Below are 72,089 nucleotides of genomic sequence, written 5' to 3' on the forward strand. Positions count from 1 at the left end.
TTACCAAGCTCTCTTTTTGCCTCAGTTACAGAGAGATTGTATGGTTTGCAAGGTATCTTTTTCAATGATTGGAGAAACCGTATGAAGCTGGAACTGGGCAATGTTGTGGTAAATATAAAAATGAGTGCTTGGACTTTAATAAAAATTCTAAAAAGTCGATTTCTTTTAAGCTGTCGGAGAAAAAACAGCCATGAAGTCGTCAAAGGTAATGTTGTCGTTAATGGTTTTTAAATAGCTTAAATGTTAATTATCTAACAAACTGTGTGACGGAACGTATAGATTGAGTTATAAATATTAATAACATCAAACTTGCAACAAAAGGGACCACGGAAATTTAGGAGCAGCTAATTTGAACTGTGGTAAGAAGCCACTGTTGCTAGTGTAAGTATACATTAGCACATTTTTGCATTTCTAAACTGTATTAAATGACTTGGATAACCTTTTGACTCCTGATTTAATTTTGCACAGAGTTTATACCTCACAGAAATACAACATTTTTTTAAAGTATACATTTGAGTAACCATTCGGGCAGCAAAATCTGGAAGCCATTCTACTACATGTAAGCTTTTCAATAATGTGAATGATGGAAAACTAAAAATAACTAAAAGTACTGTGCTGTACATATGAGAGCACTTAGGCCTACTCAGTTGTGTTTACTGGCAAACACTTTTCACAGTTAGCTACATTAACTCAGTGTTATCTTTGGACATAAGAGTAAATCCTCCACAGGATTAGTTCAGTGTTAAAGACTTTAGCCAGCTCTAAATACTCAACACCTCCATCTAAGAGTGGTGCTGTATGTAAGATGAATGATGAACTTACCTCAGTACTCCTGTGATCCTCTTGAGTGGTGCTGCTTCCCAGTATGATATTGGAGTGTTGCCTCCTTGGTCTTTAAGCTGTTACATTCTTAGTGGAATGCCAATGACTCTGTGACAAGCTCCCACGTTGTCAGACACGGTCCCTGCCAAGAAAGGGGATTGCTTTTTTGTTTTTGGCATAAATCACAACCTCCAGCGAGTGGGAGGGGGGAAAGCCAAGCCTCACGGTGGGATGGCCATGGCTTTGACTTCTGCTGACAAATGCATGAGCTACCTCAGTAGTGGTCTGAAGGATATACATTTTCCATCTGAAAAAAGGATTTTAGCCTATTCTTATAGCCCTATTCTTGTCCGCTATACTGCTTGTGTGATATTTTACTGTTGAGTTTACTTTGTTTTTATAATCACACGAGGTCTACTGGTAATACTAGTCCCATGCAACTAGGATTTCTGTCTTTATTTTGGCTGGTTTATTTCTTTATCAGTCAGTATTGTCACACTTGGATTGTGGAGCTGAAAGTAAGAACGAGAGCTGTGTGTTGACAGCCAAGTATGTTCGTGATGACACTCTTATGAAATAACGAGTACAAAACGTGTAAATATTTAGATGCACTAATGACTCCTGTTAACATCAACTAAAAATACAATGTGTTTATGGTGTCTTAGAGGTTAGGTGCCTGAAAGAGGTATATAGAAGTCTCTGCATGCAACAGTTACTAATACATGAAAAACAGTGTGGGTCCTTCAAGAAGTGTGATCTCCTAAATTGTGTGCCACAGACTTGTCTTGGGAGTGGCAGTGAACAAAATTGGCTCAGAAAAAGACCAGCCTATCTGTCTGCATTATACTGAATGGAGGAAAATGAACACTAACACATCACACCACATGCTTTATATCTACAATAGACAGGTTGCAGGTCCACTAGTATTTAATTTGCGCTTCATTAAACACATGGCTGCACAGTCCCAATTGTATTAGTTTGGTAGATATGACAAGCTGTGAGATGAAAGTTGTTTTAATATATGACTGAAATAAAATAATGTGATGCCAGTCTTGTGTAAATATATGAGCACATCAGGCTTAAAGGCAGCTATTGTGTTTCCTCTTTATATTTTACCTGTAAATCTGCTTTGATTTGTCAACATTATTAAGGAAAATGTTTAATTGGATGGAACAGTTTTGTTGTTACTTCACTGCTACGGGCTAGAGCTACTTTTTTTACTTTGTTTGCGGGCTGGATTCACAGGTAATACGATTTATGAGTATTTAGCAAAAGTGCTTAAGCACAGAGCAGCAAACATCTGCATTAATTTAATTCTGAATAAAAGCCACAGCGATACCAGTGTTTTCTAGAAATCAACACCAGTCAGTCAGAGCTGCATGATAAGAAAAAGAAAATAATCTTTATTTGGATTTTTTTTCTTTTGCTAGTAATTTTAAAAATGTGAAATGTCACAGAGAAGTACTTTTCAATAATGTATATGTTCTACACACAATTCACCTTGAAGATATTAACTTACAGAAGTCATTCAGATTCCTCATGCAGTCTGGGTTGCTGGCACTTTAAACCACAACTCAGTTATTGTGGTCTTAGTAACAACAGAGCAATGCTTAGTTTGAGCACAATTATGTGTGTGTGGATATTTCAAGCAGTGTAATAAAAGCGGATGCGTGGCTGTAGGAACAATGACTGTTCTCAGGCATGCGAAGCTGATATGAGAGGCTTGCCATTCTTGAAGGCATTTATTGCAAAAGGTCACAAGTCAGGAGCTTTGAATTCTTCCCTGCAAAACATAACATCATTAAACTACACTAAAAGTAATATTTTCTGGCCAAGTGGTGAAAAATCATGTACAGCATCTAGGTTTTAATGTTGTCAAATTGTCTGATTAAAGGAAACCTCTTTTGTACAGTACAGTATGATAAAATCAGCCAATATGTGTAATGTTTTTTCTAAGTGTATGACTACAAGGAATTGCGAAATACTGTTGGCATGTGGTTAGTGGCTTTTAAATGTCAAAGCCTAGTACTATAAACTCCCAGTAAAGAGTTGTGTCTAAAATACCAGGATGGCATGTGGCCACTGATGTTAGTGTGTCCTAGGACCTAATGCAGGAAGATGCTCAGTTTGCAGGGTTGCACTTAATCATGAACATTAATGACTTTCCATAATATCCTCTGAAAGCATTGCAAACACTTGCTTGCAGTAAAAGAGAAATTTGAAGCCATGTGACAGTTGGCGAAGCGGTGCATGTGAAGTTACATAATGGTAAGGCATAATAAATGCCTCGCAGTATGCCATGGATATGTGGCACTTTATAGTCCAGTACTGGTTAAGTAAAGCTTAAAATTATCATATACATAATTAATTGATGATTGTGTTCAGCCTACACGCTAAAATGCTATGGTCAACCTTCTTACTGTAACATCTGCATATGGAACATTGTCATTCAGAGTGTTACTGTAGCATGATGGTGTTAGCATTTAGCTCAAAGCCCTGCAGTGCCTATTAGAGGTGTGACGAGATCTTGTCCCCACTAGATCTTGCGAGATTGAACGTGACGAGATTTCTAGTCAAGGTAAAAAGTGTCTCGCGATATCAGTACAGAGCAGCAGCCTTGAAATTAGAATAGAAGATCCCTGCCCGTTCTTCAAGAAAAAAAAAAGAAAAAAGCTGCCTGTAAAACCCAGCGTTAGAATGTTAGAGAGAACCGCCTCTCTCTCTCTCTCTCTCTCTCTCTCTCTCTCTCTCTCTCTCTCTCTCTCTCTCCCCCTCTCTTGGCCGAGACACACGCGTCCGCAGCGTGCAGTTCACTGTGGCGCTGTCTCGCACAGACCACTCTCTTTCACTGTTAAAATGAGTCAGAGGGCGGACAGCAAAACCTAACTTTACTTTTAATGATAATAAACAAAGATAAATGTTCTCCGTTCGTCCTATAATGGTCATAAATCGATACTAGATTAGCCTACTTCCTAGTTTATTACTACAATTAATAAAATGCAGAGGAGGAGAAAAGAGCATCTGTCTTCACAAAAATCATCTGAGTATTTGATGGTAATTTATTTGTGCTTTAGAACTTAATCAGTGTGAAACAATAGTAAAATAAGCTTTATTTCTCTCTGTCTACTGTACGATGACAAATTCAAGTAAAAACATTTGGTCTCAACTACTGCCAGAAAACGCTTAGTTATGTTGTAACCTTGATTCTCTGAGTGAGGAGACTCTCTCTCACCATACATATGGAATAAGTAACAGTGTAACAGTTAGTTATACAGGAGAGAAGTCAGTTATCTGAGTTTGTGGAAAAACCTTTCAGTGCTTGGTTTTCATTTTGTGACTCTTGATTGAATAAAGGAGTTAGTCTTATTTCTTCATTGTAGTTTTCTGTAAAATGGTGTTAACATCTCGTCTCGATGTCGTGAACCCAATCTTGTGTCTCATCTCGTCTCGTGAGCTGGGTGTCTCGTCACACCCCTAGTGCCTATATACAGCCACTAGAGTGTTTGTAGACTCTTAGTCTTGGTATATACAGTATTACGTGACAAGCTCATGATTACATTAAGATTAAATATAGACAAGTGAAACAGTTCACTGTTGAACAGGGAAGGATTTATTTATTTTGGCACAGTGATTGATAATTCAAACACTTGACATACAAACACTAAGACATACTCAGATATATTGTCATATCTTCAATTTTCCATGAGGTCAGAACTTCAGAGAAGCCGGCTGATTTTCTGTCTTACTCAGAACACAGCAGAGGAAACTATAATCACAGCTCAGGGAAAAATACAGTAGATCAATAAATAACCCATTTGGGTGCAAGATTAGCATATCATTATTGTTGAATCTTGGATGTGTCTTGTCAAAGTCCTCTTTGCATCGAATAGATAAATTGAGTAAATTTTGCACTCAAATACAAAAAAATCAAGTTTTTAAATTTAAATCTGTCCCATTTGTTCATGGTGTTTGAAAACATTTGTGGATAGTCATCAAGAGCTTTTCTGTTTCTTCTCTCTTTATCCTTTATTTTCTTCTCCACCGTTTTGTTGTAACACATCAATACAGTAAATCGCAAAAAAGCAGGTTTCAAAATGGCAAATCCTTTATATTCAATACTTTAAATGGAACAGGCATCTTCAGGGGTTAAAGCTGACTGCATCATCCTAATCTAAAGAAGGAGGGAGATTAAAGATACAGTATAATGTTAATGTTCAAACATATAGCCCGGAGAAGTAGAATTAAAAAATGTAACAAATCATTTGAATGTTTTTTTACCTTCGACAACAAGTTTAGTTGAACACTCTACTCTGCCCAGAGTGTTTTCTGCAATGACTGTGTAATCCCCACTGTCCTTGGGCCCAACTTTGAGTATCACCATAGAACAGACCCCACATGTGTTAGTGATGTAGTAGTTAGTGTTGGTGTTGAGGCTAATATTATTTCTGTACCAGGTAACACAGGGTTTGGGGTTTCCTGTCACTGCACAGCTCATGTAGCACTCGTAGCTCTCTGGACTTTTGTGCATTTTCAGTGGAACAGAGAATGAGGGAGGCGTCTCAAAGTTGCAGTTTTTAGAGGCAGGAAGGTTCAGAGAAAATGTTTCTGGAAGGAAGAAAATGGAAACAAAAGTTAAAAGGGTGTAATATTTATTCATCTCCCTTTAGTATATATAGCAGAATATGCAGAAATATCATGTTAACCCTTGTGCGTTCTTCCCGTCAACCTTGAAAACCCCCTTTTTTTTGTACGTTTTTGATGCCTTTTTTTCATAGTTTGTTTTTGCTTTTTAAAACGTTTTAAATTGTAAAATTTTTCTTCTTTATATTTTCAGCGCTTATTTCTACGTCCCATATTTTCTGATATAAAACAAAAATTGAAAACGGGTCAATTTGACCCTAAGTCAACACAAGGATTAAGGCAAACAAAACAGTCATTAGCAAAGATATCCGACGTTGCAGTTTGCCATACAGTATGTTCTAAATATACAAATAAATACAAATAATTAGTTATGGTGACACCTCTCACTTTGCCACTATAATTGTTTTGGGACAGAGGGATTTTTGACAGCTAAGTCAAAATTGTCAATCCTTTTATGCTCCTATTAATTACATACAGTACATCTATTCACTTGGTCCTTCGCTTGTACAAATATCTTTCTTTTATCTTTTTAATAAACTGTCTGTACACTTACAAAGTTCTCAATGCTTCGGTTTACATGTAGGGACCCTCATTATGCTACCGTGGAAGAGTGGTGCTATTTTGAGCCTTGTTAGTTGTATAGAAATAGCGATTTCTTTTTACTTTACCCGTGCCCCGACGACTAGCGTTATAAGCTAATTAGCGTTTTGCGCCAAAACTGGTCACATTCAATTAGCATGAAAACAAATCCCAGAGAACGGTTGACTCGGTACACATGTGTAATTAACCCCTAGCTTCATTTTGCATTGGATTTGTCCTTTAATCAATTAAATGTTTAGTCTATGAAAACTGAACCAAACAGTGAAACGTGTCCATCACAAGTTTCGAGAGCCTGAGGTGACATCTCAACATGTCTTGTTTAGTCTGACTAACAGTCCCAACCCCAGATACATTACAGTTAAAAGTATATAGAAAAACAGCAAATCCTCACATTTAAGAAACAAAACCAGCAAATGTCTGGCATTTTGTCTACCCACTGCTATAATTATTATGAGTCATATTTCTGTATGTCTCCTCTCTCTCTCTCTCTCTCTATCCATCTATCCATCTATCCATCCATCCATCCATCGCTCTCTGAATGTTAAAAGGACGTTTTTCCTTACCGCTGTTGCACCAAAGCTTTCTCTTGGGGGGGAGTTGTTGGATCTCTGTAAATTATAGATTGTGGTCTAGACCTATCTGTAAAGTGTCCTGAGATAACATCTGCTATGATTTGACACTATAAACATTTTTTTTCTTCATGAATGGCTGAAACGGTTAATCAGTTATCAAAATTGTTGCCATTTCATTTTCAGTTGATTGTCTAATTGACTAACGAACTAATCGTTTAAAATTAGTACACAATATTGTATCATATTTGTTAAACCTGCCTGTTTTTCTCTTCACTTCCCAGATTGCAGACTCAGAGGGCTCGGAAAGCCCCATGTCATTCTTGGTATAGACCCGGAACTTATACTCCCTTCCCGGCATGATATTGATGACAGTGAACTTGTTATTGAAGAGATGGTCTGCCACAGTCTGCCAATTACGCTTAACAGAATCATGCTTGGTGATCATGTAGTGCAGCCTGTCATCTTTCGTCTCATCTGGAGAGGGAGTCCAGGAGACCGTCACCGTTCCCGACACGTTCTCCTCCAGCTCCACGGGGCCTGGAGGCTTGGGGTCATCTAGAAACAGGTAGGATAGATTATTAATATCTTGCTATTAGTCATGCTCTCCTTAAACTTTCCCCACACGTTAAGTCCAAAGTGTACAAAAAATATAGTATACATAAGACTTAATTTTCTTTGCGTCTTTGCACCTTAAAGAACATAAATATTTTAAAAGCTTAAATTAGTAATTCTGTAAATTTGAGTACCTCTTTTGCTCCATTCAAAAACTAAAGCAACTTTGGAATAATCTTAAAAATACAATGCATATCACATTGCAAAACCATACACCTTACCCATTTAACTTTTATTTGTTATGCATTAGTTGGAATTAAATTTTTTTCATTGTACCTGTGACTAGGGCTGGGCAATATGTCGATATTATATTGATATATGAGGCTAGATATTGTCTTACATTTTGGATATCGAAATATCGCAATATGACACCTGTTGTCTTTTCCTGGTTTTAAAGGCTGCATTACAGTAAAGTAGTACATGTACTTTTCTGAACTTACCAGACTGTTGTAGCTGTTCTATTATTTGCCTTTACTCACTTAGTCATTATATCTACATTACTGTTTGTAATTGTTGTTGATTATTTATCAAAAATCTCATTGTGTAAATATTTTGTGAAAGCACCAATTGTCAACCCTACAATATTGCTGCGATATCGATGTATTTGGTCAAAAATATTGAGATATTTGATTTTCTTCATATCGCCCAGCTTTACCTGTGACTCTTATCTCAACACTAGAGGTCTCCTGACCGACAAGATTTTTGACAATGATTGTGTAGATCCCAGTGTCATGGCGCTCTGATGAGGGGATCATTAACTGCGATGACGTGTCTGTGTTGCTCACTGTCACACGCTTGGGAACAGGATGACCGTCCTTGAGCCATTTGACAGCTGGTATTGGAGAGGCCTGCCAACAACAGGAGATACAGGGCTAAGCTGTGGGTTTATACTTTTTGGTAGAGCAGCAGAGAAGTGTCTAATCTGTAACTTTAAACTTGACTTTGAACAAAACAACCGGGTGTTTTTTTTGTGTCTGTTTGTATGAATATTATACTGAACCTTAAAGTTGAAGTTGATCCGAGCAGAATTCCCAGCTTTCATTACCACAAAGTTCTTCATTTTTTTGTCAGTAAATTGAGGCCTTACTGTGACAATGTGGGGAAAGTTTTAAGTGATTAAATGAAGGTAAAATGTATCAAATTCTGACTGCAGACAGTTCACAATTTCCACTTACTAACCTGGAGGAGGCATTGCAATGATGTAGTTGTCCAATTCTTGAGGCTTACCATCTCCACCCTCATTGGTGGCTACAACTCTTACCCAGTACATGGCCATAGACTTTAGACCCATAATAGTATAGGAGGACATAATGATAGCATTGGAGTTACAGCGACCCCATTCTGGGTTTTCTGCTGGTCTGAGCTCCACAAAGTATCCTTTAGCCTCATCTTTGACCCCTTCTTCCTCCGTGGGTTTGGACCAGCCCAGCGATAAAGTGGAGTATGTGGAGTCTGTCACCTTCAGGTCAGTAACTTTACCAGGGGGCTCTGAAAGTGTACACATTTAAGCATTGAGATTTGAGCAATTAAGCATTGAGATGATAACAATATAGCTTTCATCGGCTTATTACTTACTCTTTGGATCTCTTGCAAACACAAATTCAGAAGGCGTACTTGGCTCTCCAGCACCAGAAATATTGATAGCTGATACACGGAACTCATACTCAAAGCCTTCCACAACATCCTTCACTGCATACTTATTCTCTGTTGGCATGGCAAAAGTATCATTAAGACTATAAAGTAGAATATATTGTTTTTTTTACTTTTGAACATTTGTACTTGACAATGCTACATCTGTAAACCCTGTACCTCTGATGGGCTCATCGAGCGGGTTGACATGGCCCCACAGATTACTGCCGTTCTTCCGTTTCTCTATGTTGTATCCCAAAATGTTGCTTCCTCCAGTATTAGTGGGTGCAGACCAAGCAAGATTGATACAGTCTTTGAAAGCACTAATAATCTTAGGTGTAGAAGGAGGGCCAGGGTAAGCTGAAAGAGTGATGAAATAGAGAAAAAAAACTGTCACTTTTTAACTGGCTCACAAAAGCTGTTTGTAATTGAGACACTGTCAATACATTTCAGTGTGCTTGTAGGAAGGCTCACCCTTTGTCCCTGCCTGAATGTCATCAGTTTCCATCATTTCACTGATGCCTTGATCAGTTTCCGCCCTGATGTGGTAGCAGTACTTTCTTCCATGATCCACATCAGTGTCCCTGTATTTAGCCTCTGGGCCAATCTTGCCTAATTTCTTCCAGCTGTTTCGGCCAATCTGTTGGCGCTCCAGGATGTAGTCTGTGATAGCGGAACCGCCATTGTCTTTGGGAGTCCTCCATTTGAAGTCAATGCAAGCTGCTGAACTTTCAATGATATCCACAGGGCCTAGGGGTGGTGTTGGTTTATCTGCAGTACGACAAATGTATAAAGAACAACCACAGTTATATCCACATCTTGTATTATATATATGACTTTTGTACAACAGAAGAACATGCAGTTCTCAACATGTGGTGTACAACCATACCTAACACAACGAGCTGTGAGATGGCCTCAGTTGTTCCACATTCATTTTTAATCTTGATCTTAATTTCTCCAGTGGTTCTGCGTTGGCACTTGGTAAGCAGCAGGCGGCTGTGTGAGGAAGATGTCTGGATTTTTATATGGGTGTCCTCCAACAGCTCTTCGCCCTCATTATACCACTGGATCTTCATGGGCTCCCGGCCAACAAAGGATAGCTTGAAGGCTGCATCTTTCCCAGTTTTGATTATGACAGGTTTTATGAACTCGGTGAGGTCATCTGCGTTAATTCTTGGAGGATCTAGCAGGAAAAACAAATCTTTTTTTTAAACTGAGACTTTTATTGCTGAGCTGAAAAGAATATTGTTTTACACATTTTCACAGTGGCTACCTGTTTGTGTTGCTTTAGTTGGAGTATCTCAAATTAGTTCTGATTACGGTACCTTCAACACTTAACGCAGCTTCTGTTTTACGCCCATCAGCTTCACATCGATAATTTCCAGAATCCTCTTCTTTGCAGTTCTTGATAATTAGTTTGCGATAAGTCCCATCTTTAACAATACAGATATCATCTGTAGCTGTTATCTGAAATACACACACACACACACACACACACACACACACACACACACACACACACACACACACACACACACACACAAAGTGAAAACAGTACCTATCAGTATCAGTACATGCTGATAATGCCTTATGACTGATCTATTTTATGAGAACACACACTCCTAAACACACTTAAATCTCAGAAGGTTAAAGATGAAAGCTATTCCTGAACCAGCTCATCCTCACCTCATTTCCATCTTTGTACCAGACTGCGTCACAGTCCTCACTGCTCAGCCGGCAGACCAGTTCTGCATCAGTATCAATGATTGCGGTTACATCTGACAGTCCGCCAGTGAAGTATACTCCTGGGTCTAAATGGAAATACCTCACATTACTAACCTTATTGTTAACTGGAAACAGGAATATATAAACAAATAGGCAGTACAGTGTGACTACTGTGTGCTGATGCATACCAATGACTGTTTCAGGGACAAGTGGGCCTGCTCGCACTCGCTTTCTTTTCTCTTGAACAGGCTCCCCTTCTTCAGTATCAGCATCTTCAGCAGAAGCCTCTCCCTCTTTTGCTTGTACCTTTTGCTTGGGTTCTGATGATGTTGCGTCAGCTGGTTCTTCCTCCTGTACTTCCTCTTCTTCGTCATCTTCATCCTCTTCCTCCTCAACAGTGGTTGCTTCTGCACATTCTCCAGCTTCCGCCTTTACCTTTTTCTCTGCCTTTGCCTTTGCTTTGGCTTCTGCTTCGGCTTTAGCTTTCTCAGCTGCAGCTTCCGCAGCTGCTGCTTCTGCCTCCGCCTTTGCCTTTGCAATCAACTCCTCTCTCTCTTTCTGTACCTTAGCACGTTGGTCCTCAGCAATCTTCAAAAGTTCGGCTCCACCACCACCTGCTCTGGTTGTTTTGCGAGCTTTCTTCTTTCCTTGTGAGTTTGGTTCACTGTCGGCTAATAAAAAATACACAGTACCGGGACATGTTTAATGCTTCATGAGACATTTTCAATATCTGATAAACTTGTGTTGAACAGTCTGAAAAGATCCAATTTAAAATGTGTAAAGGGTACCTTCCACTATAAGCCAGGCATTGCAGGAGTTTTGTCCAGTCACAGCCACATAAATTCCTTTGTCCAATAGCTTGCAGTCCTTCACCACCAATGTGTGAATCAGCATGTCTTCTGACACAGTGATGTCATATTTGTCCCCTTGCTCTAGTGGGACATTCTTTCCTGTCCAATTTATCTTTTTCAGGGGATGTGAGATGACACACTCAAACACAGCGTCTTCTCTTTCCTCTGCTTTCACGTCTTGAATCTTGACCAAGAACTCCACAGGGGGAACTAGACGAAGCACAAAGATATTATTAACAGCATAACATGGTATTTCGAATTTCCTGTCACAAGACAACTCATGTAGCAATCGCAGCTCTTTTTGGACTGTTGTATTGGCATTGTATACACATTACAGTCAAGTTTGTAGATAATTAATTTGGCACATTATCTTACGTTTGAAGTCAGTTGAGAAGATCTTAACTCCATCAACCTCCACTTGGTATAATCCTGCATCGTCTGGGTCAACACCATTGATGCTAAACACAAACTTCTTTCCCACTTGCTTCAGTCCATGTTTTACTTCTGCATCCACATCAAAAGGAATCATAACTCCATCCTGTTTAAACATAAGCAGTCATAAACGTTGGAGCAATATGTAGTGTGCATGTGAATGGGTCCATGTTGCAGAATATGTAACACGGCTTTCAGTGCTTTTGTTTTCACCATTGAGAAAAAAAAGTTAATCTTTAAAATGAAACATCTCACCTTGTATATGAAGATTTTGCTGTTAGGGTCTTTCAGTGACATTTCAAGTTCAAACTCTGCATCACCATCGTCTTTCAATTCAATGGGCTTTAGGTTGCATATTCTTTCAACAACCTGTAGTAATTGGAAATAGTAGTAGTTTGTTTCATTTATATAAATATATGCCAGGCTGTATAGGTGCTTTATATTTACATCTAGATTAATATAAGACGTACCCTTTCTTGCTCTTGCTCCCTTTCTATCTTCCTCTCACTTAGTTTTTTCAGCATCCCACGAAAATCAGTGACACCATACTGAGCACAGATGGACTCATAATCTTTCTTGTCTGCACTCATCAACAGTTCCCAAAAACGTTCATCGATTTCTGGTTTCTTCTCTTCTTTTGCCTCAGGGTCAACCCTACGAAAAGGAAAAAAAAAAATTCTAACTGGTCCGTTTAGCTGGGAGGCGGTCTAGTTTTGTGGGGGGTAGAGAAATGGCGGCAGTGAGCAATTTCACATTTTTACAGCTTTTACTTTACACTCCCGAGCCTATATGACACACAGAATCCCATAAAAACCCATTTTCACCATATGGGACCTTTAAGGTAATAGTCATAAATGACAAAAAAACAACAACAAAATGTCATGTACTTTTTCCCATTCATAACTGTACTACTTACTTATTTTTTAAGGCCTTTTTGAAGTCCTCAGGTGTCTGTCGGACAGCTACAACAAAGCCAGCAGCAGTTTACAACTTTCATTCAATGACTGACATTGCATTATTATAGATTAAATTTAAGCTGCGTACCTGTTCTTGCTTCCTGCAAGGCTCGGGTCTTCTTAAAGCCAACTAAAATGGGAGAAAAAAAATGCAATGAAGTTAGACCGAAATTCATCGTAATACTTAAATTTGGTTTAATGGAAGAATGGAATAAAAGTAAGTAACTGACCCTCAATAATATTAAGCGTAGCAGTTACAACTGCTTTTCCATATTCATTTTTGGCATAACACTTGTAGGTATCAGCTTGATCCACCGTTACAGCAGGCATCTATCAATCAATACATGATTATCAGTATTTTTGTAAAAAATAGTGCAAAGCAGCCTGCTGATCATTCTGATGTATTTATTGATCCGCCAGTCTTCTTTCGAGTTTAAGTTATTTGTATAAGTGACACATAGTCAGTGATCTCACCTGTAGTTGGTATTCACCAGAACTTGTATCATGGACCATTTTCCACCTTTCGTCATCAATTTCTCCTTCATTTCTTGCCCAGGTCACAGTCGGTGTTGGTTTGCCAGTAATGACTGCTCTGAAGATTGCCATTTTTCCTACAGAAATGGTAACAGGAATGTACCATTATGTTATTATCTTAGATTAAGAACATCATGAAGAAATTAGGTTGTGCATGTGATTTGAGCTGGTATTTTACCTTACCTTCTTGAATAGTTAGAGAAATGGGTTTCCGAGTGAAATCTGGGGTGGCCATGCCTTCAGGTAGTTCGTCCACATACTGTGTGATCATAACTCCAGGCACCCTTGACTTCTTTTTAATTCTCACTGGCATTAAATGAGATAAATTGCATTATTTACACACTTATGAAGAACTTCTGTAGGTTTGACAGCTTTAATTTAAGTCCATAAAAGGCTATACTTTATGTATTTAGTTTTGATCACATATTTTATTGTTTGGCATCAATTTGCTGTCGAAGATGGGTATTCAAACTCTAGTTACTTACCCTGCCCTGGAGCAGTTGGCTCCTCCTCTTTAGCTCTACGTATTTTAAACATCTTGATTTGGACAACAGCTTCTCTGTTAATGCCAAAATATTAGAAATACTTAATACTTTAATAAGGCAACACTGTTTAGTTTGCTTATATAACATTTTAATTGATCTTCACTTTATTTTCTCCCATATATTTTCTCCCATATCGATGCCCAACATATACTAAAATTCCAATGTAGTCTGGAGCTGTCAGCATGGCTTGACCACTTGCTAGTAACCATAAGAATTCCCATCTGTCTGACATGCAGTTAATATCTTCCAGGTGGTCTGAAACTGTAATGGGTATCACTTATCATTGTTTTAACTAGTGGCTTAAGGCATTATGCCCGCTTTTACTACACAATGTTGATGCATTTTTTAGTAAAGCCTATCCTTTGAGAGACAGTTAAGATGTAATGAGACACAATTTATTCCTCTCTTCAATTACTAATCCCTTATTACAAATATTATGGTGTATGCTGCGTTGTGTGACATCAGTGTTAAACCATGAGAGTAAGATCTATATCGCAAATGGTGTGATATCTGAGTTAGTAACTCTATCTGTGCTATAGATTAAAGGATTCCTGTGATCACAGAAGGCTTAACATTCCTTTCGTAGGTTCCTGCAATAGGCAGGCCTAATTTTTCAAGAAGTAGGTTGCATACCTCATAAAACATCTATTATGACTCAGGAAGTGACGCAAGTGACTGACTGCAAATGTAACATTAGTCATAACCATCTTTGTATTTAGGTTTTGCTTTGTGTGGTTAAAAAATAACCTCTTTTCCCTTTTTCTTCCTTCTACTTCCTATTTGATTGTGTCATTAAATCAAATTTCTTAAACTATAAAATGGTAAATTTTGATGATCAGATATCACCTTAATCATTTTACATAATTCATAATTAACTAATTTAAAACTTTACAAAATGTATAATTCAGAAAATATATTATCTAAGTATACTTAAAGTGATTTTTTTTCTAATTTAGATTTCATTTGAGAGGTTAGATTACATATCACTTCTTTATATACCAGTATATGATAAAACCATCTTAAAGGCTCAAGTATAAACTAATGTTAGCACTCTGTTAATCTTACTTCATGTTTATGATCTCATTAGTCTAATGACAGAACCTTTTGTTCTTATCACTTTACTATTAATATTGCATTTAATTAAAATACATTATGCAGAGTCCTGTCAGTTGATGTAGTGTCTGCATATTTAGCAGTTTTGCACATTTGGTGTACTGCTGTCACTGCTTTGAAACTATATTTGTCTGAGAGAGAAAATAGCTGCCAAGGGTGTGAATTGATTTATGAATGTTCTGTCAGGCCATGTCCTAAATCTCAGAGCAACATGGTATAGCAGTGCATATACTTTTACCTTGTCAGTTTTTTGTGATAAAATACTAAATAAAATGTCACATTAAAGCTTGGCAAAGTACTGTAACCACTTGTGGCAGGAGGAAAGTGAAGGACCAATTTTAGTTTGAATAGTTTCTGTAGTTTGACTATCAGTTACCACTACTCTCTTGCACTTGCACAGTTATTAGTCTGATCGTGATCTTTCTTACATTTTTTACTTTGTATTATTTCTTATCAAGCTTAGACAATTCCGCTTGCCTAAAAAAGTTGACATAAACATTATTACAGCTCATCATATTGTTTTTTTTATCATATTACATTTTAGATATACTGAACTAATTTAAACTGCTGTCAGCATCAATAGAAATTCTCATTTAGGCTAACTAATAAGGTCTCATTACCATGTTTACCAAAGGTTAATATACAGTAAAATGTAAACTAGTGTCAGATAAGCACATATAACATATACATATTTACATAAATTGGCTAACAGAATAAAGATTTTGCTGAAATGACATATACACATATTAGGAATTTTCACAGTACTCGGTCAATTGACTTACTATTTTTTTTTTCAAGTGAACTGTTCTCTCGCTGTCTGTTGCCGGCCAGGTTCCAGCTGATTCCTGAGTGTGGGCTTTTCGTTTTGAGAGGCAATGAAGTCTTTCAGAGACACTCGAAGCAACCTAACCCACTGCTTTTTCACTGTGGCTTCTGGGGATAGGTTTACTGACATTCACTTTGGCCCTTAAGTGCTATAGGTTCCTGAAAAGGGGGCACTTGAGGGAATGCAGGAGTGAAGCTTTCTAATCCCTCCCTCAAAAGTGGTATTTTAGCAGCAGGGTGCTTTTGGCTGCTCTTTTTAAAAAGGGAAGTCTCATGAGAAGTGACATAGAAGTGGCATGGGCTGAGCTGCCTCTCCATTCGCTTAATTGTACATGTAGGCTGCCTGATCTTCATCCCAACATTTAACAAGAGGTAAGTGTCAATTAAATTCAGATTTTTTTAAATTTTAGCTCCTTCCATTCGGTTGTTGGAAATGGTAATAACAATACATGTTCAGAAATGTTTGAATTAATGGATCGTATTTTCATGCCGGAAGTCTGTCTAAAATGAGACCATTTGCATAAATGTTCCTATTTACTTATTGACACTGGACATATCAGACGATAAGCAAAAAAACAACAACCTAAATGTCATTCTAATACTAATGAGCCAAAGTTATGTTTTACTCTCTTGTTAGACTGAAACAGAACAGAAAAAAGTTACATAGTAGCATATATTAAATATACATATTATAGCATATATAACATTGTAATAGGCACTTTACTTTGAAACTGAGAGGTGTCATCCTGCACTGGTTTGACATGTTTTAGCCCAGGTTGCAACTGTTGGCCCTCTCTACTTCAGTGACTCTAAACTTGGACTTGTGTCTGACCTTACAAAAAATATGCCTAGGGAGGTAATACAAGAAGGCTGGGCATAAATTATTCACATAAAACTTCATGAACGTGAACAAGCGGTATGGATTTCAATACTTACTTGCTTTTGACCCATGACCGCAATATATGCTCAAGTCGATGCTAAAGGGTTCTCCAATGTTTTCTCAATTAGCCTTTTAAAAAGATATCAGATTAGAAAACAGAATGTGCCTTTGGAACATTGGATGAATGGTTGCTGATAATAGGCAATGTAGATATTGCATTAAAGATCAGCCAATTCTTTCTACAACAGTCAAGAACCCTTTTGCCATTATGTAAGCACATAATGTAATCTGAAAACTGCTGCCCTGATTAAAAAAACAATGCAACTGATCTCAACTGGTATTCTGTCAGTAATGGAGTGGAATGGAAATTTCTAAGTGACCCCAAACTTTTGACCGGTAGTGTATGTCTGTTAAGTGTTAACTGTTTTTTAAAGTGATGTGCTGCTCAGATAAAAAATTCCATGTCAAAGTAACAGTATGAAGTCTTTATTTACACTAAACCCACACATTTTCATATGTATAACACAAGCTAACAGTCAGTATCATAAACATTTGACATGTCAGTATTTTTTGTCATCTCAGTTTCACTATAAAGGAAGATTGTAAATCCACAATTACGGAAAAACAATTGCAACCAAACAATCACTATACATCTAAAAAAAAGTAACTGAGCAGATGCAAATGCTTTAGACAAACACCTTAAATTAACACTTTAAATCAACAAATCACCGCTACACAGTGTCCTGTACTATAAATACGTTGCTGTTTAACATGCATATTACCACCATTGAAACATGCCAAATTGCACACTAGTATTTCAAGCTTGCATTTTATTGAGGATTGCACAGTTGAAATCAAAACAAACAAAACACATTTGTTGCTTTTTTTTCGGCAAAGTTTGTTGGCCTAAGACTTTATTTAGTTTAACTTTAAATAAATGCCAGCCTGTATAGGAATTTGTCATAGAGTTAACGACCTATAAGGAAAGTATTACGGGCAATATTAAATAATCATTCATTCTACATTTGACAGGATTTGCTTAGCTCTAAAGATGCAGTATGCAAATTACCACAACTTGGTTTCTGTTAGTGTTTTAGAACAATTATTTTAAGATCATCTTCAGTGTGTTCATTTATTCTGCAAAAAAAGACAAAGGCAGTTATTAGTTTCAGATTTCAAAGATCATCACTGTAGAACATGCATATCAATGCAGAACATAGTGATACAGTGGCATCTTTAAAATACAGTTACATTCTGGTAAAGATTTACCTCTGACAGTTAGTTTAGTGGAGCACTCTGCCCTCCCCAAAGAGCTTTCTGCGACAACCTTGTACTCCCCGAAGTCTTTAGGTCCAACCCTCAATATAAGCAGAGAACAGACTCCACAGGTGTTGGAGATGAAGTAGTTAGTGTTGGTATTTAGACTGATACTGTTGCGGAGCCATGTCACATGAGGTGTTGGATCCCCTTTTATAGCACAGCTCATGTAGCATTCATACCCTTGAGGAGCAGTGTGCATTTTCAATGGGACAATGAACTTGGGAGGACACTGTAGATTACATGCCTTTGTTTCTGGCATGTTCATAGTAAACTTTTCTGGAAGAAATTAGATATGCATGGCATGAAATTAGAATTGTAATCACGTAACGGGAGAACATTGACAACATTGACCTGAGGGTGGTTCTACAGGTACAGTTCTTCATGATATTACAGCATAGCAACATAGAAATAATTTTTAATTCTGTGTCTGTGCTAATGAATAAAGTGTCATCCAAATGGTTTGGGGTATCAAAATTATATGGATAGCTATAAAAACAAATCAAAAAAAAAAAACATCTAAAAGATACTATATTTAGGGAGATGACCGGATCAAATCCAGTCAAAAGCTAACATATCGGCCAGATTAATTGGTTGAATATTGACAGACTATTGTTCTTAACTCTTGACACAAGAAGAAAATAAATGTTAAGGGCTAAAACAAGGGTTGATCTTTAGACTGATGGTGAGGCTTAAATTATTGTATTGACCCCAAAATGTGAATCTGCATTTTGTGTAATGACCTATGCACTTTCATTAGACAAAAATAAAGTCATAAAAACATACAGAAAAAAAAAACTGTACGTTGACGCAATAAATGTATGGCCCAATGGCATCAGTCTTTTTAAAGTAGATAGTAAATTAGGCGGTGCAATCTTTGTAGATTATGAAAGATGCATAAGGAAGCATGAGCATTGACATACCTTTTTTAGTAGGAATAAGCCACTTTTGTGATTCAGAAGGTTTGGAGGCGCCCATGTCATTCTTTGCATAGACTCTGAACTGGTATTCTCTGCCCGGCATTATGTTGCAGACTGTGAATCTATTGTTGAAGATGTGATCTCCAATGGTGTGCCATGCTGTCTTAGTTGAATCACGCTTAGTCACCATGTAGTGCAGCCTGTCATCACGTTTCTCATCTGGAGATGCAGTCCATGAAACGGTCACTGTGCCAGGAACATTTTCGTCTGTCTCCACGGGACCTGGTGGCTTTGGCTCATCTGGAGTTCAGATACAAATGTTTTTTTCTTTTTATCTACAGTATATGGAAAAGGAGGAAATTATTCATACAGTAAGAACGTATAGTATTTTACCAAACTCACCTGTGACTCTAATTTCAGTGCTGAATGATTCTTGGCCGACAATATTCTTGACAATGATAGTGTAGATTCCAGTATCTCTGCGCTCAGCAGAAGGAATCAGAAGCTGGGATGTTCCCTCTGAATTGCTGATGGTCACCTTTTTAGACACTGGTACTCCATCTTTCAGCCAGATGACCTCAGGCCAAGGAGAGGCCTAAAAAGAATGTGAAAATATAATTTTGTTAAGGACAAAAAGAGATTGCTAAATATGTCTTCTTAAATACTTCCTAAATTACCTCAAAGTTAATGTTGAATCGTGCAGAATTTCCTGCTCTCACTACCATGAAACTCTTCATTTTGGCATCTGTGAATCGTGGTCTCACTAGGTAAACAGAAGGGTGAAAGTTGGTCATTATGGCATTCATTTGAGCTTTTTCAGGATAAAGGGCAAACCAGAAAAATCACATGATTCCACTGCAAAACTACAAAAATATTAATTGACTTTTATGTTATAGTACAATATGCTGTACTGCTGCAATCATCTGTGTTCTTCATTTGACCTGGACTATTTGTTTTACTAATTCAAACAATGCCCCACCACAATAAACAATGAAGGTTTTCATGCGTACACTATTGTGTTGATTATTATTAGTTTTTTTAAAAATATAGAAATAAATATTTTCTTTGCAAATGTACATATATCCTGAATTTGCAGTTGCATTCTAGGCGCACAGCCCGCTGCTCTGAAGCCTGGCATCACCACACAGCCAGCGTATGGTACTGTCTTCCATGAGTTCACCTGGAACTCCCAGACAGCAAGCATGTTTATTAGTCTGTTTCTCTCTGCCGGTAGAGAAAAAAAAAACTGACTTTACTTTCGGTTTTCGAGCTCCAGGTGAAGTCGGTAAAGCTGTTGCTATAGATGTAATGTTACGGTAAAGCCAGAGGCTGACTGCAATCAAGCCGTCGTGCACGGCAACGGAGATGAGGCGCTCTATTTTCCTGTGCTGGTGGGCGTTCTTCTTCTTCTACAGCAATTAGTGGCAAACTAGAGCACTTGTAGGCATATACTTCCCCGTCAGGTCCGGAAGAATTGCATCCTCCGGTACCTACGCTACTGTAGAAAAACGAGTACCATCACATTTTCACAATTTTAGTACCGAAGTACCAGGTCTCTTGACATCCCTACATCATAGCATTTATCTTGTTTGTTCAAACCATGCTTTAATGATCCTGAACAAGGTAACTCCTAATTGGGTTTGTGGAGTATCTGTTAATCTATTTAGGTTACCTAATGTCAGGATTTTAAAGTTAAACTCACTTATTGTACTACTACTGGGTCTTTCACTAATAAGTATTGATACAGTAGAGTTCTAGTAATCATGATTTTCTTACCTGGAGGGGGCATAGCAAGGATGTAATTATCCAGCTCCTGTGACTCTCCCTGTCCTCCATCATTAGTAGCGATGACTCTCACCCAGTACATGGCCATTGACTTCAAGCCTTTCACTGTATAGAAATTCAAGGTTATTGCATTTGCATTGCAGCGATCCCATTCAGTATTTTCTGCAGGCCTGATCTCCACAAAATATCCTTTGGCTTCATCCTCAACCCCCTCAATGTCCTTGGGTTTGGTCCAAGACAGGGACAGGGTTGTGTAGGTGGAATCTGTCACTTTAAAGTCTATGACTTTACCAGGAGGCTCTGTAACACATGATTCATATTCAGTGCTGCAATTTGACTGTATGTGTTGATGAAATAATGACTGTTCTAAATGTCCACCTACTTTTAGGGTCTCTGGCAAACACAAACTCAGATGGTGTACTGAATTCACCCGCTCCAGAGTTGTTGATTGCTGACACACGGAATTCGTACTCCATGCCCTCGACAACATCTTTAACACCGACTCCCTTACCTATATGGGAAAAATAAATATGCAATATAGGAACTACAACAATAAACATTAACTTATGTGTTGTAACAGACTATTATAAAATGATCAAACAGACATAATGTATGAATAATAGAGTAACCTTTGATCATGTCATCAGGTGTGTTTACTGCGCCCCACAGGTTGCTGCCCTTCTTGCGTTTTTCAAGTTTGTATCCCAGAATATTGGTTCCTCCAGTGTCGGATGGAGGAGACCAAGAGAGATTGATGCAGTCCTTGAAGGCACTTATAACCTTTGGGGCTGATGGAGGTCCAGGGTATGCTGTACACACAAAAAAAATGGGTTCTTTAAGTCATTTCCTAGTCAAAAATGTAGAATCGGGAGAATTGATTGTGATGTTAAAATTACAAAGGTTTGTTCTGGGGAGACCCGATTACACCTGAAAGTGGCTCATCGAAATTCATTGGTCATCTATTGAAATAAGTGATGGTAGAGGCTTGGTGATGTGGGGGATAATCACAGGGCTGGTTGGTGAACTATTGTAGCTGGTGATATAACGGCTAACATGCTAGCAAGCCAGAACATGCAAGCGCAATGCAGTCTCAATAGCCCTCTGAGCTCCTTTTTATTTTCTCTGTAATGTGACGTTTACTTTCCCCTGTGATGCCGTTCTTAGAATTGTACATTGTTTTATTCAATAAATAGTTATTGAAGAGTTGCTAACAGGACAATGTCTCATAACTATCTGAAAATCATGCCTCTTTTGTGGAGCGGAATATACTCAGGAATAGCAGGGTTAAATAAAACTGGATGATGCAAAACAACTGAGAAGGTACAATGGTCCATTGTGTGCTCTGCAGTTCTCCGTTCCCTTCCCAAGGTCAACACTATCAAGACCATTTGCTATTGGTTAAAGGTGCAAATTTGTGGGTTCACCAGAGTTGAACTCAATGCAAAACAATTGTGTATTTTTTTTGCTCCTGTGAAGCTGCCAATCCTTGCTAGCTATTGGTATTAATTTTGCTGTGAAATGATGGGTGGTGTGACCGGCCTTTACTAAAAAAGTTGTATTTCTAAGATAACATAGTTTTATAATATTGTTCTGAGTTTACCTTTTGTTCCAGCTTGAATGTCCTCCGTTTCCATCAGCTCACTGGTGCCCATTTCAGTCTCCACTCTTATGCGATAGCAGTACCTCCTGCCATGGTCTACATCTGTGTCCCTGTATTTGGCCTCTGGACCAATTGGCCCCACCTTCTTCCAGGTGTTGCGGCCAACTTGATTTCGTTCAAGGATATAGTTGCCTATCTTGCAGCCACCACTGTCTTTTGGGGCCCTCCACTTGAATTCAAGTGCAGAGGAGGAGGCTTCAACAATTTCCAGAGGTCCCATTGGAGGAGTGGGTTTATCTGTCAGAAAACAAAGTAGCATATAGAATATGAATCTGTGCTGAACACTTAACCTGAAGTGTAACAAAATGTAATTTAGTTAGACTATAACAGCATACCAAATACTGTAAAATAATGTTGTATACATACCCATTACAACTAGCTGGCTGAAGGCCTCGACAGTGCCAAACTCATTTTTGAGTTTTAGTTTGACTTCACCGCTGTCCTTGCGCTGCAGCTTAGTTAGGAACAGACAGGTGCAACCCTCTGAGTGATCAAACTTAATATTTGTTTCTTCTGAAAGCTCTTCACCGTCAAGGTACCACTGAATTTTTATAGGTTCCCGTCCAACATAAGGTAGTTTGAAGGTAGCTTTTTGTCCTTTTTTCACGGTTGAAGTGATTTTAAATGCTTCCAGGTCCTCAGTAGAAAATCTGGGTGGATCTAAAATGATTGGTAAAACAATACAGATTTTTTTAAGCAATGTCATGCTATTGTATCTACAAGTAGTACAAGTGAGATAAACTTCAAAATAAAAGCAGTGAAAAAATCCATTATTATCACGACCAGGACCTGCGGGCACTTTCTAATGAGTGATGCAACCTGTTTATGCAAGTAAGCAATTTCTGTAAGTTTTTTTTTTACCTTCAACAATAATCAAGGACTCTGTCTTCCGCCCATCTGCTTCAAATTTATATTTTCCAGCAAATTCCTCTGTGACTTTGTGAATTTTCAGCCTGTGGAAAGTTCCTTCCTTTGAAATGGTTATACCCTCAGATGATTTAATCTGGAAAAATAAACGGTACCACAACAAATATGAATGAACTCTCATCTGAAGCTCTCACCTGTATGAATACAATAATTGCCAATTCCTGTTTGGCTATATTACTGCAATTACATCGAAGCCTATATTATTCATAACAACCACATTTAGACACTGGGCTTACCTCATCTCCATCTTTGTACCAGATTCCCTCGCAGTCTTCCCTGCTCACTTTACACTCCAGCTCTGCTGCTTCTCCAACAATGGCTTTGCAGTCAGAAAGCCCAGCATGAAAGTGAACTCCTGGGTCTGAGGATTCATCAACCAGTAAGTTAGTGAATGCACAGGGCCAACAGCTAACCTCTGCATACAAGCTGTTGTTTCAGGTTGTTGTAATGCATCCATGCATGGATGTGTACACACTTACCTCACAGACAACACCACACATTTTATTTCTGTTGATATCACGTATTCTATAATCAATTATAAAATACATGTTAAAATGCAGATGTGATGTCAGAAAATATCATACTTGAAGAAACTATATAATCCAAGTTTGTAAGGAATGTAAGAAGATCGCATTTGGCATTTATTTGAAACTTGGTCAGTGAGTAGCTTGATGATTCGGTCTTGTTTGGTAGTGGTCTTCTTTATCTTGAAAGTTTTTTCAGCGTTGCAGCTCATAAGAATACCTTAAGCGAGGCTTTCATTTGCCTCTGTTCACTTAGTTACTCTTGAAAGAAATACACGCTTTTAAAATACCGTATAAGAAAAAATCCCACTCAAGACTGACATTTCCTAAGTCAGTGGAAGAAATCAGCATTTTGTGTGGTTGATCTGAATTCAGTCTTCATTGTGCAGAAATTGTGTGGTCATCCTCCAAAGTCAGTTTGGGTTGTCTTCCATCTTCAAATTATGTAAGATTGTGTTTACACACACGTGTAGCAGTTGTAGCGTCAAGAACATGATCAGTTCTGCGTTTTCTCATTTAAATAATTAACCTCAATGCACCGACTCATCCTGAATTAACAATTAGAAAGGCAAGCAACATTGTTAACACAGAGCACAGGTGCATTTAAACAATACTTACACACACACACACACACACACACACACACACACACACACACACACCCTCACTCACTGACTCTCTCTGAGGTGGACACATTGCCTGCTTATATCCAACCTGTAGGTCATAGAAATAAAATTATATAACAAATGTTGTTCTAATGTCTACAAAACATAAGACTAAAGTATGTTTAGATTAATTTCACTGTTAAATTGTGTACTATAGACAAAAACTGTTAGTGCATCAGATTTGATTAGCATTTCTTAAAGGCAATCTTAAGGTCCACAAATCCACTCTTGCTGAACTCTCTGATAATTCTAAAAGGCCATTTAACCAATTAGAGTTCAAATGCAGCATTCTGCTCAGTCACCACACACTTTTTATGTTAACCCTTAAACCCCTGGAAAAGTCATCTGCTCATCAAATGACTTCATTCAGCGGCAGTGCTTCCCATGCAGCAGTAAATGCAGCGCCAGTAATCTTACCACTAACTGTCTCCACGATCAATGGGCCTTGCCGTGCACGGCCTGAACGCATGCCAGCTGCTGCTGGCTCACCGCCGTCCGCACCCTCACCATTTTCAGCAGATTCATCACAGCCTGCTGCTGGCCCGTTTCCATTATCACCAGTGGCACCACTCGCTTCTGTGTTTTTTGCTTTTGCAGTTTTAGGGGATATCATCGTAATTACCATCAATCCAATGTTTCTCATTTTCTGTTGGATATGCCTTACAAATAACATCAATGAAAACATTAACAATAACAAATAACATGAACATGGAGCATGAAAAAAGATCAGCAGCAAACAGAAAACAGAAAAAACAAGCATTAGCTTCAATACGGAAGAAGAGGGTGGTGGAAAAGGTGAGGAAAAGATGGGTTCCATAATGGTGCCATTGTGAAGTGGCTTAATTAATCTAAGGACCTCATGGATTGTTTTTCATTTTGCAGATAAAACTTGCTATTAAGTATCACTTGTTACATGGTATTATAAATCCTTTATTAAAGCTTTAGTGCGTAACTTTTTGATATTAATGAACGTCCATTACATTCAAGCCATTGCCAAATGAGTTGATACAAAGCTAATCAAGACTATCAGCTCCACACAACACTCTCTGTATTTCTCAGCATGGCCAGAGGCGGCGTCAGCCGATTTTACCGGGGCTACAGCCCCAAATGGTTTATGAATAGCCCCGGATAGCTCTCTCGCTCTCTCTCTCTCTCTCTCTCTCTCTATTTTTCCGAGGCAAATAGAACGGGCAGCTACGTGCGGGGTCCAACTATGCTGTATTTGTTGCTATCACCTTGAAGTTCCTGTGACGTTTCCAGTCCATGGTTCGGACTCAAACACACTGAGCTCTGAAGCAGACCTGTGCGTTGCTTAGTGTCCACTCTCGCTGTAAAAAGCTCTTCAGGTTTATGGATGCACTCTGCTCTCGACATGCTGCGGCAGATGTGACGTGTTTGTGCTCCGTGTATTTCTGCAGCAGTTTCGGTTTTCCACCTTCGATGTAGAGCAGCTTACAGCCACTTACCTAAATTTTGTCTCATTCAGAGACCCAAACTGGGCTCTGTGCCTGTCAAAAGGTCTGAGATCTACCGTATCAGCAGAGCAATCACATAATGCACAGCAGACTATGGTGCAGGTAGATTATTTTCTGAAATATAGTGACTTTATTCTTGTAATAGCCTAACTAATCTGGAAACAAAACCCTGGCCTTTGGGTTGCCAGGCCAGTTATGATTAGGCCAAATGTTAGCGCCATATAAATTACATCTACAAACTCGCCAGCTGAAATGAACATACACTGGCTATTAACAAACTGGGCAAGCCAATCGCCGTTTTGCACTGCATTCAGTTTATTTAAATGATCCGGGCTAAGCCCTGAACCTCAAGTCCTATAAACTCGAGTGAAGATAATTAACTCTTCTGAAGAGTCCATTATGTTTTTTTAATCCTCCGTGACTACTAGCAACTAGGTGGAGGGGTGCGCGATCACGGAAGGCTTGTATCATGTGGACGCGCCGACAGTGTTGTTGTCATTACATAGAATTCTTCATGGGGGCGACAGAAACTACGCACTATAGCTTTAAGTTTATTAAGTATTGTACCATTACATACCAATGAATGGTATATACTGTAGTATTTCTGTTACTTAAAAATACCAAATCTAAAAATCTATTATGACCAGGCACCTTTTATGTTGCTGTAGCTAAGTCACCTTTTCCATTTCTTTACCCATAACAAACTTGTACATGAATCAAACAAGGTATTTATGACAACAAAAAGACACACAAGTCTACAAACATGAAAGCACACATAATACATACAAAACGCAAATATAGAACATATCTATATTTCCTTAAGTAAATGATTAGATGGAGGAGAATGCTGAATTTAGCATAGCATATGCATGCTATCCTGCTGTCTGGCTCTCAGAAGAGGCACAAAAACAAAGAAAGATATAGACGTATACAATTATAATAAATAATGCTGGCAAAATTATTGATAAAGCAGATAGTGAATAAGTAAATACTTAAAGCCCAGGGTTTTTAATTGTTTTTGGACTGAAAATTAGCTATTAAATTTCTAGAACTCCAAGAATCAAGAATAATTAACAAACATACCTCTGAATTCCTGCTACAATCTTTTATAAACTAGATAAAGTAAATTTTGTCACTGAGGCTTAACAATACCTTTATTTATATATATATATATATATAATCTGTATATTTTTTATATATATGTCTTGAAATTTACCCAGCCCACATGGAGCTTTTAGCTAATTGTACGATCGGCAAAGCGGAGCAGTTTAGCACTTTGTAAAGTGTCAGTGTCGGCAGTTTAATTTGGTCAGTGTTATATCAATTTATTGTTAAAGGACCGGGATGTAGGATTTAGGGGGCTCTATTGGCAGAAATGGAATATAATATTCATAATTATGTTTTCATTAGTGTATAATCACCTAAAACTAAGAATCATTGTGTTTCGGTTAGCTGAGAATGAGCTCATATCTACACACAGAACTTGACATGTTGCATCGATATGTTTCTACAGTAGCCCAAAGCAGACAAACCAAACACTGGCTCTAGAGTGGGCCTTTTGCTTTCACCTGAAGGCCACTGTAGGTTCTCTTCACACTTGGAAGGAGGTATTCAGTTGGTTACAATCTGCAACCTCACCGCTAGATGCCACTAAACCCTACACACCGGTCCTTTAATACAGCTACACCAAAGTTAGGAAGTGTTTAGGATTTCCTTCCGTTTTGATGTCAAAGTAATTTTCGTTTGCAAATTACTTTAATTGTCAGTAAATTGTCTACAGCATGCAGCCTTTGACATTTCTTACCAACAACAGCTTCTGCAACTTCCACATTTTTCTTTTTGGGACGTTTTCCTTTTTTCCCAGAATTTTCACCTTCTTGATATGTGATTTCCTCATCAATGCTATCTCCTATTAGTGATAATAAATAGCCAATTTATTTCAGAATGTCATGCATATTATTAGAGTATTGTTGATTGTTGGTTAAATATATTTTTAAAGATATGAATTAAAGACTAATAGACTTTTATTAATGAATCTGAAAGTTAATGGAAAAGACAAACAGTAACATTATAAAGATCAAGAGTGTTGCAAAATGTAGACAAAAGAAAAAAGAGACATATCAAAACGACAAACACAACGACAAAATACATATATACCTTCTACGCTACTACTATCAATGATATTAATAACGACATTTCCAAAAATAAAGACGTTTCTCTACGAAGATGTTTATATTGCATCCTGATGAGCATTTAGAAGAATAACAGGCCACATTTTGGAGAACATTTTTTTGTCGTTAAGTCTGTCAACATACATTGTAGTGTGAATTAATTTCTTACCTATCACTGTGTCGGGAACAAGTGGACCATCTCTCACACGTTTCTTCTTTTGTTTTCCTTCTCCATCTCCATCTCCTTCTCCTCCCTCTCCAGCTTGTACTTCTCCCTCTCCTCCTTTTGCTCCTTTTCTTTTTCCTTCTTCATCAAAATCTTCAAATGAATCATCTTCCCCTCCTCTCAAACATTCACCAGCTGCAGCTCCGGCTCCAGCCCCACCCCCAGCTCCACCTTTAGCTCCAGCTCCACCCCCAGCTCCAGTTCCATCTTCTCCTCCACCTTCCCCGCTTGCACCACCAGCACTAGCTCCAATGCCTTTACCAGCACCTGCACCTTTGCCAATGCCAGTTCCATCAGCCCCAGCACCGCCTGCACCGCCTGCACCACCTGCACCGCCTGCACCGCCTGCACCGCCTGCTCCGCCTGCACTGCCTGCACCACCAGCCCCTTCAGCACCTCCAGCACCTCCAGCACCTCTAGCACCTCCAACTGCATCCTTGCCGCCTGCTGCCTTATTTGCCTTTGCAGCTGCCATAGCTGCAGCTTTTTCTTCAGCTGCTGCCTTTTTAGCTGCTTCAGCCTGTGCTCGAGCAGCTGCTTCTGTAACTTCTCTCTCAGCTTGAGCCTTCTTGGCAGCCTCCATTTTTTCTTCCATTTCTTTCTGATATTTTTCCTGCTGTTCCTTAGCTATTCTTATCAGATCTTCGTCATTGCCACCTCCAGCCATAGTAGTTTTGCGAGTTGCCTTCTTGCCCTTGTTTGCGGGATCTTTGTCAGCTATAAAAGATTTGTAAAATGTATAAGTATAATTTTAAGTTGAATATCAAAATAGAATTTAACAATTATTTGGTGTCAGTATCTTCGTGGTATTCCATATGTATACATGCAAACCAACTCATTCTCATGAACGGGTCCGTATGAGATCGTACGAAAATGTACGCACACCAAAACGTATGATATCCTACGAAATTAGGAGACCGCCGGCTGGCTACAAGCTCCATGACGCCGAGCTGCAGTTGCTAGTTGTTTAAGCCACTACAGAGCTTCATGACCCGTATCAACGGTAGTTGGTGGTTCAGTAACCCAAAAATAGGTGACATTGAGCCGGGTACAAAGCATAGCAAGCTCCCTATCGCTTCGGCGGACATTGCGGTTCAATTTAGTCCACAAAATATGAGTGTTTTGCCGCAACGAAAGTTAATATTAGGCACCAAAACAACTAGTTAAGATTAGGAAAAAGATTGTAGTTTGGATCTTCTAAGGAACACGCATTTCCTGGGTGAAAGACTTTTCCCCAGGAAGCGAACTCTGCTCTCTGGCTTTAAAGTCCTGTATGTTAACGCCCACCACCCTCCCCAACCTCCCTAACCTCCTCCCTACGCGGCCAGCTGCATTCTTATACAGCGGCCGTCAATGTAGTCAATACAGCAAAAAAAGTGTAATGGTTATGAATTACGGTGCTTAACTTTTTGAACGAATGGTTCATGAGAACAGGCTGATGCAAACTGAATATATATATTATAAATAGTAGGAAGAGAGTTGTTTTCTCACCTTCAACTATAAGCCAGGCATTGCATGATTTGATTCCTGCCACAGCAGCGTAGATACCAGCGTCCAAAGGCATACAGTCCCGCACAATCAACTTGTGGATAAGCTTATCTTCAGATACAGTGATTTCAAATTTTTCACCATTGGTCAGCGGAGTACTTTTGCCCAACCATTTGAGCTCATTCAGAGGGGCAGTCAGGACACATTGGAAGAGGGCGTCCCCTCGTTCTTCTGCTTTAACCTCTTGTATTTTGACAGCAAAGTCAACATTAGGCACTGCAGGGTTACAGAAAGACACCAAATAGAAAAGTAAGCAGAGAGAGACTACTTTCATTTCAATATATCTTGCCCCTGTATAGGGTCCCTGGTGGCTGGCCTGTCTCATTGTGTGCATTTAATTACAGTTAAAAGAATCTGCGAACCGCAACAATATATCAGTTATCCTTGGACTGAATTTACGGAAACCTGATCTAATTTTAATCACTTGATGAAGACATACCTTTAAATTCTGTGGAGAATACATTGACGCCCCCAACATCCACTGAGTAGAGTCCAGCATCTTCTGAACTTAGTTTACCAATTTTGAATATAAATTTCTTGCCAACTTGTTTCAAACTATGCTTCATTTCCTCGCTGTCTTCTGTGGTGAATGGAACCATGACGCCATTCTGCAGAATTTATGGGCATGTTACCATATTGATAATATATAATAAAATGCAGTAAGATAACACTGGAGTTAGTAGTTAACCCCCCTCACCTTGTACAGGAAAACTTTGCTGCTAGGATCTTTGAGGTCCATTTCCAATTCAATTGTTGCACAGTCCTTGTCATCGACTTCAATAGGTTTCAGTTTACCGATGTGTGAAACAAACTACAGTAGAATTAAAGAGAAAAAAAACACATTATTTGATTTTTTGAATGAGTCGGGTAAAAAAAAAAACAACTAACAAATACTAGAAAGACAACAAATGTTTGGACATGCTTATGATATAATTAAAGTAGAATTATAAGGCCACATACCTCTGCAATCTCTTCATCTCTCTCTTTCTTCATTGCATTGAGTTTCTTTAGCATGTGGCGGAAGTCTGTGATACCATACTCTACACAGATGCGCTCATAGTCTTTCTTGTCTGCACTAAGGAGAATTTCCCAGATCTTCTCTTCTGGCTCCATTGGCTTTTGCTCACGTGTTCCATCAGGATTACTGTAAAAAGAAGAAAAAAAGAAAAATTGTCCCCACACCCCATTGTGTTTTCACTGAAATAAATACTCTCATAGAAAAGGAATCAACATTATGAAAAAGTTACCATAAAAGGATACAAACCGCTAAGTTTACAATATTTCACTCACCGCTTTTTAAGCTTTTTTCTTAGGTCCGTTACATCTGGGGAACCATAACAAAAAACATCAATCCACTGAATATATATGTCATATTTGTTTTTTACAACAGTATTAAAAAAGAACAGGTTCCTAGCAGCATGTTTACATTTCATTGACAATGTACATACTATATGATAGTTTGATTAAAGCTCCATAAGAATTGTTTTTTTTAAAATAAAATAAAACATTAACGAACACCGCACAATTGTAGTTGCTGATGTTCACGTTTTTCAGTCAATTTCTTAGAGAGCCATTAATGTGTCAAGAGACAGCGCACAGTGGCACTGCACTGATATGACAGATGCACCATTACATACGTTTTTTTCCCCCACGTAATTTTAAATTAATGAATAATATAATGAATGTCATTTTTCTATGAAAATATGTTGGCTAGGCTCTAGCACAGATAAATTGAGCTGCTGCATCATTCCAAGTATTGACTGCTTAGATGAAAACCATCAACCTTTATTCATCTATTCCATGAAAGTGTCTTTTTAAAAAATGTGATGAATGTGTTTTAAATTTCATTGCTAGTTTGCTCATATTGAGTGCTATTTGTGTCTGACAGGTGCAGTGTTAGTTCTCTTTTTGTAATGTCTTTGGCCTTAAATGGTTAGCTTTGACCCTGACAGCCAGCAAACATAAACAACTAGTACATTTCTAAAAACAGTATTTGCGGGTCATGCATTTGAAATCTCACCTTCTTCTGATTGCTTTTGAAATTCCTTGGTCTTAGAGAATCCAACTGTAGAAACAATTGCCTTAGTTTCAATTCCCTGTTTGTCACAGTTCAATACAAATGTGCCAACTTAGATTATATAACACACTAGAGAGACGCAAGTATAATAAGGATCCTACCTGCAATAACATTCAAGACAACAGTGCAAATAGCCCTTCCATATTCATTTGTTGCAAAACACTTGTAGGTGTCAGCATCATCTGGAGAGATCTTAGGGAACTAATGAAATGCAAACAACTTTTTTAGAGGGTGGGTAAATTTTGTTGATTGGAAACATAATATGACCATGCCTTTGTTGTTTCTTGCAGACTGTCTTCATTTATACCTCAAATGCATCTAAAGCTTACCTCAATGGTATGTTCGTGAGATACTTCATCGTACTTTTGTTGGCACATGTCGGGGTGAAAATGTATTTCTCCGTTTGCTCTGCTCCATGTTACAGTAGGTGTTGGGGTGCCCACAACTATGGCCTTAAAGAATCCAAATTTACCTGCAATACAATTAAATGTTGACTTTCTTATTAGTGACTAATCATTCATTGCTATATTTTCATTAAAAAAATGGGTATGTTGCAGATACATGGCACATATTTAAACTTTACCAACATGAAAATAATTGAACAAACATTTCTATTTGAAATGTTCTGTTTGTTATATTAGGGTAAGATGCTGTTTAATATGTTTCATCATTTGGTGTTGTGTACGTTTTTTATACATCTAACTTCACATAATTCAGCCCTAGTCAAGGAGTGTCATCTCATCACAAAAATGTAATTATATATAAAATAAAAATATATATATTAATAAGAATTGAATAATATAAGAATAATCTCTACATACTGTATGTGGTAGGGATGGCTGCTCATCCCTCCTGAAGTCTACATTTTGCTTATTGCCATTTGTGATTTAGGTCAATATTTTTTTAACTGTCCAGCACACATTTGATTATGTATTTGGAAAAATAATAATAATCTTTTTTTTAAATGTTATTATGGATTTGAGTCTATCTCTCAAAAACATGAAGACTTACCCTCTTGAATAGTCAGAGCAATGGGTTTGCGGGTGAAATCTGGAGTTGTCATTCCCTCTGGAAGTTCCTCAACAAACTGCGTTATCATGACACCGGGCACCTTCGACTTTTTCTTGATGCCTGATTAAAAATAATAATAATAACAATTAGACAAGCCTAATTTATAGAGGGGACAAGTTAAAGATACAGTGTACTTATTAAAGCATGACAATGTTAATGACTTATTTAGAGGAGCCACCTTTGTGAAGAAAAAAAGTTTTTTAAGAAAGGCTTTTTAAGACTCTATTTAGATTTAGTTCAAACTTGGATAATAAACACAAATCGAAAACCCAGACAAATTACCCAGTTAACATTTGTCAGTGTAAACACGCAACATATTTTTCGGATGAAATATCCACAATAATGGATCAAACTTCTAAAGGCTTCTTTGCCTAAAGACAAAATATCTCAATCCAGTAGTTGTAGTGTAAATAGGAGACATGAAAAAATGACCCCATAGGTCGTTTGTAAAAGCAGCAATTACGACCCATATTTCCATTTATTGTTAGGCGGCGCCCTCTAGTGGCTGTCATAATTATGACGGGAGCAAAGCAGGAAGTCATGTGACATGGTATTAAAACTAAGAAAGTACGCTAGGAGTGGGCAGGAGGGTTGATGGTTGGGTCAAACAAACAAAGGACTTTTACCCTAGAGACCGATGTTCGTGTCCTGTTTGATATTCGTTTGAAAATAAAAGTAAACAGCGAGTTATTTTAGCTTTAGTTATCAAACGGAACTACGTCACGTTCTGCATCATTAAAGTACTCATATTATGCTTTTTGGCTTTTTCCCTTATTGTGTTATATATCTTTTTTGTGCATGTTATAGGTTTACAAAGTGAAAAAGCCCAAAGTACACCCCAAAGGCACTTAACCATCTCCAACAGAAAACACTGTTCACAAACTGCTCCAAACAGCTCTATTGTAGTCCCGCCTTTACTTCCGTGAAGAACATGCGTCACTGTGGAATAGAGTTTAGATTCTCTGCCCGAGCCCGAGCCCGAGCCCGGCCCGTTATTTTCCGCCACTATCCTCGGGCCAGGCCGGGCCCTTGATCAAGCATTTGTGTTTTTTTGAATCATTACTTTATTAGCCTAATTGGGTGGGGCGAAAGCTATGCCATAATCAGATATATTATCTATATAGGCTATATGTAGGCCAAAGTAACAAATGTGTCCAGTTGGACTACAGTTACAAAATGCAACACGTGTCATGCGCGGAGTCTCCTCCTCTCGCACACATCACACCGGGGCTGCTGGGCTGTGTGTAGCTTAAGTGCAACATGGAGCTTGAAGATGTAAAGAAAAACAGGAGAATTACCTATGAGCAAGTTTGGAGGAAAGTCGGAGGTATGGAACCATTTTAAACAAGTCGTGGGCAGTGACAACATATGTTTCGGCTTTGTCAAGTGCATTAGGCTAAGGGCGGCACGCTGCTCGCCTATGACAGCAAATAAAACGGGGACTTGGATGATGAACAGACACATGAAGCAGGCTCCAGGCTAATGTGCCGGGCCGGTCTCGGATACAACGTGTACGGGCTCGGGTTGGGTCGGGCTTGATTTTTTGGGCCAGATCTAAGCTCTACTGTGGAACGCACGTTATAATGCTCGCCTAGCTGCTAGCATGGCACGCCCTCATACTCTGCATCTGACCAGGTAGTAGTCCTTACCTAGCTACTGCACGTATGACTGACTTATTGTGTGACTCCCAACAAAGATGGAACAGAAGTGTGATGCCTCACTCTGTAGCTAAAACAGAGAGCTCAACACACAGGGTAAAAAGAGGAACTGCAGCAATGTGCAGTACACCAAAAATATGGTGTTTTTTGAAAATGAAACCATGTAAACCTATTCTGATATAACCTCTAAATACAATTATGAACCTGAAAATGAGCATAATATGAGCACTTTAAGTCATCTACGTTTACAAAGAAGTGAAGTAATGTAACAAATGTAGCGATTTTATCCTCAAACCACAATCTTTTCTAAACTTAACCAAGTTGTTTTTGTGCTTAAACCTAACCCATCTGTGACATGTTTAAAACTTTAGCTGTTACGTTTAGGTATGAAATGAAAAACACTCCTGTGGGTCATATTTCCTGCCACTGCTAGGAGCGGAAATTTATAAAATAGCTCCTATGGGTTTTATTACAGGTTAAGAACAAATTACCTATGTGGCCGTATGGTTTGGGGGACTTTTTTGTAAATAGCGATATGTAAATGCAAATGCAACATGCTAAATGTACAGCCCCACCTACTCTCCTGTGTGTTGGCTTTGCTCTTACACTATACCCTCAAAACAGAGTTCATAAGTAGCAGTATCTGTTGTGCGACCAACAGTACGGTCAAAAGTTTGAAACCTTTCCATCTTATGTATGCATCAAGACAATTTTCCAATGTGTAAAACCACATTTTTAAGACAACTTTGTAATATAAGTCATAGTTTTAAAACAATGTACTTTTTCTCTCCCACCTCATAGAGTACTTATCATTAGTAGTGAGTGTTTAATCCTCATATAAACATGCACCCCAAAGTGACTTTATTTATGTAAGTAGCAGGCTTAATAAGCTTATAGTCTGTGTTATAATAAATTCAGTATTCTGGCCATAAACATCAATGTTTATGTCATGTTGAAAACGTGAGTGGATCTTTCAGTTAATGTTAATTAGAATTTGAGACAATTCATATTCAACTTTAATATTCTGGCTTAAGATAGTTGAATCAATGTTTCTCTCTCTGTTTATTTCAGATAAAGTATTACATGAATTTGCAAAAAACTGAGCTTTTTTCTCTGAAGAAAAACAATATTACAAGAATATGTAAAACTTGTTTTTCAGCTCTTATTTCTAGCTTGCAAATTTAAGGTTATAAAGACAAAAAAAACACTTCACTAATCCCAATGTGAGTCAAATTACTGGTTCATTTTGTGTGTACACAGAGCATAAGTATATGGTCTACTCTACATTAAAGTCCATTTCTAAAGTTCCGTAGTTTATGTGCACACATTAAAATGTTGCAAATGGATGGTTTCAAGTCTAGTGAAGCCTACATTTTAGTGTTAATGTATGTAGTGCAGTTGTTTGACTTTATAACATTTGAATAACTTTTAATGACATTTTACTCTTTTCATAAGTCTTAAGACGCAGTTCATGGCCACAGCAGTTGTTACTGACATGAAGGTTGATGTCTGTAATTAATTAACACCAATCCTATGTTCGTATTATATTATTTCTTATTTCTAGCACAGTTCAGTCTAAATTGTGAGCACTCAAAACAGGGAAGGTTGGCCAGAAGCTTTCTGTGTGGGGAAAAAAGCGTTGCCCTCAGCAGTCTGTAGAGGTCCGCAGGGTACAAATGATGAGTCCAACTTAGCTCACTTGTAAAGCTATTTAAAACTCAAAATTAGGCATTGAAGCAGGTTTAAGTGCCTTGCAGAAGTCCCAGAACACTTGAGAGTACCAATATGGACTAACCCTTAGCAATCCCGAAGGGTGGCATTACTTAATGCTGATCACAGGGGTTCAGCTGGTCCAGCGATCTTTAATTATTTTCTCTTGGCATGTAAGACCTGTATTAGGCAGAATATAAACTATAGAATATATAGTTTAAGTAAGGAGAAATGAGCAAGGTGCCCCAGCATTTTGCAGTCTTAAGCGCATTAGAGGTAAATTGCTTGCGGCAGGAGCTACAGAACAGTATGTACTGTATGTGGCAGAGCACTGATAACATTGCATGAGTTTTGCTGCTGTTAACAAGCTGGTCGTTTTTTTTCTCGCAATTTGTTTGCATGAAAATATTGATCAGCCTATTAATGTGGAACAGCAGTTAAAGCTGCATGTTTAAGCCGGGCATTGATTTCATGGGTCAGTCAGCAAAAAGTATTTAATCATATAGTCATATTAAATCCACAATCACAAACATCAACAGACTCTTGGTATCTTGTTCAAAAGATCCTGATAGCTGTCATATGGATGAGTGTCTACTTTGGCTGAAATCACTAAAAAGCTGGGTGTTTTTTCAGTCCTCGTCTGAAATGCCTATGGCTGAAATAATTGAACTGCTTTATGTTTTTAATACAGTTGCAGTGTAGGGCTTTTTTGATGTCCTTGCTTTACTTGTGTAATATACGGAGCCCATAAGGAGACATAGCCTTACGCGCCCAGTGGTTTGTTAACACAGAACCATCACAGCCACCACAGCCATCATTGGAAACTGTTTGGAAATGAGCAGGCACTTTCAAAAAATACCTGGCAGGTGATTGGATTAACCATCTGTCTATCACGTCCGCCATTGTTGTTTTGAACGAACAGTCGTGGCCGGCACACACACCTAAACCACGGCCGTGGCTGCCAGTAGGTCCTCACCCGGACACTGATTGGTTTTGTCCGCTGCTGTGCGGACACAAACGCATTTTCTTGAAGCCTGACAAGATGGATTTCCATGTGATATGTTATCCGATTCTCGTGATAAAAAAAGTAGATGGGTGAAAAAGAAAAGAAAAATAATTCTCCTGTTGAACTTTTTCAGCTTGGGAAAAAAAGTCAATGTACTTCCTGGCCAATTCAGCACCATGGAAACAACCACAACAATTAAAAAACAGTAGCTTGGAAAATAGGCATACGGGACACTGAATTTGATGAATTTACTGTTTATGAGACCACAAATGAGAGAATAATTAGCTTGAGCAGTCCCTCTGCCTTACTCCCTACCACTAAGAGACTACTGCACCGGGAGGATAGCGGATGGAAGTTCCGGAGACAGACCTTCAGTAAGCGGCTGTGGCACCTTGAATTCAGCCAGCGCAAACCCCAGTGCTGGGGGTCACAGCGGGCTGATGGCGAACTGTGACGCCCTGCGCTGGGATTTCTATTCTATGAACCTCTCCCACGGTGTGTGTGCTCCATTGTTGTGGTTGACTCCATGATGCTGACCTAATCCGGAAGGACATTGACTTTTCTTGTTTTTTTTTCAACCTGAAAAAGTTTTTCCCAAACCCAAACATTTCTCAGAAGAAAGCAAAAGAATGTATCTGTGTTTTTTTCTCCCCCCTATGTCCCCATAGGTGCTTAGTAGTATTGAGCCATTTTACCCCCAAACATTTTTTTGCTTGTGCATCATGGTTTAATGGACTAATTTTCTTGTACCTGGACCTTATGAGGATTAATTGTTACCAGGGTTGATATTCCTTAAAAAGAATGGTTGACCCTTTACAGTTTCAACAACTGAAATGAAAGCAGAGTATAAAAAGTTGTTTAAAGCTATAGTGCATAGTTTCTGTCTCCCCCATGAGGAATTCTAAGTAATGACAACAAAACTGTCGGCGTGTCCACATAATACATTCTTCTGTGATTGCGCATGCGCCCCCACCCCTCCTCCACACAGTTGCTAATGGCCAAGGAGGACACGGAGGATTAAAAAAAAACATGATGGACTCTTCAGAAGAGGTAATTATCTTCACTCGAGTTTCTGCACGGGAAAGTCACCGGACGACACAATCTTCTGAACATAGTCATACTGAGAAATACAGAGAGAGTTGTGTGGAGCTGATAATCTTAATTAGCTTTGTAGCAACTCATTTGGCAATGGCTTGAATGTAACGGACGTTCAAAAAAGTTACGCACTATAGCTTTAAAGTGTTCCCAATCCTTATTATTCATTTTTTTACAATATTTACTTACAGTAATTTTTATTCTGCACTAAATGTAGCTATAGAAATGCACCATATGTATTTTGACCACAAAGCTACACAGAGCTGGAGCAAACTTACAGAATATATTAAAGTTGTCTAACTCTCTGAATATTAAGCACTTTCAAACTGCACTTGAGTGCTGCACTTTCTTCTGTTTATTGCTCTGTGCTTTCATCATTTACATTTATTTTAGCTTTTTAAATATTTCTTATTCCATGTCTTTTATGGCTTATAAAGCACTTTGAAATGCCTTTTTGTATGAAAGGAGCTTCATAAATACACCTGGCTTGTCTCGCCGAATAAATAAATGAATGAATGATAAGCTTTTCAAAAGCTGCTGACTCACCAACATGTTCCCACTGTTGTTGTGTGATGTGTTTATTCTCATCAGTGCAGCCTTGTGGCTGTTAACTTTGCAGTTCTTTGCTGTTCAACTCTCTTAATTTGTAGCTAGAAAGCACGTACTGTGAATCATGAAGAACTGTTTTCATTTGTTTGTGTCCCAATGTAATTAGATTCACTGGTCTGAAATGTCCTGGGTTTCATCAATAACAGTATAATTGAGATTTACTGCAAATATACCACCAGTATTCTTGTTGTAGAAGGAAAGTAATAATTTCTAATTTTCTTTTTTTATTTCATAGCCATGTTAACAGAGAAAGGCAAGTGCCATCTATGATTTGATACCTCGGAGCATTGTGTACTTATGTTGCCCCAGATTCCCTCAGAGTAATTGCAGAAGCAATACAAGGAATCAAAAGATATCGAGAGTTGGGTGAAGCTTAAGGGCTCCCAGAGGTCCCGGGTGTCATTCCAGCTGATTACCTCCACACCTCAATGTTCTGTGTTAACTTGACAGCACATGGTTCTGTTAGACCTGCTTTGAACTGCTTTGAACTGCTATGATCATAGAAATTGCAATTTTGTAACTGTGACAGTCCCGGTCTTCACAGTTAAGCCAAGGAGAGCATGAGGGTCAGGCATGAAAAGGCCGGAAATCTCAATGGAATACAGAAAGGATGGTAACTCAAAGAGGTGACTCAGTTTGCCTTGGTGTTCATCATATCAATTACAGCCTCAAATATATTTGACTTGTAGTGTTTTTTACTGATACCAATTTTTTGCTGTTTGCAGTTGATGAATATTATTTTTAATTTACAAGTTCATTATGTTAAAGCTTGAAGATGTGTGCGATTTTAAAGGGGCGCTCAGGATGCCAGTCACATTAGCTCGATTTTAGGAGAGATCATGCCACCGCTTTGGGGATGTCCCTGTAGAGCAAGTTCATTTATTGAGACTGAACTGTGCCAACATACTGTACAGGAGTATTTAGCATTTGGACATACGTTTTTAAAAGTGCAATTTTCTTTTTAAATTACAAGATAAAGTACAGACACATGGAAATCAACCGCAGTGCCCTCTAGCAACAGCCTTGAGCTAGTATTCATATGGAGATGGTTTAAAATGTCACAATGAAATGCATCTGTTGTGACACTGAAAGTTGAATCATCCATTTCAGATGACACCTTTCGAGGCGTGATGAAGACCACATCATACATGCAACTCACCCAACGTGGAGACATGCACTTACAGAAGGTGAGTCGTTTGTGTAATTGGATTTCTTTTTTGCTCGCATACCTTTGTCGTCTGGTTGAACTCCTTCTGAATCGTCGACTAAACACGCAACGTGACAGCAGGAGAGGGAACAGGACAGGTAAATATTAATCCTGACAGAAGCACCATGGCAGGTTGGAACTTCGACAGGATTATGGAAACAATTAACATGAAACACCACAGTATACAGTATAACCCAGGAATGGGAAGCACAAACACAGACACAACTTAGGCAGAACAAATATCACACAACAAAGAATGGTTAGTCATAGACAAAATATAATACAGTATGTTAGCAATATGTTGTTACAGCAACATGTAAATAGTTGTGCTGTGCAACTGCTGATTAGACTTAACTCGCTCAGGCATTTTCTTATTGCTGGCATCTCAGGATGATTCCTGCGCAGTGCTTGAGAGAAATTATGTTTAAATACTTTGCGGAAAAGCAACTTGTTGAAAATTAATTAAATAGATGGCTTCATTTTGTCCATAATCAAGGACACCATTTCATTTTCAATGGTGGTAGCAGCTTGCTTGATTTTGTTGATCGTCCTTGTTAGCATCAGCTGTATTCTTCTTCTTAGTGTTCTTCTTCTTCTTTGATTCTTTAACTACTGTACTGTTTGTCATGAAGACTTTTTGTTTCACTTTAGATCCCATTTAGTATGAGCATGTCATCTTCTGGCATCTGGTGTTTATTTATTTGACAGACATCTTCATAATCACATCCTTGGGACAGAGACGTAGATGAATGATATGGCCAGTGCCACATTCAAAGTTGTTGCTGCTTGTTTTGTTTTTTTGTGTAGGTAACAAAGATCTTCCATTGAAAAGAAGCATCTGTGTCCTGACCAAAAATATGCTTTGCTGTTGAGTTTTCTTGAAAAATCATGAGTAATATTTGAACTGCTTCCACTTGACAAAAGAAAAAGCTGAGGTGCTTATAGTATCTTTATTTTCTCACAGGAGAAATTATCAGCCCTCAACATAATACAGCATTTATTTTAGATGTCCTGGGTATTCCACATCTTTGAAAAAAATGTGTATACACACCGACCTGTAATCTTTGACGTGGTAAGCTTCCCAGGTGTTTTCTTGTCTTGCAGGTTCTGTTTTCCTTGAATGCTATGTCACATGAATCTTTATTTTGTATAAAGATTAGTTGTCAAATAGATCCTGTTCATCATAATTCCTCGGAAAAGAGGAAATACAGGCGGCGACAGCTGCAATACAAACCCCTGACTGACCTAACCAGTGAGGGCGTCTATCACTCGGCACTTACCCGCCTGCCCAGCGGCAGTTTGATCGGTCACCTTTGACTTCTTCCACATCTTGGCTTTCCTCTCGAGGTCTCCTGATTCAGAAGGCTCTGTAGCAAAAGAGACAGAAGATACAAGAGGAAATAGTTAGCACTGCATACATGCTCAAAAGCACATTCTCCTTAAAGCTTGAGGTGTCTTCAGGGTTTGTATGCTTTCAGTTGCTCATTGTCTTTTTGAAATGTTAAGCAGATGCCACTCAAAGGTTGTCATAGATTTATTTAAAACTTTTGGAGGAAAAGCAGCTGCTCTGAACTGTATTTTCTAAAGCTCTGTGCAGTTACTCTAACTAGTCAGTAAGAGGCAGCAACCAGTGTCCTTTACAGTAACTGTTGGCCTTACTCTGGGATGAAAGTTTATCTCAGTAAACCCTTTGGAGGTGTGTGTTAATTAAGCAGGGGACTTATTAAAGCCCTTAATGAGCAGAGTGAAGAGTTAGGATCAGTTTTTAAATACTCACACTACCACTGCTATAGCCTCTCAATCCTGATTAATATTAGTTGATTTATGGTATTATTTTAAAAGATATATGTAAGTATTGATATAGCATCTTTTAGCAGTTTTTGCAGTTCTCCACCAAAATGTTCACCACACCGGCAGTTCTAAATATCAACTTTATTACCTAAAGATATACGTTATTTTTCACAAGAAACACAATTTTAGCACTGAGTATGGGACTATTTGGTTAGAATTTTCATTGAAGATACCAGAGATATTTTATATGAAAAACCCCAGGTGTAATGTGACATGACTCACATGACACTTGTTTAACGGGTACATGAGTCATGTCTCCTCTGTTATGAAAGGTCGCATGCATCACTTTATGCCATTACTATTTTTTGTTCTTGTAAAATTTGACCTAAAGACTCTCAAGTGAAGAGGTCGTAACCTTCTCATTGGACAGGCACTGAAAGTGGGTGGGGTTACGTATGAGCAAATTAATATTATTATCATTATTTCTTTGCAGCTGAACAAACATTTTCAGAAAATGTTGTTGACATGAGGAGGTGAGTTCGGTTTGAATTTGAGGTGAGTCTTTCCCCACGCTACCTTAAAATACCTCTGATTAGGTAGGATTTTGTTCATGATTATGGATATTTTGATTGCTTTTAAGTGCTGCCATATCTACACTATAACCAAAACCCTTGCTATTGTGCATGGCTCACTTTGCAGTCTTAGTAATTATTGATTGAATGATTCTTTAAATGATATTATCATGTCTGTAAATACAAATCTATTGTAGTGTGATGCCTGGTTTACCAAAGGACTTTACATTTTTCCAACAGCATGTGCACTAAACCTGCTCCAACTCTTCTAAACCTTTAAAGCCCCTGAAAACTCTGTTCACTGTTCCAATTTTCTATTTCTATTTGTGACACTGAAAAACTCAGATAATCTGCTAATCTGTGATCATGTAAAACCCAACTGCTCATAATGAGAAGCTGTTTGAGAAAAATAGTTTTTCAGATTAGATAGATGTTCTTTAAACAAAACCATCTGGCTTTGTTAAAGTAAGGACTTGTCTTTTTGACTTTCACTCTGATTTCACTAAATACTGGGCCTTAGATATTTCACCTCAAATTTCAAATAGTTGCTGTCTGTCCTGATGTCCCACTGAAAATAAAACCTGCTGTCTTGGAAATTAAGCGTTTTATTTTTAGTTGGGCTCGTGCTCCAGCATGTGTTCAGAAAGGTTCTGGGCTCCAGCAGCGATCTTGGCTGTTGGTTGATCTTGAAAATGAACTACACAACACATATGGTAAAAGCAGAACAGGCTGCAACAGGAGACATGTTGGCAGGAGGCCTTTTGCATTGCAGGAAACCCACTCCTCTTCCCTCCCACTGAATAACTTTGCTGTTTTAGCTCCATACATTTATAGTTTAATGTTTGGCTGAGGCTCTCATTTGATTAAAAGAAATCTGACTTGTGGGGGAGGGATGTTGTAGACAAAATAACTGTCAATTCATCCTGAGCATCTTTCCCAGTCACCATCCCTGATAGTTTAAAGATTTGTGCTGCAGGCTGCATTACAGTTAACATTTCTGTTGCTTAAAAAAAAAAAAAAAAAGAAGAGCTGCATGCTTCATAACATCATTACATCTAACCAATATGTAGGCAGGCCGGCTGTCACTGCAGACAACATGACAAGTCACCAAGCCTAAAATTAAAGATGGGCTATCTGAAATGTGGGATCACTGCAGCAGAAAGAAAATATATCCAGCTTTTCACCATCAGTCAACCATCAGAGTTTGTACTTTTACTCTTTACGGTTTATATATATATAATATATATATATATATATATATATATATATATATATATATATATAATATATATATATATAATATATATAATATATATATATATATATATATATATATATATATATATATATATATATAATATATAGTGGTGTCTTAATTGAATTGATTGATCCTTGTGGTAATACGACGCTAAAGCCTGCACAGCAGACAAACAAATTATGCCTAATGTCTCAGTAGTACGTGACATGTCTCAGTGATTCAGTCACCCATCGCAGATGACTGCACCACTGACCACATACTCTTTAAATGGTAGCTTCTCAAATGTCCCTCACTGCATTTCTCCACACGTCACTGACTCCAGCTGAGTGTATAAGACAGAAAATGGCTTCTGCTGTGTTACTCACACAAAACTGGGCCTGATGACAAGGCCATTTGTTGTCAAATGAGTGCCAATGGTGCTATTCGAACTTCACAGTGGATTTGCTTATTTGTTTAATTGCTGTAAGAGGGCTGACACGTTGATGCATACAGTATATGTTGTTCAAAACATGTAAGAAATGCTTAAGCTGTAGCATATGTTATGTGTGGCGGCATGTTTAGATCAGTCTGTGTTTATTCCCCTTTACTTTTTTGTCTTTTAAAAGCAAGATAATTGCTTTTTTACAAAAAATGCCTTCCGCATGTGAACAATATGGGACGCAAGCATAGAGAGAATGACTACTGTACGAACAATATCAACCGCAGTCCTGTGCGTGTCCTTTAATGTGAAAAGAAATCCTATTTTCTGCCAAAACACAACCCACACCCTTCACACAGCTCTCTGAATCTCAGGCTAGATATTGATTTGATACCTCTCATCTAAAGTTAGTCAACACCCAAGCACCTCTGACCTCACTGCTATGATCTAGCTTCCCAGATTTAAAACTGTGAAATTCGAACTGAGAAGCCTGCATGCCTCACTAAAGATTTCATGCACCAACACCAAATGTGTGTCCTGTACAATGTTTAATTAATACCAAAATTATTAACGTGGTTACATGCTCTGTAATTTCAGCAACTGAAATAAGATAGCACATACAAATTGTACTCACTTTATTGCTCTTTAAGAACAGCAAGTTCAGCCCTTTGTAAAGGAAAATAAAAGCATGTATTCATTACATACTTCCATCTACTGTACAAATTAGGTGTTTTACTGCACCTATCTGTGAACCTGCTCACTAAATGCTGATGTCTCACTGATGCAAACACCGATGGTAGACATATTTATCCTGATTATGTTCGCAGGGGCTGACTAACAAGAAATAGGCTGAATGTAATCCATTTCTGCTCTCTGCTCAGAATATTTCCTCATCCGGCCTGCCTTCGTTTTGAGGGCCACCTACCTGCTCACAGTCCTCAGTGCTCTCAGCTCTGTTCCCTTTCAGGCAGCAGTCTGGTCACACTGTGCCTTCTGCTAATTTTTTCAATGTAATAGATCCTTCCAGCAGTGCAGAGGTCTGAGCTTGATGCTCCTCTACTGACTAGACCCGGTGACTGCCAAAAGCTGTTTAGGCTTTTTTGTATTTGTGGTGACTCCAAAGACATTGGGGGTTGGGTGGGCGGTGAAGCCCAGAGGGGTCACAGTGAAGGGTGGGTGAGGGAGCAGGTTAAATACCTCCTCAAAGAATCATTTGTTTCCATAAACCAGATGTAGTGACACAAATGAAGATGAAGTTTGTTTGTTTGTTTCCAAGCCTGAAATCTAGATATATCAGAGATCACAAGGTTAGGACTTGATTAGGTCTGCTGCTGTAAGTGTGCTGTGAATGTTAATGTAATTGTACTGTAAGCATAATGTCCTAATGTATTGCTTTTAAATGATTCTTTATGAAAATAAAGAAGGTAAAACTCTGAGGGCAACCAAACTCATGTTGTTTCTGATTTTTCAAGACACATTTTTTTAAGGATATTCCTATGGAATACATATGAAATGCAGCCTATAAGATGGTAAACTTATGCTTAACAATGCACCTGCTTATCTCACTTTTATTACAAACCACATAAAACCTAAAAAAAGAAAAGAAAAGGAATATAAATCAGCATTTGTTTGTCTGCAGGGGTAATGTAATGGAGAATGCTGTCCAGTGTGTGTGTATTTTGAAAGACTGAATTCCTGTAATTATGTTTAGTGGAAGTGATGCCTTCTTGACAACAACTGGGACATATTAATTACCATCCTGCCAACTTCAATTAACAAAGGAAGAAATTTCTAAATGGCCCATATTGATTTGACAAACTGGAGTGGAAATATATAATGATGATGTTCACTGGATGAAGTTATATATTAGATTTATTAGATATCCAGGACCTCTTTAATGCAGGCATTCGAAGAAAGGAAATCTTAGCAGACACATTAAAATTGAGAAAGAGTTATCTATCACATTTTTCTGTTTTTTGGCTTTGAATAAAACCTATAGATAGATACAGGCTTAAGACTGCAGCCCTTGAATGCTTTTCTCTCTTTTATTACAGACTCTGGTATTCCAGTTGCATGTCATGTTGTATTATTTTAAGACATGCCGTAAAGGTTGCCAGCCACTGTCCCTAGAGGCTTAGAGATGCAATGTGCAGTTGTGTCACATTGTCCCCTCCCATTGGGTGTTGTGCCAAATACGAAGCAGCTGTTACAAGTTTATGTTCCTATAAAGACTTGAAACCTGATCAAGAGTATCGACAAGTGTACAGTATATAACGGCAATAAATACATTCTTACCAGAAATACATATGCAGTAAATGATAGAGAATAACAGCACCCATTCACACAATGATCCACATTTATTTAGATATGAAACATGACAAACTTAGTCATAACATAAAGTACTTTAGTATACTTACAGTAAGTGCTGTTTATTGTTTATTTTTCTTAGTATTTAGAATTTAGTTTCCAATAATGTGGGCTTGGATTACTTTGACTTCTATGATCAAACACACCTACATTTTGACTATAAATGTTACAAGTTTTTTTATGGATGTTGACAAAACAACCCAAATTTACACTGTACCAAACAAATTCATAGATAGATGTGTAAAGAGACAGGTATGACAAACCTTCCTGAAATATGTTTTACTGCATTACTTTCTTGACCCGACAGTGACCTTTGCCTTCAGCAAACCACAACAACGATAAATCTTTTCAACTTAAAGATATATGCTTCCAGGTATCATTTTCTAGCAGGTGGTCCTACTTCTGTTTACAACATACAGTATGCGTAGGACGTGTTGCAAATATTGGTGCTGATATGCTTTCATTATTTTTAAATACAATTTTATGAAAATATTTATTTTGTACTGGGGAATCTTTATTCATTCTGATTTGATGATGATGCTTAGTGACTCAGAAATACACCATATTAGATTTCAGAATCTAATACAGTGATAGACCAGTAGCTGACATGTTTCTAGATGTCATACAATTGTAAGTGCCTAATGCTTAAACATATAGACATGTTCACCAGATACTTAACTGGCTTACTTGTTCTCGTTTGCGTGGAAAGATGACACCACAGGCATGTTTATTGGCCAGAGGGTCAGCCATGTCTGACCATGTCATCTGTTCAGGTCGAGGTCTGGCAAGGGTCGACAAAGAGCATAAAAAACTGTCCCACGCTATATTTGGGTTCCTGTGATATCATAAACGACAAATAACGCATGATGGTGTTAATATGATAAAACAAGATGCCTGTAAAATGATTTAGTTAATTAGGCTTGAGACTATTGTGTGATAATATTATATCATTAGATTGAAAACTTGAGAACTCATTTGGTTTGCTTGTGTTCAGTTTTTTTTTTGTAAAAAGGCTCTCTGTCTGAACACTTTGTTGATTTCAAACAACCTTATTAGCTATTTAAGCAGTACACGCATGTACATAAAAGTAAAGCCATATTTATTTATTCATCAATTTATTAGGGACACCTACAGTAGCTAAATCTAATCTAAAACAACAACAGTCCTGCAATAGAGCCTCCCTTCATGAAGGTTATATAAGAGAGGTGTTGACCAAATGTATGGTCATTTTTAAAGGATATATTTAGTTTGTGGTGCCACTGAACTGCATTGGGTCAACTGACAGGTGTTTCTATTATTTTGTCCACCCAATTTGTATCAATGACAATAGGCTAAATAACAGAAACACCGTTCAAAATATACAAATTTGGATACTAAATGGCTGAAACTAAAAACTAAACTACCTTGACATTTTTAATAATTCATATATTATATTTGTTGTACTAATGCAAGAACAATGGCATAATGTTACCAAGGAGTGGTTCATCAGTTCTAAAGTGGTTGCCTTTTTTTTTATTTGTTAAGTTGCAAAACTGAGAGAAACAACTTTTAATGTGTTAAAGGATAGATCCACATTTTTCTGTCTTGAATACATTGAAACAGGTTTTTTTGAAATGGAGGGCAAAATCACAAATTACTGACAATATAGACAAATCAAATTGATATCTTCCAAAGTTACAGTCCTGTTATTACCAAGATCTCTGAGTGTTTCCTTCCATAACTGCAGTGAAGCGCACAAAGAGGGAATTTGCACTAAAAGACTAGCTAGCCTTAAATAACTTGCTGTCCAAGTGCTTCGCTATAATGTGCCGTTTCTTACTTTATCATTCTGTTTACTATTTCCTGATTAAAGCTTTCAGGTATATGAGTACAGTGATGGCTTAGAATCCAAATGTCTTGACCTACATCATACCTATACGCTCCTTACAACTGTGTCTGCATCTGTTTCTAATGGTCTCTGTCATAGTTCACACTCCACCTCCTCTAGCTCCCTGTTGCCTCTCTTACACTTAATTTACTATCCTTATCTACTTATTACTACAGTCTGTCCTTTGAGCCTGCTCCTTCAAGCAATGTCTTATCTCACTCTCTTTCATTTTGATCCATCTTGGTCAATGTTGCATTTTCCTGCTTCATTATTGCCAGACGTAGGTAGCTGTATTTTATATTTGTCTTTAGAGCATCCATTGGTTTGTTAGTTTGCATCATTTGACATGAAAGCTGCTTTCCATGTTGCCAAATGTAATTGTGGTGTTATTTGAAAATTACAGTATAATAAGAAGGATTTGCTTTGCATTGAGAGCAGCTAAACTGCAAAGGTTACATTTTCCCAGTCAACAGTGCAGCACCAGCTCTCCTCCTCAGGTGTCTGTGGCTGCACTACTTTCATCAGGATAATCTGATAGTGTCAGAGAGAGACATTTTTATCAACCATGGAGCTTCAGGGAGTGCACCACCGTGATCAGGAAAGCCAATGCCCCCAATCCTTGTTAGAAGCGAGTGGCTGACGAGGTCACACTATGTATCTGATTTACTGCTCTGCTAGCGTTGCTATGCTGATACATCCTGGTCAGAACTGACAGCCCACAGAGTTCATTGATTTGCACAGGCCTGTAAGGGAGTTTTCTAAGCTCACTATAACATTCTCTATTTTTGGCACAGACAAACGTTGTCAAAACATTGACACATTCATGTTATTTTCAGGTTCAGTGGCACACTCGAATGAAAAGGTTTTTATCTCTGTCTGCAGTGTGTTGTTGAGATTTGGCCTCTGTTTCCCCTCTGAACCAGGATGTTTAAGTAAATAAAACCTTTTTCACCTCCTTAAAGCACACACACACCCACACACACACACACACACACACACACACACACACACACACACACACACACACACACACACACACGCACACACACACAGTGATGTAGAAGAGGCAGCTAAACTTCAAAAGTAATTGAATGCTTACTTTTCACACTTCTCTGACTCTAAAGTGGCGTTCATCTTGTCCCCGTCATGGACTCAACAGTGTGAAAAACTCAATTTTGGCTAAATTATACTTTCAAATGAATACTTTACTGAAAATGTACTAAGAGACATTGACCATTGAGTCATCCTCACAGTGAAAGGCTTATCACACCCAGAAAACCTGTGATCTGATGTGAATCAAGTGGAAGCAGTGTGCTATACATGTGGTATTACCTTCACCTCTCAGTAAGACACACAGAAAGTACGTGGGACAGATTTCAGTCTTCATCCTAACAAGTGTAGAAGTACACTCACCTAAAGGATTATTAAGAACACCCTACTAATACCATGTTTGACCCCCTTTCGCTTTCAGAACTGCCTTAATTCTTCGTGGCATTGATTCAACAAGGTGCTGGAATATGGGCCAATATTTAGAAATATTGGCCCATATTGATAGGATAGCATCTTGCAGTTGATGGAGATTTGTGGGATGCAGATCCAGGTCACGAAGCTCCCGTTCCACCACATCTCAAAGATGTTGTATTGGGTTGAGATCTGGTGACTGTGGGAGCCATTTTAGTACAGTGAACTCATTGTCATGTTCAAGAAACCAATTTGAAATGATTTGAGCTTTGTGACATGGTGCATTATCCTGCTGGAAGTAGCCATCAGAGGATGGGTACATGGTGGTCATAAAGGGATGGACATGGTCAGAAACTCAGGTAGGGCATTTAAACGATGCCCAATTGGTACTAAGGGGCCTAAAGTGTGCCAAGAACATTCCCCATACCATTACATTACCACCACCAGCATGCACAGTGGTAACACGGCATGACGGATCCATGTTCTCATTCTGTTTACGCCAAATTCTGACTCTACCATCTGAATGTCTCAACAGAAATCGAGACTCCTGAGACCAGGCAACATTTTTACAGTCTTCAACTGTCCAATTTTGGTGCGTTCATGCAAATTGTAGCCTCATTTTCCTATTTTTAGTGGAGATGAGTGGTACCTGGTGGGGTCTTCTGCTGGTGTAGCCCATCCGCCTCAAGGTTGTTCGTGTTGTGGCTTCACAAATGCTTTGCTGCATACCTGTTGAAATGAGTGGTTACTTGAGTCAAAGTTGATCTTCTATCAGCTGGAATCAATCAGCCCATTCTCCTCTGACCTCTAGCATCAACAAGGCATTTTCGTCCCCCAGGACTGCTGCATACTGGATGTTTTTCCTTTTTCAGACCATTCTCTGTAAACCCTAGAAATGGTTGTGTGTTAAATTCCAAGTAACTGAGTAGATTGTGAAATACTCAAACCAGCCCGTCTGGCACCAACAACCATGCCACGCTCAAAGTTGCTTAGATCACCTTTCTTTCCCATTCTGACATTCAGTTTGGAGTTTAGGAGATTGTCTTGACCTGGACAACACCCCTAAATGCATTGAAGCAACTGCTGTGTGATTGGTCGATTAGATAATTGCATTAACGAGAAATCTTACAGGTGAGTGTATACAGTAAAACATACTTAAGTGAAAAGCAAGTATATTCTTGTTGATGCTAAATATGGCACACAGTTAATTAAAATAAATAACTGTCCACGTCTTCAAGTTGTGAACATTCATATCATTCACTCAACTACATATTACTCTAAAGAGGAGACAAGTGTGTGTAGCAGAAACTGCTGTATGGCCCATACACAGCTTTGGCATGGTGCAGTTAACAGATGGTTGAACAGACGTGTGTAGTACCTCGATATGAGAGATGATACTGTCTTCATACATGCTAATTGACAATTTAGCAGGAATGCAAATAGTCACATCTTGGCGTACTGCCAACACAAGAGTGGGAGCTGGTGTCAACCTGTCAACCCAGCACATTGAGCTAAATTTGGTTTTCACGGGGCTATTAGCTGAAAGATTAAGTTGAACGTAGACAAAATTAGGTCTTAATAACGTGGGTGTAAAGCAAGGTTATGGTAATTAGATATTCCTTAAAAGAGCAGGTGTGATGTTGAACTTAAAGCTGCAATTCTAGGGATTGATTCAGAGCTAAAAAAAACAATAAGGGCTCCTGCACACTGCCTGCATGGCGTGAGTGTGGCGTTTCTGCTGCGTGTCAGTTGCGTGGCGGCTGCATGGCGTTTTCTTTCTTTGCACACCAGAAACGTGTCTGACGCGGCGCTGCTGCTGCGAGCCTTGTCTGTACACATTTTTTATTTTTTTTTTATATTTCAATTCCCTTTCATGAGATAATTAAGTCCATGTTATTGTTTTATCAGAATCCAATTGAAATACAATTTAAAAATGTTTGCTAAATTGTTAAAATGTTAAAAGCATAGGCTATCCTGCAGTCCAGCATCACTCTTTCTTTCCCTGCATGTTAAACATGGATATATACTGATTTGATTACAGCAAAGACATTGTCGGAAGTATTGACGGCAAAATAGGCTACAGAATATTTTGTTCTGTATTGACAGGTGCAATATTTGAAAATCGATAATTATTATTTTTTTTTTGAAATTACATTTATATCTGCATTTATGTCAAAACCTAGATACTTTCAAACATCCAAATGTCATTTATTAAATGTATTTGTGTCAAAATGACATATAAACATGTTTTCAGGGGTCAGGGGTGTGTGTAGGAGGTAGTAACTGTTAGAATGTGTATCATTTTGTTCATCCATGAGGATTTCCACTCAATGCTGCTTCTTTGAATTGTGTTGGCTGGTGGAGGTGGATGTTATATGTTACAGTAAGTATTAGGTCATTGTATTGCAGGTCACAAGAGTCGTGATTGGTTGAGACTCTTTGGGGTCGCCCGACTGGCTTGAGTCACGATCAGAGGCTCTTTTAGCTTTGAGACAGCCGGGATCGAGGTCAACTTGGCCTCCCTGGAATTCTCTGTCCATCATGTGATTCGGCTGCTGAGGGAGAGTTTGGGATAACTGAGATGTCTCTATTTCCAGCTAAGAGGGGATCTGCTTCATTTCTTTACAACATAATGTAAAACAAGAAAGTAGTGCCTAAAACTCTCAATTATCATCATCAAAGGGGGAGTTTTTTTCCCCAGATGCCATTTCCCTCTCCTTATTTTCACACCTTACTAAGTCACACTTTGACAGTCTCACCCACTGACATTCAACTCCCCCTCCCCTCCAATCCCCTCCCCTCCCCTCTCCTCGCCTGTCTCGTCCCTTGACTGTGGTGATAAACCCATAGCTGTTGCTGTCATGCAACACTCAGGACACTCATAAAGGTGCCACCTGTTGCTGGTGCATGCCGGGACACTCGACTTGAAATACTGCAAACTTGGCACTTCTTGGTCCCCCCCCACCACACACACACACACACACACACACACACCTACCCATGTATCTTTTGACTGGTGACATGTGTCCAATTAATGCTGATCAATCCAATGCTAACAGAAGGTAGCTATAATTCAGAAAAGCAGGAGGATGGTTGCTCACTGCATAGAAGTTTAGGATCAACACAGTGTATGTCCTACTTGTGAAGATTGTATTCAAATTCAAATATATATATATATATATATATATGTTAATCACCATATTTCTTTTGATACAAATTACTACGACTTCTACTTAAAATCTGCAGGATAAATAACGTTGTTGTTTGTTCAAATGCCTATTCCTCACAAGGACCTCTAGTGGCTGTGTGAATTATGACCTTTGACTGTCAGGAACAAATGTGTTGTATTAAGTACTGCCAAACCTCATAGGGAGGCACTCATGGTGATGGATTAGGTAACTAACCATGTGATTTGAACATAGAAGAACCCTGCTTGTTTGCTGTTTAATACCAACAGTCAACCGTGGTTTCCTTTGACCTAAACCTAACCAAAACTTTACCATTACAGCAGCAGATAGCCAGACAGTTCTAGGAATATTTTTTTTTATGTTTTTGGGAGATTCGTTGTTGTTCTGCTGACATGGTCATGAGATCCCAAGATACTCAGATTTTTGAAAGTGCTAATAAACTGTTTATTTTGTCATTTAGTTTAGAGTACCTGTACTTCTTGTACTCCACTGTCAAACATATTCAACTGTAGTCAAGTGTTGTAAAAGTGATAAGAAAAAATAATGTTTTCTTGCAGAAACCTGACTTATTTTTCCTGTTAAAAAAATGTCTAGTGGGGTAAAAATAAAGTGGGCAATGACAAAAAATCCACCTGCACATCTTGAGGGCCAAAGAGAAGAACAACAGTTTTACAACTTAAATAAATATAATTGTCTGTATTGTTTTGTATATGTTTAAAAAAAAATGCAGTATGTACTTCCCAGATCCTTCGGACCTCCATATTAAGTCAGCTCAGTCTTCATAATACATCTGAAGCTCTCCGTCTTAGAGGCTCTACTGATGATGTTGCTGTGATTTAGTGTCATGTTTCAACGCTCAGCAGGCCCACTGAACTTAACGTGGATACTTGAGATTAGATTGCTGCTAAATTAGTTTCAAAAGCTTTGTGATGGGGGAGGGAGTTAGGAGTGGAATTTGTTATTCACAGCTGTTAATTATATAGTAATTATAATTATATTAGGTAATAACGTAAGTAGAAAATATGTTTACAAATTAAAGGAGATCTGCAATGGCTCTCACAATGTGTCCTCTTGTTCTGTCACATTTCACAATGTGTCCTCTTGTTCTGTCACATTTGGTAGATTTACAAAGTGCACCTGATGTGGAATACTAAAGTGTAATTGCATGTGAAATCTTAAACTTCACGTCTTCTAAACAGCCTTAATTGTAAGCTTTGTCACCCAGCCTCAGCAATAATTGCAGTACATTTTCTTATAATTATATGTCTGGGATGCACTGACACATAAAAGCTAGTAATACAAGGTTTTACAGTGAAAAGTTAACATCCTACTGTTTATTAATGCCCAAACGTTCTTCGGTAATTAATGAAGCAGCACCAATGGCACCAACACTGGTATTGGCTTCCTTACTTTCTTGCTTTTTCTGGGCTTTTAACTATCTCACAGTCTTCATGAGTTTAAACTACCTCCACTGTTTTCATCAGTGGATGAAGTTGCTGTAGAAAGTCCATCCACCTATAAAGACCATGAGAAACAGTTAAAAGCTCTAGAAGAATCAGGTTAGTGCGTGAAAGAAATAATAAAGAAATAATCTTGAAGATTTTCGTTTTAATAAATGTCTGTTAGGCCACTATATATCGCCAAATGAGGTAACACAATGGTGATTGAGCCCATGGCCCACTGATGAAAGCGAAGTGATGACGCGGCGTACTGCTTTTTTCCTGTCTCTGCTAGCAATGCGAGTGAACAGTTACGTTATGGCTAGACAAACAAAGAAAAGAGCGATTACTACAGACGATGAAACTTCGAAAAACAAGTGAAAGTGAGATCCAAAAACACACCTGCAATTACTGCTTATGGCCATAGACTTGAGGTCAACAACCTTTACCACTCAACGTTGTTTACTAATGTATGACTGTCACTATTAAGATGCCAATAATGAAATGATATGAAAAAATATACATCAAATCTAGAGGCTTTGTCGTAGTACTGTTAGACTTTATCCTTATTTGGTTATTTATTGTTTAATCAACAATACTTGCAAATCTTAACATTCGCTGCTCTCTCAACATAAAATGAACCAGCTCAGAATCACTGTTATTAAATATAATCATGTATATGCTTTAACAACCCAACGTCTCTAAACTTTCCTTCCTCTAAAATCTGCTTTTCAGGCAGTTTTTACTCCCATGCTGTGTATCAGCTCCAACACATTTGATTCTTATCAAACAGTTTTTTTCTGATCTTAATGCATGTTAACATTACCATTTCTTATAGTTTCATTCATGGAGATTGCTTGGAGAGTATACTCGGTCTGACAATACCCTACAGACTACTGGCAACTGATTATTGCAGGAATACAAACAAAACTGGCATATTTACATACAACAATAAAACTTTATGCACTAGAACTTTTTTCTTCTATTGCAAATAATTAGCCCACCGTCTGTGATTGTCGTTGAGCTTCTAATAGTTTTCTTTCCCCACTGACCTGCAATTCTTAATCAATCAGTTATGGAGTGATTAAACTTTTGGCATCTTCATGATTTGTTATCATCAGCTGGAATAGCCCGAGTGTCACCAGTTTCCCCCTGTCCTACCCTGCCCAGAGGATGATGGATGATACACGGATCCAAAGCAACTGACCCGTTACAAAACTGACTCCTCTGCAACAGTAAACAGAGGCGCCTTTCGACATTTGAGCCGCCTGCACATTCTCACATGAACGGCCTCCATTTTTCTGTAGCTCCAGTAATTCTTTAAGATGCTGCCACACAGTTTACCTTTAACCTTTAAATTAAAGTGATAATCCTCAACATGTTTCTCTAAATACATGTACATGTAACTATTTATAGATGCTGGATGACAGCCAATCCATGTCCAGCTCATGAAAGCTTTTACATGTGCTGCCCAAAAGCCTCTACTGTTGGAAGTTCCTCTTGCACACAGGAAGGTTGTGTATACATTTCTGCCAGAGGCAACAAGATTTAAAATTATTATTAGCAAGCCATTAGTAGCCAGTGTTATTGAGCAGACAAAGAAAAGAGCACCTCCTACAAAATCCCAAACTTCATCAACAGAAAACCAATGGAAAGAGAAGTTACAGTACAATACTGACCACACAGTGATTATGCTCTTGTGGATGTTCTGGGTAAAACAGGACTGCAAAGATCACTTATCTCCTCTTTATTTATAAACAGTATAAATGTATAAACATTAAATTGTCAAAAACATAACAAAAGCCTGACCCACTTAAAAGTGTTCAAATAGCATTTATTTTGTCATAAACCCATTCATTGAACAATAGGTGAAACCGTATTTTGAAATGATTAGATAATAAGAGAAAAATACATATTTTTCCACAATCACAGTCACAATCTGTAGTCCAAATACAAAACATCAAAAATCACAGAATTGGAGCCAAACGAATCGTGCAAATCACAAATTCGCTCACCCCCTTAGTACATATCAGACCTCCTCCACCCCTACACTCCGTCCCCGAACCTCCGGTCCTTGGTCATGGGTCTGCGCACCACTCCCCAAACCGCCCTGTGGACTTTGTGGCAGCCCTTACACTGCCCATCCCTCCGTACTTCTGCCCGTCCATCCCATTCTTGTGAACGCGATATCTCAGAACCCCCTGGAGGGAATTTCTTCAACTTTATAAATAAATACCATGGATAAACTGATTAGATTTTGGAGGTTAAGGTCACTGTGATGTTTTTGTTTGACCATAACTCAAGTATTCCTATGCTTATCATGACAACATTTCACACAAATGTCTAATAGCAAAAAATTATGATCAAAGTGATTAACTGATGACATTTTTATATCCAAAAGGTCAAAGGTCAACTTCACTTCACTGACATCATAATGTTCTGCAAAAACACTTTTTTGGCTATTATTCAACGCCATATCTCAGGAACAGAAGGGGAGACATTTGGTCGGATATTGAATTGGTGACACTAATCTTGGGTGCCCACCTTGAAACTGTGGTGATTGTGTAGATCTTCTGTGCTGGCGAATTGAAGATGTGTGTGTGAAGCATCCATGTTTAGCCAAATAAATTAAATTGGTTGGCAGAGGCAAACAACCACAAAGCGGTCATTTGTTTGTTTTGTTTGTGTGTTACTTTTTCTGCCTTCATGTAAAGTATCAATGGGTCCCTTGAAAGGGTCTATAAACTTCCAAGCTATTATAATTAATGTTATTATTATGACTCCCAAACTGACTGATCTTTTAGTACAGGCACAAATGCTACATATGATAGCAACTAAAACTGAAATGAATGTGTTCTGCTGCTGTTTAGTGTTTGTTTACATCAATAATACCACACAAAATACTTATTTTTCACCTTATTGTTAATGTACTCTTCAATTTACAGTTGAAGAGTACAGGTTTGCAGGCAATATAAATTCTCTTTCATTTTCATTTTCACTTTAGATGGATAGAAAACCTGAAGAAAAAAAAAAAGTAAAACATCCTGTATTTTCTAAGGAAACAATCCTTTTCCTAATTCTGTACTGTTTGATTGACTGGAATTACATTGCCATACCTTATTAAAAAGGCAGTACTGTCATTAGATGTTCATGTATTGTACATAACAGCACTGACTAACTAGGAAAGTGTTTTTGAACTTGAATTTTTGAACAACTTTTGAACATGAACTTTTGAACAACTTGTCTCTCAACAAGGGCTGATCTGGCTGTAGATGTCGGTCAGCAGAGGGATTTAAGATGACCTTCGTTGACATGTCAGGATTAACTCCTACATTTCTAAACTTCATGTTTGTGTGTCCTCATCCATCACATACTGTAGTTACATAAACTAAGATCAAAGCTGTTATAGATATTTCATTAAAGCGACAGATGTTAGACATGATATTGAGATACTGGAATATTGCTTTTTATTATTAACAAACTGAGTCACTTGAACCTGCAGAGTTACAATCTATCAGCACTAGACGAGGGCCAGAGTCAAGGAGAATGTTGCCTGTGTGGCCAGCAGAGTTTAAAATAGTTGCTGGGAAACTGATCGTCAGTGCTGCGCAGCAGTGAAACCATGTAGATCAAATTTCTACTCCATTTTAGTGTGAGGTCAAGACATACAGGGCCTCGTCAGCATTATGAAACACCATTGTTGAAACACTGTTGAAACTGAATCATTTAATGTTGATGTATTTCTCTTTCTTCCAATGCAAATATCACCATGCAGACAAACAGGCTTGAATTGATTCCTCGAGATGTGCTGCTCAATGTTATATGGCGTCCGGTGTTGCCACTAGATGGCATTGTTACACTTTATTGTGTTGCACCGCCCTCTGAGGACAGGCCTCCCTCAAAGCAGGGGATGAGCTTAATACATTTAAAAAATTAAAAAAGTTGTGGAGTCATCTGGAGCACGCTAGTCAGAATTTATAGACCGTGAATTACAATAGTGTTTTTAGGCTGAGCTCCCATTGTGTTGATGAAGTTTGTGTGACCATGAAGTATTGATTGCATTATGAAATTCACTTAGATGATAAGTGGTGTCTTGGAATACGTATATTCATAAACAGAAAGACCTCCATTTCCTAATGGCAATCCATTTCTTAGCAGGCATACAGAAGTGTGTTGAAGGCAGAGGTAAAATTGGATTGCATTGCCAAGGGGAATCAATTTTTTTTAATGTTCCCAAGCCTTCATCGAGGAGAAACCAACACAATCGCTGTTTTTTATATCACATTAACCATTTCTCATGTGGATAACATACTGGAGGTGGCATTGAATGACAAATGTATGAATGAAATTTGTATAACATTAAAATAAGGATATTGCTATCTCCTTATTTTAATTTATTTTGCAATTTAATAATAGCAAAAAAAAGACCTGACTAGAACAGGACAAAACTTTGAATTGCTTAAGTATAGGCCTAAATCAATCATGCAAATGTTTTTGTTTACTTTTGTAAACAGAGCTATTAATGATTTATGCATTAGTTCCCCCCCTCTCCCAGTATAGTAAGGGCTTTGACAACAGCTGGATGAAAGGAGTTTATTTCTTTATTTCTTGATTCTTGAGGCAACATTTTGAAGCATGAAGCTTCAAAGCAGGGGAGGGGGGTCAGCCAGGAACATGATAGAGGTACAAGTAAAAATGCTTTTTAAAAGTACTCAGGAGTAGTCATGCATTCAACCTAATGTGATCAAACAATAGGGTGATTCATGGCTGCATCATGAATTACCCTACAGCACACTTTTAAGAAGAATAGCATATTATTTGATTCTAAGAAAATGAATTTAAGCATCAGACTCCAAAATTGCTTCCTCCTAAAAGCAAGTGTTGAATAGGAATACTCAGGGTGTGTTTCTCCACATCTAACAGAGCAGTTTGCTGATTGGTAGTGTATTATAAAACCCAAGAAAGTACTTCTCTAACCGTCTCTGCAATCTGTTGAATCATGTCAAATATACCTGACCACCTTTGTAACATTACTATATTGTACATATTAGAAAATAGTTAATATATTAAAAACAAATTTGAATACATGCAGACTCTAAAACTATTTTACACAGCATGCTAATACATTGTTATCCTTATATATGGTCAATGAATAGTGATGCATTGAAAGGTGTATTTCAGTGTATACATTGCAAATATGTCATTACATGTATGTACAGTAGTGCCAAAAGGTGAGTTTCCATCCATCTAAGAATTTTCAATCTGGGTATTAAAAAAAGAAATAAAAAAAAGGTCAAATATCCCAAAAAAGTGTTTACACTTGACTGAGGTGGAAAAGTTAATATATTGATACAAATGCAACAAAGTGCAATGGAAACACCCTTAGCGAATAAATCATGATGTACATGAAGCATGCGACTCACGTTTTCTACATGGTATTCGTTTGTGGTTTGAACTAGCACGTTTCTAATTACATCATCTGATTGCGCCCTCCTCTTCTGGAGTGGTTTGATGGCATCCAACTGGAGAATTAGTGCCACTTTCTTATCTCAATGTGCTCAACTCCTAATATATACACAATGGCAGTGGATGACAACGCACATCACTTATAATTTTATTTTGCAGATTTATTTTTCTACACCTGTCCTGCTTATTCTGTGCATTGCATGCAAGGAAATCTACATACAATAAAATACCTGGATATTTCAGATGGACAGCTTCATTGTATGGCCATGTTAATGAATCTTCACTAAATGGTTGTATGTTTTCTTCATGGTGTGGTTATGGATGACAGGACAGTTAAAAAAAGAGCACACCTTACATGTTAGAACCAGAAATAATCTGAACATTATGTTCTGTTTTTCTCAGTCCCATCTTACTTCTTCTCTTAGCTTGTTGGCCTGTCTGATACCCAACCTCCCTGACAGACTGCCTCAAACCTCCTCTGTATCGTGCCACAGCGTTTTGGTATATATCACAGCCAACCCTAAGTACCAACAAATAAGCCCAGGCAAAGTAGTAATTCATCATGTGATGCTTGGCCGTTATATATCTCTCTGTCTTGGTCACCATAACTCTTCCTTATAGTAGCCGTTTGAGCACTGCAGTGTTACCAGGGACAGGAGTGATAACTCTGGTGTAATACATCATGCACAGCCATGATGATAGACGAGCCCCCCCCCCCAACCCATTGTAGTAATATATTATTAATAAAACACACTGCTTTAATAAGGGCCTTTTTGTGGAATAAAACTCAGGAGACTGAAATCTCCGCACTCCTGCGTACATCTGAGCTCCTCAAGGTTGTCACTATGCAGAATACTTTCCTATTCAATAGCACTTAATAAAACTTTATAAATGTGTTATATTCACTAGTTGTAGGCACATCTGTGCCACATTGTGCCAGTTTGTGAAACTGAGCCATTTGTTTAAGCTATGCTGGCAGTGTGGCTCATGGATGGCAATGTTCTGTCAATCAATTTGCAACTTTGGTCCAGACTGAAATATCTCAACTACTATGAGATGGATTGCCATGAAATCTTGTAAAAAAAACATTCATGATCTCCAGAGGATCCAAGCACATGCATTATCTCTCCATTATTTCAAAATATAAGGGAAAGAAAGCCAATCTCTTCTACAGACACTTGTTTCTGTTGTTGCCTTTGCCATTTTGCATCAGTCCTAGCAAATAACCTTATCCTCTGCAGGGGGAAATAGTGGTCATCATTTAGGCTAATATCTTAATGTCCCCATCTCAGGCTTTTGCTGACGCTAAATGCCATTCATCTGCCTGTAGCCAATGAGCTGTCTGATAAGCCTCATAGCAATGGCCCTGTGAGATACTTCCCCATCTGTACTTGTTAAGGATCAGGTGAAAGGGACAATTGGAATCTGATTGAGAAATCAGATGATATTTTGTTACTTGAACTATGAACCCCATCAAGCAAGTCAGGCATGTGAGTCATCTTTTGGTAGTTACAGAGCATGTATCTCGGCACAGGACGGCTCAGATTGTATGTTTACTCTTTAACAGAAAGCAACAAACAGGAAAAACCTTTGTACAGTACCTGCTCAGTGTTTTAAACTCAATCTTGAACATAGCAGACTTCAGCAAAGGAAGTCTAGTTTGTTTTCTGAAGTGTAATGGATTACTAGTTTAAGAGGATAAATAAAATATGGTTTTTGGAAGGAATTAGACAAGAAGAAAAACTCAAAAAGTAAGCTTTTATATGTGAAGTAAAATTCATTTAATGCTTTCTGCTGTTTGTGCTTTTTCTGACCTTGGAAACAGTCAATAAGGAAGAAAAACCAACTATGTTTGTGCAGTCTATCACCTTCCATCATAACAACCATTCATCCTCTAGTCTGGCCGATCCAACCCAAACATAGCAGCAAGTCAGGGGAAGGAAAAAAAAGATGTGTGCAGAATAGGATCAACCAAACTCTTATTAATATTATTTTTCATATTAAGTACTTTTATATTTAAATTGATGTGCTATATAACATCCACGTCTATTCAGTGTGAGTAGGTGAGACTGTAGCCCAGAGGTCCGAGGGTAAGAAGCTACAATATTACATTATTGTAGACAGCAGTGAAAAAAAGGTAATCTCTCCAGGCTCTCCAGTTGTCACACTGCACGAGCAGCGGTTCTTAACTTATTTTAAGCTCCTCAAGCTCAAACATTAATAAAGAAACTCCCCTAAATCCAGGATTGCAATGGATGATTCGCCCTCAAGAAAGTGACTTTTGACTCATCGCACCACTACGATATTGGTGGTTCTAAGACTGATAACTGTATATAAGAAACACTAAACTACCTTCAGTGTAAATCACTCACATTTATCTCCCAATATAACTCACCTTGTTATCAGTGATTGGGCATCATGTTACCTGTCTGCATTGCATGCACTTACCATGTGTTTTTTCTCTGTCTTGATATACAGCTTTGACACATTTACTATAAAGCATGATTTCAGAATATGAGATGGCACCTGGGACTTATGAGTGAAGTGGAGGTGTGACACCTCATTCACAGGTTTGTGGTGTTGTGATTTCAAGTGTTATTAACCCTAATGTTCTGTTTAGGCTCATGTAGTCTCGCTTTGCCAGACCCTCCTCCAAAGCGCGCTGAAGGAGGGTTTGGCTACTCCACATAGCATTCGGGGATGGGAAGAAAACGTGCTCCGGTTTAATGGCATTCCTTTAAACCAATGAAAATCGTCATGGGCAGTGCTAAATTCCGCACAGAGCCGCTGCAAAGTTGTCGTGCGAGAGAAAACTCAACGTATTATTCTGAAAACTCAGAATAATACGTAATTGTCTAGTCTTCAACAATTACATAGTACGGTTTATCAAACATTATTTCCAGGAAACACATACTCACAATCTATAGACACCGAAGAAAAAGATCAAAAAGGGAAAAGAAAGATCGTTCAGGTATGTGTGCGATTAGTAATTGATTCATCTATTACTCGTACCCATCTTTAATTACCACTTCAGTACTTTTCTATGTATTTGGCTTTAATAAAAAAAAAAATGGATAAACAAATTTAGATTTTTTTAATTATATTTATACATATAATGAAGAAATGTCGACAAAAAAATGTAATATTAATGTTAAACACTTAGTACTAGTAAAGTATAAATTCAATTTTGTGCTGCTGATTCAGTTCACATACTTTTGATAGTTTTATATTATTTTTCTTATCATAATCCTTGTCATTAGTGATTATTCAGCCTTTTTAACAGAATAAAATTCCCTATGCTCTTTCCGACCAATTACCGCAAAGTGATTTGTGAACAGACATGCATGTTTTATTTTTAAACAAGGAATTTTTACATTTTCCACTCTACTGAAATCACCCTAGAAATGCTATCACTTTGTACTTTGGTCTCCCAGCTGAATAAGAACTTCAGTGCCTTCATCAAGGGATATTTGACAGTAATTACCAAGGAAAGGGACAGTATTATTCATTCGCTACACCCACCTGTGTCTGTAGATTATGAATCATGAGTCCATCTGATGACGTTCATTCATTTCACTGTACATGCAGAAGGAAGGTGCACCTTCCTCTTGTCTTGTTTGTTTCCTTGTCAATGTCTTTAGTCATTAGAGCCGGATTAAACCAGTTTGTCAGCGTCAAGGACTCATGATTGTACTAAAACAAAAGCAGCAGGGAAGGCTCTTCAAGGAGCTGACAGGCAGTGCAGTGAATTACCCAAGCACCTGCAGGCTGTTAAAGTGATATACTCCACCCAAAAGCTACAGTATCTGTTGAAACCCTCTAACTCTGTAGACTTGAGAGGTGGCTGTAAAAAGTTTTCAGTCAGCTTTTTCATGGAGAACAGAGTCTGTGGTCAGCTTAAAAAAGTCCATAGAAAAGTTCTCAAAACAGTCCTGCAGCATAGTCTACTTCTGTCCACCCATATGATCAGCATGTCCCCAAAAAATCATATTTTCATTTAAATATGTTCAAATACTCTGCTTCCATCTCAATCCAGACACAAAACACAGTTGACCTCACAAGCAGGCGTGTGCATTGGTTTGTGCATGGCTGGATTAACCCAGCCTTCACTGCCCAGGGCAACAATGAGTTGTGCCCCCCCCATGACTTCCTTCCTTTTGCTCCCAGTCTCTGTGCACTGTATATGTAACCCAGTCACCTCCAAATACCATCATGTGGTGCACACAGCAGACTACATGGTAGCTCGTTTTCCTGAAGCTCCAGATAGCCACCAGTACTCTGTTGGAATACTACAGTACCTGTCACCAGGTTCGCCCTGTGTCAGATCGTTTTGTGATACTTGAATAATAAAGGTCTTAAAAGTAATTTGACACATGGGCCCCATATATTATAGGGCCATAAAATGAGGTCTTACCTGCCCAGTATCCCTAGAAAGTACATCCATAATAGATCATTCCACACCTCACAATTCCCATCCAGTGCCAATGCAGGAAGTAGTGTGTCCTATATGTAGTGAGGTATAGAGGTCGGGGTGATAGATGGGCGTGTAACATGTAAGGCTATCATGCAGGAGACTAGAGTTTGCATCCAGTCAAAACTGCAATTCATGTTTGTTTTTTTAAAAAAATGAACCATTACAACCTTCCTCTAATAATAACCAAGTGTTTTAATTGCCTAACCCTAACCTGAACCCTAACCCCCCTAACCCATGATCTTTTTCTAACCTTAACCTTAATGTAGTTACAATGTGTTAATCATGGTGCAGTGTGGAACTTACGCAAGTGTGATGTGAAACCTCAAAGTCTCCAGTGTACTGAACATACACCAAGAGTGGACTTTTTAAGTGAAGTAGGACACATCTTGTGTCTAGCAGTTAAACTTTAACATATACTGTTGATATTTGCATATTTATAGATTCTCACTGAGGGAGAAAGAGTAGTGTTTTTTGTGTGTGAAAAAAACCCATATCAAATTTTTGTGTCTTTAAAAAAACATTTCCTTAGGGGATTTTTAAGTTGTCACAAGCCAATGACCACACAGTGAACATGGAGCTTTGGTGGGCCCTGGAGGTCTGGGGGACTTGTTGGGTATATAGTGTACTGTTACTTTCTGTTTCTGCGCAGTGTGTAGAGTTGAATTTTTAGCTAAGAATTATCGTTAACACTTTACTTGAAGGTATCTACATAAGAGTGACATGACACTGTCATGAACACATGACACAGTCATGACACATGAACCCTAACCCTAACCATAACTTGTCATGACAAAAACCGAATGACACTTACTAAAAGAAGTGTTATGTCATAAACGTTTATGACTTGTTTATAATGTTTATGACACGTTCATGACAGTGTCATGTCAGTCTTATGTAGCTACCTTCAAATAAAGTGTAACTGAATTATCTCTTAAGAGCTTTGCTTTTTGCTTTTTGTGAAACAAAAATGATGCTTATTATTTTGGTAAGACAATGTATACACGTACAAATACTGTGCATTATTTTCACAACTACAAAAAAAACATCAGTTTTTTCTTTTTAAATTACAATGACAGCTTAAAACATCCAGACACAAACAACATTGATTCACTAATCTGTTTACAGACAGAGCTGGTTTCCATGTGTGCAGTGAGTAATTTATAACCTCTAATTGGACAGTGTAGATGCTTTCAGACTACTGGCTGTTTTCCACAGCTGGTTTAATCTATTCTCCTATCGGCATACAGTACATGTCGTAGTAGTCAGCTGACATGCAGTTTATCACCTGTCCTTCATTTACTGTATCAGTCCACAGGTCGGATGTGTCAGATCCCAGCAGATAGATAGTATGTTTCAGAGGCATAGAGAGACAGGAAGGAAGAACTCCAGAAAAAAACTATTTTTCCTTTGGCCTCAGAACAGATACTTCTGTTTCTCCTTAACACATATTGCCTGCACTACCTCTTAAACAGGTCTTTAGGAGGTAATATTTATTGGCAGGGCAATTTTCAGAACGCTTGTCACACCATGATTTTCTATGCTGTCTAAACTTTCACGCATATGCAGAGCATTTTCCTGTACTCATTTCTTGAGTGCAGGGACATGCACAGGTACGGGCTATTGTTGCCAAGGCAACTGCCCGTTTGCCCTGATTGGATTAGCTACCCCTCTGGCGAAACAGCCTAAATAAACGTTTCTTTCTTTCTTTTTTTCTTCTTCTTTTTTTTTTGCTGTTGTGGCTGCATTAATACGATAACACGCCTATCATTACTTATCAAATTAAATTCGCTATATCATTCAATCTTGCTTTCAGCGATGCCCTCTGCCCCCAGTCACGTGACTTTGATAATATTCTCACACACGTCAGTTTTTAAAGTTATGGAGATTATGACAAATGCCCTGTGAATAGTAACCAAAAATATCCACTTGAGCTTTGAATAAAGTGCAGCTTCAGCTTGTAACGTGTGCATGACGTCGCGCAGCATTGCCTTATATTAGGCTTGTTCGAGATGAACTGCGCCTCGCCTATAAAGTGGACGAGAGCATGCAGGAGCAGCAAGGGACGGTGACAAAAATCTGCTGTCAAGTCAGACAGTTTCCAGCCAATTCCAGCAGCCTTCAGGCTAAACAGGAAGTGACAGAAACACTGTGGTCCGATTCCGATTTAATAAAATGTTATCAGACCCATATATCAGCTCCTACACAGTCTCCAGTTGTTTTTATTATGACAGAGTAGCTGTCAAAATGATCTACATGTGATCTGTTGCTGATTTACACTGTAGATGATCCGTAATCAGACAGATTTAGTCTCTCTGACTTCTAAACATAACTATCAGCCACACAACATGTGGTTTGTACAGAATAAGCCTTTAAATCAGACAAATAGCAGTAAAATCCCTCCAAATCAAAATCAATAAAAAGTTTATATAAAACATCATCATGTTGAGTTGATTCTGAACCAATCAGCTGTTAGATCAGCTGAGAGGCCGGCGTTTCCCAGCATGCCCTGGGTCCGCCTGGGTCTTGCAGTCTGTGAAAAGCATAGACTGTATTGACCAACAGATGCCATTGCTCTTGACGGAGACCAGGCTATTAGAAGCACTGTCGAGTGTTACTGCGCAACCTCCAACTGAGAGAGACGACGTAAATGTGACATGAGCAACCTGTCTGAAAGTTGTAAGTCTTCTGGTAGCTGTGCCAAGAGAAATCTCAATCATTCCGAATATTGCAGAGACGGAGACCGTAGGTATATGTAAGGAGATAACATGGACACAGGCTAATTATTGCTAACTAAAATGCTAGTTAACATTAGTAATCAAACTTAAACAGCTAATGTAAGTTGAAACTGCCTGCGAGCTTCTCCTGTACTATACGGTAATTCCTCTACTATGCGACAGTAAGTCCAGTGGTTATGACACAATCATCTGCTACGGAGCCATAAAGTGAGATACAAGGTAATGGAGCCTTTTATACATTGTCCTGTTTCTTTAGAAATAAACAATGGACAAATAAAGTCTTTAAACGCTTCAGATGTAAAGTTATTCGATGTCAAAGTGACGTCAAAATGAATGGCAGTCAATGGGATGCTAAAGGGGGGTGAGTGCTTGTTAGCATCAAAATGGCGCCATAGGAGGTACACGTTGTGAGGAGAAGCTTACCCCCTTGGATCAAGTCAGACACAAATCTAACCGGCATGCATTGGGCGGCGATTGCCGGTGATCGATTCTGCGCAGACAAGGCTCATCTCGAACGAGCCTATTAACGTAAAGTGCTACGTTCTATTTCGTATAGACTTCGACCTCTAAGCCACGCTATTGGGTTTATCCCTTCGCGCATGCGCAGTCGTGAAGATTTTCTTTCCCCCCCTTGCGTACCGCTCGGGCTTCAACTACGTCCGCAAATACTGTATATAAACAGAGCGGACCCGTTGTTCTGCTCCCTGTTTCTTCAAGCTAGCAGTATGAAGAAGACTCTCAAGACCTCCGGCTCCAGCGACGTCCGCCACGCCGGCAAGGCTCTCACCTTCGACGCCTCCTGCCCGTTTTGCGCCCGCCTGCCATCTAAAGAGCTTCAACGGCGGGAGGACGTTTTTCTGGCTTTTGAGGTCGACGGAGAGGGGGACGGCAGCTGGGCAGACCGACGTGACACCGTCGACGCCCTGGAACCGCTGGAAGAGGGCGTCTTCGACGGGCACAAGTCCGATGACTCGTCTCCCCCGTATGACGATTCCCTCACCGGTTTTCCTTCCTCCCCGCTGGGAGGACTGGAACACGAGACAGGGATCGATGCCTTCCCGCTACGGCTCTCCCCGTCTCCGGAACGGCCAAAGGCACCGCCTCAGCGGTATTCCCCTCTGCCACAGGCGGCTTCACCCTCCACCACCAGGGCTCTACTTCTGGACCTGCCGGACATCATAAAAAAGGCGGCGGACCAGAGAGGCATAGCGCTCCCAGCGGAGCTTCCAGCCCCCACTCGCGGCCTCTTGAGCGCTGATGTCTACACAAGGAACCGCCGTCCAAATAGGCTCCACTCTGGCCGCGCTTTGAGGAGCTTCGGCCATTTGTGGAGGAGGCTCTCTCCCAGCCCGGGAAACTGAAGGCTCCTGTCTCTCGCTATGCCCCGTTCACCCGGGTTCAAGGCGACACAGAGGCAGGCTTCCCTTCGGTCTGGAGCAGAGCCTGGCGTCGATCCTGCTTCCGAAGGCTACTTTTTTTCGGCCACACCACGTCCCACCTTCACCAGGCGACCGAGGAAGCGGAGCGGCTACGGCGGCTTGGCTCCTGGAAAGCGGCTCCTCAACAGCAGCGCCACCGCTCCACCAACCGCCATAAGAGGAAACGCCCCACAGCCTCCGCTGCGGCTGCACCCTCCCAGACTTCGACCTTCGCTCCTCCACCTGTCCCCACACAGCGGCAGCCGGCCCTTGACCGGCAGGTTTCACGAGGCCGAAGGATCATGAAGGCAGCTCCCACTTGGTCAAACCCACCCCCCGGCACGGGGAACGTCTGTCCCTCCACGGTTGAAAACTGGAAACACAACGGCCCTTTTAAGGGCCACTCCAATCTTTCTAAAGAGCAGTTTCCCTTCAACCGAGCAGCCCTTGTTCCCACTGAACATTACGCTGATGACATGACAGATGTTCCCCACACAAGCACACACCAGGCCACCGCTGCTCGCGGAGCTCCACCGCTCTCTCACTATGCAGACATCGGGAGCAAACGCCCACCCGCTACAATTAGCGCCGCTCAGTTATCTTCCTCCCCCTGGCTATGCCAGCGGGATGAGGACGACGATGACCCGCCACCCTTTTGACAGGGCCCTACCATGGGCTGGGCGACATAATCTACTCACATCTCGCCCAGCGGCGGGACGGGCTCTGCGCTTCTTGCTGGCCATGTCTGTGAACAACACACAGACATGCACGTGCCCGCTCTCAGAGCACAGCGCGGCATGGATCAGGCTGACACACATGGACTCATGGATGTCAAAACTGATATCGCGGGGCTACACACTCCAGTTCGCCTCCCCCCCACCTTGCTTCGCATGCATGTTGGAGACAACTGTGTCATCCCAGGCAGAATCAGATGCCATGACGTCAGAACTACGGGAACTGCTGTCAAAAGGAGCAATTTCACGCGTTTGTCCGGGGGAGGAGAACAAGGGATTTTATTCCTGCTACTTTCTCACTCCAAAAAAGTCAGGCAGGTTACGCCCCATCCTCGACCTGTCCCAGTTCAACCGGTGTACCATGGAGCGCCCATTCCACATGCTGACTATCAGACATGTGTTGGAATGCGTGCGCCACCAAGAATGCTTTACATCTGTGGATCTAAAAGATGCATACTTTCACATCCAAATCATTCCCAGGCACAGGAAATTCCTGCGCTTCTTTTTCCAAGGGGCTCATTTCCAGTACAACCGGCTACCGTTTGGTTACTCACTGGCCCCCCGCACTTTTTCCAAGTGCATGGAGACAGCACTTCAGCCGTTATGGGAAAAAAGGCATCAGAGTCCTCTTTTATCTGGACAATTTGCTCATCCTGGCTCCCTCTCGGGAAAAGGCGGCAATGCACACTGTGGCGGTTCTGCAGCACCTGCAGACACTGGGTTTCGCCATAAACTGGCAGAAAAGCTCACTGGTTCCCAAACAATCGATAGTTTATCTGGGCGTAGTGCTAAACTTGATTGCTATGAGGGCCAGGCTGTCAACGCCAAGGCAAGACGCGCTGATCTCTCTCCACGCCACGCGCGAAGGTGTCAGCGCTGTCCGTCATGCGCCTTCTGGCCATAATGTCCGCGGGCGCATCAACAGCTCTGTTCAGAAGCATGTCAGTAGCCGACATCTGCGCAGCGGCCTCTTGGGCATCCCCATGCCCTTTCATCCGTTTCTATCTGCGGGACCTCCGAGCCCTCTCTGATTCACTCGGTCCTATCCTCTCTCAACGTATGTGTGTTCTGTCTGCTGCCGGGAGGAGAGCGCTGTCCCACATATATGTGTATGTATATGTTTGTGTGTATATATATATATATATTAGGGCTGTCAATCGATTAAAAAATGTAATCTAATTAATTACATACTCTGTGATTAATTAATCGAAATTAATCGCATACATAATTAACGGTGCCTGAACCGATACTTTTTAAGAAAGTAAAAAAAGAAAAGAAAAAAAAAGGGTACTAAACAACAGTTGGTGACATTGTTTATTGCTAAGGCCATATGGTCAAAATTAAATGATTTAATAATAATGTATAACAATAACAATAACTTATTTCACTAGTAAATTGCTGTTGAACGACAAAACAACAACCAGATAGGAAAAGGACATTTACAATAACTTCAAATGCACCACTAGGATGGAGTTTACCAGTTTCATTGAACGCACCATCTGTATTGTTTCTCCAACGGCAGCTGCAGATTGTTACATCCCTGTGTTGAATCCTCTACAGTAAAACACAGTCAAACTTTACACCGTTTAGTGTTAGCTGTCAGCATTGTAACCGTGTTTAATCCAGCTACTAGCTAGCGGTAGGCTAACGTTAGCTGCTGTTGAGTATTGTGTTAACTAGCGTCACATGCAGCGGGGTTTGTGTTTCCTGTAACGTCTCAGAGCATCAGAGAGAAGCGCAGACATATCAGTAACACCAGATTTTCATCTGTATGCAAACGTCAAAATGGAATGGATTAATCTGCGTTAATTTTTTTAACGCATTATTTTTTCTCAGATTAATTAATCGAAATTAACACGTTATTTTGACAGCCCTAATATATATATATATATATAATATTATATACATATATGTATATATATATATTTTGTCACTATCATGCACGCCTACAATCACGGATTATGTGCCGTGCATGTGTGTTTTCCTGCTTCCTCACCCGGCCAACATTGAGTGCTGGGTGTAACGTGGTGTCCTCGTTATTACATCCTCTCCCCCTACCATGCACACCCACAATCATGATATGTGCTGCTGCATGTGTACTGCCTGGGGTTCTCCCCCCCACCCCCCCCCCACTCTGGGTGGCTGGGAGGAACACGGGCGTCCCATAATTATCAATCATGTACTACCCTCACCAATCATGCATGCCTGCACTCACAGCTCACAACAGTCTCCTGTCAGTGTATGAGAGAGAAAGAGACAGAGAAGGGAAAACTTTAGTCTGTGTTCCACTTGTGGGCTCTCAGTCGCAGGTGGCATTGACCTCATCAGCTAACCCAATAGTGTGGCTTAGAGGGCGAAGCCTATACGAAATAGAGCGATAGTTACGTTATTATAACTCCAGATTCTATGAGTATAGGCGTAGCCCTCTAAGATTCGGGCCACCTGCTCCGGTTACATTAGCTGAAGAAAAAGCTTATGTTGGGAGCAGAACAACAGGTCCGCTCTGTTTATAT

The 72,089-nt window shown here is 39.1% G+C and overlaps 2 protein-coding genes across 2 annotated transcripts; both read right to left on the bottom strand.

Moving 5' to 3' along the window:
- Positions 1–4,988: 4,988 nt before the first annotated feature.
- On the bottom strand, positions 4,989–13,911 carry igfn1.3 (immunoglobulin like and fibronectin type III domain containing 1, tandem duplicate 3). The gene is made up of 23 exons (XM_078247309.1): positions 13,860–13,911; positions 13,558–13,680; positions 13,315–13,451; positions 13,071–13,170; positions 12,929–12,970; positions 12,801–12,846; positions 12,355–12,538; positions 12,140–12,253; positions 11,828–11,990; positions 11,390–11,662; positions 10,790–11,272; positions 10,563–10,687; positions 10,202–10,343; positions 9,766–10,059; positions 9,351–9,647; positions 9,057–9,236; positions 8,823–8,951; positions 8,427–8,735; positions 8,248–8,333; positions 7,903–8,095; positions 6,894–7,190; positions 5,101–5,427; positions 4,989–4,993 (listed from the first exon to the last, which is right to left on the bottom strand). Exons 1-23 carry the CDS (start codon positions 13,909–13,911, stop codon positions 4,989–4,991), a joined length of 4,101 nt encoding a protein of 1,366 aa, XP_078103435.1.
- A 3,958-nt stretch (positions 13,912–17,869) lies between these two features.
- On the bottom strand, positions 17,870–41,717 carry igfn1.1 (immunoglobulin like and fibronectin type III domain containing 1, tandem duplicate 1). The gene is made up of 25 exons (XM_078247311.1): positions 41,669–41,717; positions 33,044–33,163; positions 32,362–32,504; positions 32,134–32,233; positions 31,976–32,020; positions 31,249–31,279; positions 30,916–31,099; positions 30,653–30,766; positions 30,395–30,563; positions 29,899–30,171; positions 28,868–29,124; positions 28,540–28,836; positions 28,351–28,411; positions 23,583–23,707; positions 23,281–23,422; positions 22,786–23,079; positions 22,360–22,656; positions 21,389–21,568; positions 21,142–21,270; positions 20,751–21,059; positions 19,652–19,737; positions 19,377–19,569; positions 18,978–19,274; positions 18,007–18,333; positions 17,870–17,874 (listed from the first exon to the last, which is right to left on the bottom strand). The coding sequence occupies exons 1-25, from the start codon at positions 41,715–41,717 to the stop codon at positions 17,870–17,872; spliced, it is 4,227 nt and encodes a 1,408-aa protein (XP_078103437.1).
- Between the last annotated feature and the right edge of the window lie 30,372 nt (positions 41,718–72,089).

The sequence above is a fragment of the Sander vitreus genome, chromosome 4, assembly GCF_031162955.1.
Source record: "Sander vitreus isolate 19-12246 chromosome 4, sanVit1, whole genome shotgun sequence".
Taxonomy (NCBI): Eukaryota; Metazoa; Chordata; class Actinopteri; order Perciformes; family Percidae; genus Sander; species Sander vitreus.

Coding starts and splice junctions, on each gene's coding strand:
- igfn1.3 (XM_078247309.1), bottom strand. CDS start 13,911: ATGTTTAAAATACGTAGAGCTAAAGAGGAGGAGCCAACTGCTCCAGGG. Junction 12,254..12,354: donor GGGAGCAAGAGCAAGAAAGG/GTACGTCTTATA, acceptor CAATTACTACAG/GTTGTTGAAAGAATATGCAA. Junction 7,191..7,902: donor TGTTGAGATAAGAGTCACAG/GTAAAGCTGGGC, acceptor ACCTGTTTCTAG/ATGACCCCAAGCCTCCAGGC.
- igfn1.1 (XM_078247311.1), bottom strand. CDS start 41,717: ATGTGGAAGAAGTCAAAGGTGACCGATCAAACTGCCGCTGGGCAGGCG. Junction 30,767..30,915: donor GAGATGAAGAGATTGCAGAG/GTATGTGGCCTT, acceptor ATTCTACTGTAG/TTTGTTTCACACATCGGTAA. Junction 22,657..22,785: donor CAGCCAGCTAGTTGTAATGG/GTATGTATACAA, acceptor GTTTTCTGACAG/ATAAACCCACTCCTCCAATG.